This window comes from Camelus dromedarius, chromosome 20, assembly GCF_036321535.1.
Source record: "Camelus dromedarius isolate mCamDro1 chromosome 20, mCamDro1.pat, whole genome shotgun sequence".
Taxonomy (NCBI): domain Eukaryota; kingdom Metazoa; phylum Chordata; class Mammalia; order Artiodactyla; family Camelidae; genus Camelus; species Camelus dromedarius.
In genome coordinates this window covers 37,628,636-37,700,724 of record NC_087455.1, presented here as the reverse complement: position 1 = coordinate 37,700,724, position 72,089 = coordinate 37,628,636, and the positions used below count along the sequence as shown (strand labels likewise).

The following is a 72,089-nucleotide window of genomic DNA, read 5'->3' as shown; positions in this document are numbered from 1 at the left end:
AAGATTCCACACATAAGAGAGACCATATGATATTTGTCTTTAGCTGCCTGACTTATTTTACTTAGCATAATGCTGTCAAGGTCCATCTGTGTCGTCGCAAATGGCAAGACTGCATTCTTTTTATGGCTGAACAAGATTCCATTGTAGATATGTACCACAGTTTCTTTACCCATTCACCATCAATGGACACTTAGGTTGTTTCCAAATCTTGGCTATTATAAATAACATTGAAATGAACATGGAGATGTAAATATCTACTTAAGTCAGTGGCTTTTTTCCCCTTGGATAAATACCCAGAAGTGGAATTGTTGGATTATATGGTAGTTCTATTTTTAACTATTTGAGGGATCTCCACACCATTTCCACAGTGGTTGCACAAATTTACATTCCCACCAATGTAAACTGCACAAGGGTTCCCTTTCCTCCACATCCTTGCAAACACTTGTTATTTCTTGTCTTCTTTGTGATGGCCATTCTGAAATGTGTGAGGTGGCATCTCACTGTGGTTTCAATTTGCAGTTTCTTGATGATTAATTATGTTGAATATCTTTTCATGTACTTTTTGGCCATTTGTATGTCTTCTTTGGAAAAATGTCTATTTAGATTTTCTGCCCATTTTATAATTAGATTGTTTGTTTTTGCTATTGAGTTGTGAGAGTTCTTTGCATATTTTGGGTATTAGCCTCTTATCAGATACATGATTTGTAATTATTCTCTCGCATTCAGTAGGTTGACTTTTCACTTTTTGATGGTTTTCTTTTCTGTGAAGAAGCTTTTTAGTTTGGTGCATTCCCAATTATTTTTTCTTTTTTCCTTCACTTTTGCTGTCAGATATAAAAAATTGTTGCCAAAACCTATGTCAAAGAGCTTATTGCCTGTGTTTTCTTCTAGCAGTTTTATTGTTTCAGTCTTATGTTCAAGTCTTTAATCTATTTTGAGTAATTTTTTTGTGTGTATGGTGTAATATAGTTGTCCAGTTTCATTCTTTTGCAATTGGCTGTCCAATTTCCCCAACACTATTTATTGTAGAGATGGCCCCTTTCCCACTGTATATTCTTGGTTCCTTTGCTGTCAATTAATCTACCATGTATGTGTGGATTTATTTCTGGGCTCTATATTTTGTTCCATTGACTATGTGTCTCTTTTTATGCCAAAATCATATTGTTTTAATTAATACAGCTTTAGAATATAGTTTGAAATCTGGGAGTGTGATGCCTCCAGCTTTGTTCTTCTTTCTCAAGATTGCTTTGGCTATTTGGAGTCTTTGTGGTTCCATACAAATTTTATGGTTGTTTGGTCTCTTTCTATAAAAAATACCATTAGAATTTTGATAAAAATTGAATCGAATCTGTGTATTATTTTGGATAGTATGGATATTTTAACAAAACAAATTCCTCTAATCTGTTAGCATGGAATATCTTTATATTTATTTGTGTCATCTTCTATTTCTTTTATTAATGTCTTGTAGATTTTTAATATATAGGTTTTTCACTTCCTTGATTAAATTTACTCCTAGGTATTTTATTCTTTTTGATGTATCTGTAAATGGGATTATTTTCTTAATTTCTCTTTCTGATAGCTCATTAATAGTGTACAGAAATACAGCATATTTTTGAATATTGATTTTGTATCCTGAAACTTTACTGAATTTGTTCTAATAGTTTTTTGATGGAGTCTTTAGGGTTTTCTGTATATAATATCATGTCATCTACCAGTAATGACAGTTTTACTTCTTCCTTTCCAGTTTGAATGCCTTTTATTATTTTTTTTTCCTGCCTAATTCCTCTGGCTAAGAGTTTCAATACTATATTAAATAAAAGTGGTGAGAGTGTACATCCTTGTGTTATTCCTGATCTCAGAGCAAAAGCTTTCAGCTTTTCACTGTTGAATATGGTAACTGTGGACTTGTCCTATATGGCCTTCATTATGCTGAGGCATGTTTCCTCTATACCTGCTTTGTTGAGAGTTTTTATCATAGATGGTTGCTGAATTTTGTCAAATGCTGTTTCTGCATCTATTGAGGTACTCATATTATTGTTATCCCTCACTTTGTTAACATAATCCATCACACTGTTTGGTTTGCAGATGTTGAACCATCCTTGTATCCCTGGAATAAATCCCTCTTGATCATGGTGTATGATCCATTTAGTATGTTGTTAAATTCAATTTGCTGATATTTTGTTGAAAATTTTTGCATCTGTGTTCATCAGGGATGGCTTGTAATTTTCTCTTCTTCTTCTTCTTCTTTTTTTTTTGTTTGTGCGTGTGTGTGTGTGGCAAACTTGTCTGGTTTTGGTTTAAGGGTATGCTGGCCTTGTAAAATGTGTTTGGAAGAGTTATCCCCTCTTCTGTGTTTTTAGAAGTTTGAAGAGAATTGGCATTAATTATTCTTTGAATGGTAGAATTTCACCAGTGACGCCATCTGGTTCTCGACTTTTGTTTGCTGGGAAGTTTTTGATTACTGATCAATATCCTTGCTAGTAATCAGTCTGTTTAGATTTTCTATTTCTTCATAATTCAGTCTTGGTAGGTTGTATGTTTCTAGGAATTATCAATTTTTTCCAGTTGTCCAGTTTTTTGGCATGTAATTGTTCATATTAGTCTCTTATGATCCTGTTTATTTCTGTGGTATTGTTTATATCCCTTTTTCATTTCTGATTTTTATTTATTTGAATCCTCTTTGTTTTCTTAGTGAGTCTAGCTAAAAATGTGTCAATTTTGTTAATTCTCTTCAAAGAACCAGCTCTTAATTTTATTGATCTTTTCTATTGTCTTTTTAGTGCCTTTTATTTCTGCTCTAATCTTTATTAATAACTTCCTTCCTTCTACTAACTTTTGGCTTTGTTTGCTTTTCTTTTTCTACTTCCTTAAGGTGTAAAGTTAAATTGTTTATTTGAGACTTTTATTGTTTCTTGAGGTAGGTAATACATCTCTATGAACATCCCTCTTTGAACTGCTTTTGATGAAACCCATAAATTTTGGTATGTTACACTTTTATTTTCATTTATCTCAAAGTATTTTTTTATTTGTCTTTTGACTCTTTTGACCTATTGGTTATTCTATAGGATGTTTATTTTCCAGTTTTCTTTGTATAATTAATTTGTGGTTTCTACCATTGTGGTTAGAAAAGATGCTTGATATGCTTTCAACCTCCTCAAATTTATTAAGACTTATTTTGTGGCCTAACACATCATGTATCTTGGAAAATGTTTCACTGTACACTTGAGAAGAGTATGCATCCATTGCTTTTGGATGGTATCTTTTGTAAACATTCGTTAAGCCTATCTGGTCTAACATGTCATTTATGGCTGATGTTTCCTTATTGATTTTCTGTCTGGATGATCTATCCATTGGTGTAAGTGGGATATTAAAGTCTCCTATTATTGCACTGCTGTATTTCTCCCTTTAGGCCTGTTAATATTTGCTTTATATATTTATGTGCTCCTATGTTGGGTGCATAAATATTTTAAATGTTTTGTCCTCTTATTGGATTAGCTCCTTTATCATTATGTAATGCCCCTTTTTGTCTCTTATTATAGTCTTCTACAGTCTATTTTGTCTGATGTAAGTATAGCTATTCCAGTTTTCTTTTAGTTTCTGTTTGCACGGAATAGATTTTTCCATCCCTCACTTTCAGTCTATGTATGTCCTTACATCTAAAATGTGTTTCTTAGGCAGCAGACAGATGGGTCTTGTTTTTCATCCATTCAGCCACCCTATGTCTTTTGACTGGAGAATCTGATTCATTTATATTTAAAGTTATTATTGATGGGTATGTGCTTATTGCCATTTTGTTGATTGTTTTCTAGCTGTGTTTGTAGTTCCTCCCTGTTCCTTTCTTCTCGCGCTCTCTTCCTTTATTTGATGACTTTCCGTAGTGGTATGCTTATATTCCTTTGTCTTTATCTTTTGTGTATTTACTATGCTATGTGGTTACCATGAGGCTTACATATAACAGCTTATATTTGTAACAGTCTATTATTATATATAAAACTGTAAGAAAAATCAAATTAAAATAAATTGGGAAAAATACTTCTTATACAAATATCAGAGTGTTAAGATATTGCAGTTGCATATCAGTGACAAAAAGATAAGCACCATATTAGAAAACTCAGCAAAGGACACAAGCAGGAATTCATACATTTTCTCTTTCTCACACACACATAAATACAATTAATAAATTACCCCATTTTGCCATCATTCAAAAATCCACAAATGACAAATGCTGGAGAGGCTGTGGAGAAAATGGAACCCTCCTTTACCGCTGGTGGGAATGCAGTTTGGTGCAGCCACTGTGGAGAACAGTATGGAGATTCCTCAAAAGACTAGGAATAGACTTACCATATGACCCAGGAATCCCGCTCCTGGGCATATATCCAGAAGGAACCCTACTTCAGGATGACACCTGCACCCCAATGTTCAAAGCAGCACTCTTTACAATAGCCAAGACATAAAAACAGCCTAAATGCCCATCAACAGATGACTGGATAAAGAAGAAGTGGTGTATTTATACAATGGAATACTATTCAGCCATAAAAACCAACAACATAACACCATCTGCAGCAACATGGATGTTCCTGGAGAATGTCATTCTAAGTGAAGTAAGCCAGAAAGAGAAAGAAAAATACCATATGAGATCGCTCATATGTGGAATCTAAAAAAAACAAACAAACAAAGCATAAATACAAAACAGAAATAGACTCACAGACATAGAATATAAACTTGTGGTTGCCAAGGGGGCGGAGGGTGGGAAGAGATAGACTGGGATTTCAAAATTGTAGAATAGATAAACAAGATTATACTGTATAGCACAGGGAAATATATACAAGATCTTATGGTAGCTCACAGAGAAAAAAATGTGACAATGAATATATATATGTTCATGTATAACTGAAAACTTGTGCTCTACACTAGAATTTGACACAAAATTGTAAAATGATTATAAATCAATAGAAATGTTAAAAAAACAAAAAATAAATTACCCCATTTTAATGAAATATGAAAATTCTAATGTAAAAGATTTTTAAAAATAAACATTAAATGACTGAAAGTAAAGCAATAAAATCAACTTCTAAACCCTAATGACTATACTCATTATACTGAGCTCTATAATATCCTTTAGTGAATTTATGAAAATAATTCAGAAAGTTTTTATTAAATTCACAAAGACTAAATGTTTCTGTTTTCAGTAATTCAGAAAAGGAAAGCTCCTCTGTTATAGTATAATTGTGAGTATTAAATTACATTCCCTGGCATTTATATCACATATGAAAAGTGAAAAATTATTTAGAGTCAACATTTTGAATACTTATTAAATCCAGTGATGTAATCAAGTCATATTCTATCTACACAAGGTCATATTAACTTTATTATTCAGTAGGTCAACAAATGTTTGTAATGTATTGATGCCAAACGCTGTTTTTGGTGTTGGCATACAGTGATGAACAAGACAGGGAATAAGACAAATGCTCTGAGAGAGGGAGGGTGCTGAAGTGAAATAATTGAGCAGGCATTAGTAGGCATCTCCAAGACTCCATGAAACATTAGATTTCTATATTTCTGCTTCAGCTGACCCCAAATCAGGGTCCCTGATCTATTCTGGGAAAGAGAAGAAAAGCGGTTGTGCGTAGGCTAGTGAAAAGCAAGGGAGACTTTCTCTAGTTGGCCCCTTTTTACCCTGTGTGATGGCAAATCCCATTCAAGTAACTCAGTACACTTCTACCGTTGATTTTACTGTGAATATTTTGGAGGGTTAGAGCCAAGCTCTCTAGCTATGCTTGCTCATAAATGTGAGGACAGACGATAGAAACCCAGGGAAAAGGCAAGGCCAAAGTTCATTTAGTGAAGCCTCTCCCAAGTGAATGGCAAAGCTGAGACAGAAAGAACTCTTTCTGTTAGACAGACAGATCAAGTAAGATTCTTTCAGTCTTTCAACATCAGCTCTCTAAAGAGCTCTCTCTGGACAGCTGTAGGAGTGATAAAGCACATAGCCTATGGATGCTAGAACAGACTCCTTGGAGTCACTGAGTGTTTGCGACACCTTCTAGAAATCCCCCTGCTGAAATGCCATCACAATCACCCATTTTACTCTGCTCCTAGGAAGAGCTATTTTCAAGCCGACTTAGTTTTGTTTTTGCTTCCTATTCACCAGTAACTGGGTACCCAAAAAAGGCCACTACCTATCTTTATCCACAGAATGCCAGCTGTTTTCATCGAATTTATGTAACAGCACACATGTGAAATACATAAAATCAATCCACAAGTTTTGTATCTCTCAGAGACAGATCAGAGGTAAACATTTTTCAAATAAGAATGTTTTGTGAAAGAATACTTAAGTAGCCTCCAGCTAATTGTATTTGTTAAGAAAACTCTCATTTACGATTCCCTTTGACGACTGTACTGATTGTGAATTGGAAGTGAGAGTCATTTTCTCCCTGTTACATACGTAATAAGGCAAATAGCTGCCTGCTTGTTAGCCCTAGGAAGCTTCTAATGGGCCCCAGGAGAAACAATAGTTGCCAAGTTCTTATAAGGAGTGAACCCACTGCATGTGCAAATCTGAAACCAGATTTAGAGCTTATCTGCTTTCAGCTCCTGTTGCAATGGGGGCTGACGCCGGAAGGAAGGAATGGTGAGTCCACACAACCTGAGGGAGACTGACAACAGAGAACACTTCCTGAGAGAGGAGCTGGCAGACCCAGCGCCCCGGCATGCCTTCCTCGTGGATGAACATGCACGCCCATCTGCTTTCCATCTTAGAAGTCTGGGACAGTTAAACAATTATTTAAATTTATTCCATTGTAACTGGTCTACTTAGCTGATCTGTACATGTTGGATGTCACCCAGGTTTAATTTCTGGACATTTTTCTCTTTGATACCTACTCTGTCTCTGTAGGTGATCTCATTCATCTCAGTGGCTTTGATATGCTGATAACTCCTACATTTTCACCTCTGCCCTGAACTTCTACTCTAAGTTCTAGACCCATATAACCAATTACCTACTAATACTAGGTTAATTACAATATGTCTAAAACAGAACCATGAATTTCTTCCCAAACATGTTTCCCACCCTCCCACCAGCTTCCTTGCTACACTGAATGGCTAGCCTCCACTCAGTTGCTAAAGCCAGAAACAAAAAATTATCTTTAATAGCCCCTTTCTCATCTTCCATATCCAATTCATTAATGAGTCCTGTTAATTCTATCACATAAATCTACCTTGAATCTACACTTGCCAGATCTGCTGGCCCACTCTTTCTTATCTGGGCACCTCCATAGCCTTTCAGCCCTTCTGCAGACTTTCCTTCATGGCCCCTTACAATCCATACTCCATATTCCACCAGATTGACTTTTCAAAAAATGAGAATTCCAAATTTACAGGAAATTGGCAGGTATAGGGCAAAGACAAACATCTTCCTGAACCCAGTGTGCATAATCCCTGAATTCTTCAGTGAGTATTTTCTCTCCTGTCATCAAGGTTGTTACTACCATCTAATACAGAGAACCAGTTCAAGTTTTCCAGTTATCTTAACAATGTCCTTTGTGATTAAAACATTCAATCTAGGATCACACATTGCATTTAGTTGTCTTGTCTCTTTAGACTCCTTCAACCTGGAACAGATTTTCAGTCTTTTATTATCATAATCTTGATACTTTTGAAGATTACAGGTCTACTGCTTTGTATAAGATGCCTCAGTGTGGGTCTGTCTGGTGTTTCCTCATGAAGAGATTGATTATGCATTTTGGGCATAAATATCACAGAAGTGGTACTTTTTTTTCCCTCATATCAGATTGTGTCAGTTCGGTTTTCCAAGAAACAGATGCCAAGTTGGATTAAAGACAAAAGAGACTTACTGGGAGGAATGTTGGTGAAGAATGAAGGATAAGAGGCAGGAATGGAGTCTTTATACCAATATTTGGGACAAACACATGTGAAAAGACAGAAGGAAGGAAGAACTCAGACTGTGATGAAGACAGACTGATGGAGTGTCCCCAAGAAAACATTTCCTGTTAGAGGAATGCCACATCGGGCAGGAACGGACAGGCGTCAGCACACCCACCACGCTCGGGGACTGGCTGGGAGCAGCCTAGGAGAAGCGGCCCTCAGCACAGTGGGGACGGAAGCTGGAAGCATCAGCCAACCACTCTCTCCACAGCCTGTGCTCCTGAAGATCTCGGCAGGGCACTGCCATGGCCACCGCAAAGGTGGGACACACTTTTGGTGATACCATTTCTGGTGACACACGCGTGATTAAAGGCAGATTTCTGCACTGTGAGTGCGGTAGCTGCTGGACTGTGATTTTCTATTTCCATCATATCTTCTAGATGACATTCTGCTATAAAGTGGAGCTTTCTCTTTTTCCATTTATTTGCTTTTTTTTTTTTTTAGTGTTGACTCATATATTCCTATTTCATTAGTGGGTTATGACTTGCTTTTATCATTATTTATGTTGGTGCTCAAATTGTCCCAGACTTGGCCAGCAGGAGTCCTTTCCAGCTGGCTCCTGATTTTTGTTTGTTCTCATTATTATTGGAGTGCCATTGCTCCCAGACCCTCCCAGTATAGAGAAAAAAAATCTATATCCAACATATGTATACACACACATACTTACATATAAATATATATTTACATCTATACTTCCTTATCCCAACCTCCATCTAGAAAATCAAGAGACTGAAATTCTAATCCAATGCCAAAAGGTTCACGCTAACTTACTGCTTTCCATATCTGTAACTCCTTCCTCTCATGGGTGAGAAATACAGCTTCCCTTACACAGTGTGTTTGCTTCTAGTCTGCGTGTATGAAACCAATCTCATAACCTCGTTAGGTCACCACCAGACTTTGTCTTCCTTCCTTGAGCAACCCCAGATTTTCCTCTGGGACACCATTATACTCCATCTCAAAATATTTTATAACCACCGAGTCTTTGGAACAAATTATCATCATTGGAATAAACAGCACAGTCAATACTACCAAAATTAAATTTAGTAAAATAAATCTAAAGAAGAAATACAAAATATGAGGGGAAAATAACAGAGAAAGAAAATGCCAGATAATCTGAGTAACATTAAAGATACTCATTTATTTGATCATTTAGAAGTTAATTAAGGGGGGAGGGTGGAGCTTAGTTGTAGAGCGCATACCTAGCATGCACAAGGTCCTGGGTTCAGTCCCCAGTCCCTCCATTAAAACAAGTAAGGAAATAAGGAAACCTAATTACCTTCCCCCCAAACAAACAAATAAAATAATAAAAAAAAGAAGTTAATTATATAGCACCTACCATGCTACCCTAAGAGGATATGCACCAGTGAAAATAAAAGATACAGACACAAATTTATGAATAATAGAAGTGCTCAATAAAGAATTCATTAAAAAGCAGAATCACTAATAAAGGGCACAACTGAAGATGCCTTTCAGCATATTAAGAAATACAATTTGAAAGAACTCATCCTGTCAGGGTGGAAGTAAAGAAGAAAATCAACAGAAACCAAGATCAAACATGCCCTGGGAGATTTTTTAATCTCAAGGATGAACCACTGACTCTAACTGTAAGACTAAAAGTTTTATAACTTTCAGAAAAAAAACCTAGAAGAAATGATTGATACATCCAACAGTCTAGATGTGTTGCCAGAGAATTTTGCTGAGTGCAAATAGCCAGTCCCCGAATGTCACATCCTGTGGGATTCCGTTTTCATAACATTCTGGAAATGACAACATTGCAGAAATAAAGAACAGATTAGTGGTTACCAGGGATAAAGGAGGAGGCGGGAGGAGCGAAGTGAGTGTGTCTACAGATGGACAACATGCAGGGGTCCTTCCTCGTGGTGATGGAAACGCTCTGTTTCTTGACTACATCAGTGTCACTATCCTGGCTGGGACATTGTGCGTTAGTTTTGCAAGCCATTAACCATCAGGGGAAACTGATAAAGAGTACACGGGATCTCTTTGTTATTTCTTACACCTGCATCCGAATTGAATTTACAATTATCTCAAAATAAAAAGTTGAATTAAAAACTAAAAGATTACTCTGTTTAATCCAGCCATCAAGTGTGTGTAAAAGTACAGAAAAACATTTTTAGACCTGCAGTATTTATCATACAAGTGTATGTTTCCTGTAAAGATCTCTACAACACTCAAGAGAACACGTGGGCAGAGAGAAATAAGTCCCACATAGAGGCAGTTCAGTATTTAGGGCGCCTATTATGAAGTTTAGAGATAAGTATAGAACTTCATGATAACTAGAAATGTATGTAATTACTGACAGAACAAGAGTGATTATGAAAAGACAAGGGATGTGATATTACCACTTATTATGAGAAATGAAACATTAGTGAAAATAAACCAATGACAAAAAGACTGTCTCATGTAACTAATGAAGAATGAGGGAACAGAAAACATTACTAAAGAACTTAAAATTATTTTTCTCTCCTTAAAAGGAAACAAAAATATGGTAGGTTTAATTAGTTATAAATTGATAATTGCTGTAGTATGAATGTTTGTGAATTGCTTTAATTCATTTGTAAACAGTGTTAAAAATAGGATATTTACCTTCAAGCTTTATTAAAATGTTAATGTAAATAGAATATACATCATACAAATAACACCATAATGGAAAAAGTAAAAGGGGGAAGTGTAAATTTTTAAATTATAAAGTAAGATGATTATAAACATGCAAATGGCATAAATTAATCGATCAAAATAAGTAGAACCTCAGATAAAAATAAAAATATGAAATAGTATATTCTTTAAAATAGGTAACAAAGAAGAAAGGTTTTTAAATGCAGCCTAGAAATTCATACAGAAAAAAATAATTTCTCTACAATTTGGCTTCCAAGTAAAACCAAAACAGGCCTTTTGTTTTGAACTTCAAAATGAGACAGTATGATTCTAAAGATCATCTTGCCTCCAAAATACATCATGTATGAAAAAAAATCATGGATAGTAATAGTATATATAGTATGTCTCCATTTTTGTTTAGCGAGATGAATGCAAACATATTAGATAAATATTTGTATATAAAGAGAAAAAACTGCAAAGGGCTTTACATGAAACTGTTAGCTATAAATTTAAAACATTAAGAGTGTTAAAATAATCATGAAAATAACTAAAAATACTAAATAAGCCTAAGAAAAATCATAAAATTAAATAAAATGCAATATAAAACATAATGAACATACATTTTTGTATTAAATAATACATGTGGGATAACAGTTGAAAAAATTAAGCATTTTAGGGAGGTGGAATTAAGGCTCGGGTTATTTTTAGAAATTTAAAATTTATTCTGGCTCATAAATTCTGGGGGTAGCACCTTGTAATTCACTTGTTCTCCACTTTAAATCTTTAATTCACCTTTAATTTTTTGAAAGATAGCTTGTTTTAACAATGCTATTTACTGATATCATCTTCTTTACATAATATATTCTTCTGCATACATGGTCTGATTCTACACTTTCTCTTCTGTTCCATTAATCTATTTCTTCTGATTTCAATGACTTTACCTATGAAATTTTTGCACAGAAAGTCCTCCTTTATTAGTTTTTTCCCCCAAAACTTTCCTGGACATTTTCACACATTTATTATTGCAGATGATCTGTGACCATTTTGTTAAATTAAAAATCAAGAACGATGCAAGGAGACTAACTTGACAGGACAACGTGAGGGAATTCAGTGTGTGATTTATCAACAGGATGACGTGCCTCTTTGGAGTTACAAGAAGAGTACAGTCCAGCTCGCTCATTCCCAGCTAACAGAACAGCTAAAAGTTTAAATATATTATAATCTCTATAAGGAAAAAGTAGAACATTCTGTTTCCTTTTTTATTTTGAAGGATGATGTGAAAGAGAAAGTCATAATGAGAAAAGTGTTTCTAATTTGATTTTAACATTTGAAAATGCTTTATTAAATTAAACCTTGATTTCAAGTTAAATCAACCTGAACAGTTTGCAGCTCATCTGTCAGACTTACAATCAAGGCAGGAAATTCAGTGCACTCATGTGATACTAAGTGTAGTGACATCTGCATCTAAATGGGCTAATTCTTAATTTAAGAGCCAAGAGTAACTGTGACATCCAACAGAGACGTAACTTTAATTGATCTGGTCCTATACCTCAGTGAGAGTATTATAATGGGCCTCTCTCATGCCCCTGGAGCCTCTCCCTACAAAGTGTGCCCTGCGGAAATGGGAATTACATCTGTCACTGGAAAAAAAAAAAAAAAAAAAAAGAGGAGCAGTGAGGGAAGAAATTCCCATTTCTTAATGCCTGTTAAGGGATAACTCTTTGTGGAGGGGGATACAGTACAAAATTTCAATCAGAAGACAACTAAGATTCACTTTCCTCCCTTCAGAGTGAACTCATTTAAATATGTAATTCAGAACTTTAGGTTAGATGATTTGTTAAAGTAGCTTTTATAAAATTTCAACTTTTCTATAGTATTACAACTATAATTGTTCCATCTGATCAGTTTGACTAAATCCTATTTTAGTTCTAATTTCATCTATCAAATCAGTAAGTACAAAAGGTCCATAAGCTAAGTCTGAAAAGTTGAGTTGCTAACAGCTACTCCTGAGTGTTTAGTGCACACACGTGACCCTGAGAGCATTTTACATCCATATGCATCTCTAGAACTTTCACTATCATTTCTTAAGCTGGAGATTAATGCTGGAGCAGAAATGATCTTATAACTGACCACATGCCCTGCTTCTACATCCAGGAGATTTGCTAATACTTCCGACTGCTACTTAGGAATAAGTTTCTTTTTCCTTTCAATTATTTCTTTTAAATATCTCTATTTTTAAAAAAGCTTTTGCTTCTTTTGCTTTGTGGGAATTATATCTACTTTGGCATATAACAAACTTCTTTTCTGAGTGTCACTATCTAAACTAAGTGTCATAAAATTAATTTTTCTTGATCTCAGTGGCAAATATTTAAAACTAAGGGACTGGAATACATATTTCTCCATGTCTCTAACTATTTTGGTAACTATTTGTTATTATCAAATACTTAATTTTTTAGGACTTGATATTTTGAAAGTGAGTTTGAATTCAGCCCTAATCGAGTTCTATCAAGTTTAAGTGGATGTGTAACCTACGCTTTTGCTTAATCAGCGTGATGGTCCCTGGGCCGTGCGCCCTGAGGCCTCCTTACTGCTAAGGCAGTGCGGGCTGGATGCTTTTGTGTTGCTGTTTCTGCAGGCCTCTCATTTGCCACAGAGTGCAGAAGGCAGATGATGAGGGAGTAAGACACTCTGTTGCTAACTTTCACTGATCCTGTGTCCTCCTCTTCCAACATTAGAAGGCAGAACTAGATGAATCTTCATTCCTTTCAGGTTTAAAACGTGTTTTTCCAAACTTGAACAAAACTGATTTAAAAATAAATGCCCCTGGCGTATGAATGTTGAGCATAGAGGGGACGCAGTATGAGCTTCCTCTCAGTCCTCTAGTTCTCTAAGGATGCACTTTGTCCTGTAAACCTTTTGGAATTTTTATTTCAGAGATGGAAGAAAGTTAAGGGATCATCCCAAGATTAATCAGAATTGGAATTCTGTTTACCTGCAGTTACAAATTAGCTGTTTATTCCAGAGAGCCATGACTCGGCTCAAGTAGATGAAAACTAAAATGAAACGGACTGAAGTGGTCCTTAGACACAGAACCACAGCCTCCACATGGTATACACTGTATACAGTGCATTTTTTGACTTGCACAAAATTACAGATTCAGTGACAGAAATAAAATGCGTTACGTCTCTTAACCCCTAGGCCAATGATCTATTTAATTCTCCAACACCAGTATCTTCTGATATAAGCTAAGGCTATCTCATATCTCACAAATTCTAATATATAATTAATAAGCTTGCAACTTACAGATGGTTCATTTCCCTCAGCATTTAAACAGGCTTCAGTCACTCCCATCTTAAGAGGAAAATCTTTTCTCAGTGGTTTTCAGCCTTCAGTGGGTATCAGAATTACCTGGAAGTCTTTTTAAAAAGTCAGTGCCTACACCCTACCTGCAGAGATTATAAAGAGTGGGTAAGGGCCAAGCACAGGTGTTTTTTGACAGTTACCTAGGTGACTTCAGTGTGAGCGAACCACCATCCTACCAGCTATCTTATCTTTCCCCACTCCCCCGCTACTGCTTTCTCCCCTTTAATTCATAACCTGACTCTTTACAATTTTAAATGACATAATTGATGTAAAAACTATTAAAGTGATGCAAATTTTACAATGTAAAGAAACACAAATCTCTTTGAAAAGTAGGTCCCTTTTTAACTTCAATTAACTAATTAATTTCTAATTAACTTCTATGTTAATTGTACACTTCCATCCTCCCACTGCCAAATTTATTAGCAGTCTCCATTTCATTCATACCTTAATACCCTCACACATGGCTTACTCAGCCCCTACTTGCTTGTAATTACTGCCACCAAGTTACCAATGACTGCCTCACTGTCAAACCCAATGAGCACTGAAGTTTTTACCTTACTTGGCTTCTCTGTAATATTCAACAGCCTCCTATTTCTCAACATTTTCTTCTCCCATCACTCTGACACGCCCTCCCCTGGCTGTTCTCCATCAGTCTCCTTCTCACGCCTGGTCCTATTCCCAGTCATCATCCTTCTCATTTGGTATCAATTCCACGCCCAAAGCTTCAGATATGTGTGTTGATAGTTCTATGTGTTTTGATAGTTTCCAAATCTCTATTCCTAGCCCTTATCTCTTGACCTAAATATCCACTTAAGCAATGTCTCTTGATCTCCATGCCTCATAGACATTTCAAACTCATCTCCCCACCTCCAAACTGCTCATACATATGTCACCATCCCCAGCTTATCCCCTCTTTTTGGCATTCTCATTCTTGACTCTTTAATTCCTCCAGTCTTCTGAGCGTGATTTAAAAATGCAGACTCAATTGCCATTTCAGTATCTCCTCATCCATAAACATAAAATCCTAACTTCTTAATATTCTATATAAATCTACTCATATGATATACATGTGTGTATGACACACACACATCATATATGTAATTCTCTAGGCTTAATTCAATATTCCTCACTTGACCTCTATATTCTAGCTTTACTTAAGTATTTGCCTTGCTCTCTTGTGCTTTTGTCTTTAGAACGCCCTTCCTTCTCACCTCTTGGACAATTGCACTTATCCTCCCAAACTCAATTCAGTTGTCACTAACTGTGGAATTTTCTCCTGCCTTGGTTCATACCCTCCACCCCCCAGTCCCTTTTGTCCCTGCTACAACCCCTGATGCTAACTTAACCTTCTATAGCATAAACTTCATCATGGCTCTGATCACATTTTATTGTAATTGTTCCTTTTCTCTCTTCTGTGTTTCCCACTAAAATGAGAGTTCCTTTAGTAGTATTCCTCTTCTGATGCCAAAGCCTAGCAGAGTATCTGATAGCTAGCTAATTTTCCTTAAATATTTTCTGAAAAAAAAAATTGACAATGAAAATTCAGAAAATTCAAATCTTATTGTCTCAATAATATGAGGGGTGAACTTTACTGACAAAAGGATAATTTTGGCATCACAAACTGCAATAATGCAATAAACTTAAAATAAACTGTTTATGAAGGAAATAACTTTGATAATTCATAAAATATGAATTCAAGTAAGCCTGTTGTATGTTGACTTAAAAAATTAAAAGAGCTGCTGGTAGAGAATTAGTCCACTGGGTAAAAACTTACTAGACTGAATTTTCCAAAAACCAACCCAACAAAACCAATCCTCAAATAGCATAAAGTAGGACAAATTACAGGTTTCTTTGTGTTTAGAAAGGGGCTAGCCTTACAGACATAAACAGAGCGTATCAGGTGTAAAGGAAGCGGAGAGACACCAATTCAAACTATGTACATAATAAGGAAAGAGACAAAATTCGCATCTGCGCAACCATCACCTTTTACCTCAATGTTTCTTAATCTTTTTTGGTTAGAGAGCCCTTTGAGAACCATGTACTTTACAGCCCCATTCTGCAAAACTAAGCTAAAAAATAGATTTTTAGAAAAATTCCCCAACATCTACCTAAATTCAATGACTACTCCTTTCCCTAATTACTCAGTTTGTGCTATTGTTTCTACATTGATATTTTCCCCTTGTATGGTAGTTACTTTGTGTATATGTATATGTTGTCTCTCCAGCTTCATTCTGTAAAGATAGAAGCCAGGTGAGAATTTTAATACTTCCCCATACCCTGACCCATAAACGACCAACTCAATGAAGTCTGCCAAATATACACTCAAATACTCAAAGTGCTTCTCAACTACTGAAAGGTAGGTTTTTGGTAATAATATCTAATGATTACTGTGTACTTACTACCTACCAGTTATTACCCTTAGCACTTACCCTATTTTAATCTCTTGAATTCTCACAAGTACCCCACAAGGTAGGCCAGTATCCAGGTGAGAAAACTGAGGCACAGAGAGAAATTAAGTAACTTCTTAATGTTTCAAGATCATGAATCTAAGCAGTAGTGGTGCTAGGATTTAAACACTGGCAGTTGGTCTTAAGAGACTGCTTTGAACAAAAAGAAGAAAGGGGAAAAAAAGACCTACAAAAACAATTCCAAAACAATTAATAAAATGGCAATAAGAACATGTGTTATCAATAATTACTTTAAATGTAAAGGGATTAAACACTCCAACCAAAACACACCAACTGGCTGAATGGATACAGAAACAAGACCCGTATATATGCTGTCTATAAGAGATCCACTTCAGAGCTAGAGTACAGGCAGAACGTGAAGGGATAGAAAAGGGTATTCCATGCAAACGGAAACCAAAAGAAAGCTGGAGTAGCAATACTTGTATCATACAAAACAGAGTTTAAAATAAAGACTGTTACAAGAGACAAAGAATGCCACTACATAATGATCAAGGGATCAATCCAAGAAGAAGCTATCATAATTGTAAATATATATGCACCCAACATAGGAGCACCTCAATATATAAGGCAACTATTAACAGACATAAAAGGAGAAATCAACAGTAACACAGTAACAGTGGGGGACTTTAACACCCCACTTACATCAATGGACAGATCATTCAGACAGATAATCAATAAAGAAATACAGGCCTCAAGTGATGCATTAGACCAGATGGACTTAATTGATATTTATAGATCATTCCATCCAAAAGCAGCAGAATACACATTCTTCTCAAGTGCGCATGGAACATTCTCCAGGATAGATCACATGCTGGCCCACAAAGCTAGCCTCAATAAATCTAACAAAACTGAAATCATACCAAGCGTCTTTTCTGATCAAAACACTATGAGATTAGGAGTCAACCATTAGAAAAAAAACTGCAAAAACCACAAACACATGGAAGCTAAGCAATATGCTATTAAATAACCAATGGATCATGAAGAAATCAAAGAGGAAATCAAAAAATACTGAGAGACAAATGAAAAAGAAAACACGATGATCCAAAATCTCTGGGACACGGCAAAAGCAATTCTAGGAGGGAAGTTTATAGCAATAAAAGCTTACCTCAGGAAACAAACAAACAAACTCAAATAAACAACCTAATCTTACACCTAAAGCAATTAGATAAAGAAGAATAAAACCCAAAGTCAGTAGAAGGAAAGAAATCATACAGATCAGAGCAGAAATAAATGAAATAGAGATAGAAAGAAGAAAGAAAGAAAGAAAAGTTCAAGGAAAAAAGCTGGTTCTTTAGAAAATTGATAAACCTTTAGCCAGATTCACCAAGAAAAAGAGGGAGAGGTCCTAAATTAATAAAATCAGAAATGAAAACGGAGAAGTTGTAATTGACACCACAGAAATACCAGGGATCATAAGAGGCTACTCTGAGCAACTATACGCCAAAAAAAGGACAACCCAGAAGAAACGGACAATTTCTTAGAAAGGTACAATTTGTCAAGACTAAACCAGGAAGAAATAGAAAATATAAAAGACCAATTGCCAGTACCCAAATCAAATCAGCAATTAAAAAACTCCCTGGGAACAGTCTGGGAACAGATGGCTTCACAGGTGAATTCTACCAAACACTTAAGGAAGACTTAACACCTATCCTTCTGAAACTATTCCAAAAAATTGCAGAGGAAGGAACACTCCTGAACTCATTATATGAGGCCACCATCACCCTGATACCAAAACCAGACAAAGATATCATAAAGAAAGAAATTACAGGCCAATGTCACTGATGAATACAGATACAAAAATCCTCAAGATACCAGCAAATCGACTCTGACAATGCATTAAAAGGATCATACACCATGATCAAGTGTGATTTATTCCACAGATGCGAGGATTTTTCAATATCTGCAAATCAACCAATGTGACACACCACATTAGCAAACTGAAGAATATAAAGCATATGATCATCTCAATAAATGCAGAAAAAGCTTTTGATAAAATTCAACATCCATTTATAAAAACTCTCCACTAAAATTGGGCACAAAGGGAACATACCTCAACATATTAAAGGCCATATATGACAAAGCCACAACTAACATCATATGCTTCATAATCATCATTCACACTTTTCAATAAAAAGCTGAAAGCATTTCCTCTAAGATCAGGAACAAGACAAAGATGCTTTTCTCACCACTTTTATTCAACATAGTTTTGGAAGTCCCAGTTACAACAATCAAAGAAGAAAAAGAAATAAAAAGAACCCAAATTGGAAAGGAAGTAATATTATCAGTGTACACAGATGACACGATACTGTCTACACAGAAAATCCTAAGGACATTACCAGAAAACTGCTAGAGCTCATCAATGAATTAGGTAAAGTTGCAGGACACGAAGTTAACATACAAAAATCAGTTGCATTCCTATACACTAACAACAAAACAGCAGAAAAAGAAATTAAGGAAACAATCCCATTTAGCATCACATCAAAAAGAATAAAATATGTAGGAATAAACCTACCTAAGGAGGCAAAAGACCTATACCCTGAAAACTGTAAGACACCTAACAAAAGAAATCGAAGATAACACAGATGCAAAGATATACCATGTTCTTGGATTAGAAGAGTCAATATTGTTAAAGTGACCATGCTACCCAAGGCAATATACGGATTCAATGCAATCCCTATCAAATTACCAATGACATTTTTCACATAACTGGACCAAAAACTGTTAAAATATGTGTGGAACCATAAAAGACCCCAAATAGCCAAAACAATCTTGAGAAGGAAGAATGGAGCTGGGGGAATCATGCTCCCTGACTTCAGACTACACTACAAAGTTACAGTAATCAAAACAGTATGGCACTGGCACAAAAACAGACACATAGATCAATGGAACAGGATAAAAAGCCCAGAAATAAACCTATGCACTTATCATCAATTAATCTACAACAAAGGAGGCAAGAATATACAATGGGGGGAAGACAGTTTCTTCACTAAATGGTGCTGGGAAAAATGGACAGCTACCTGTAAAAGAATGTAATTAGAACATTCTCTAATACCATATACAAAGATAAATTCAAAATGGATTAAAGACCTAAAGGTAAGACTGGATACTATAAAACTTCTAGAGGAAAACATAGGCAGAATACTCTTTTGACATAAATCACAAAGGTATTTTTTTTTAACCATCTCCTAGAGTAATGGAAATAAAAGGAAAAATAAACAAATGGGACCTCATTAAACTTAAAAGCTTTTGCACAGCTGAGGATACCATAAACAAAACAAAAACACAACCTACAGAATGGGAGAACATATTTGTAAATAATGTGACTGACAAGGGACTAATTTCCAAAATAAACAGACAGCTCATACAACTTAACAACAAAAAACCCAATCCAAAACAGGCAGAAGACCTAAACAAGCAATTCTTCAATGAAGACATACAAATGGCCAATAGGCACATGAGCAAAAGTTCAGTATTGCTAATTATCAGAGAAATGCAAATCAAATCTATGAGGTAGCACCTCTTACCAGTCAGACTGGCCATCATTAAAAAGCTCTACAAATAATAAATGCTGGACAGGGTATGGAGAAAAAGGAACCCTCCTACACTGCTGGTGTGAATGTAAATTGGTGAAGCCACTATGGAGGACAGTATGGAGGTTCCTTAAAAAGATAAAAACAGACTTACCATATGATCCAGCAATCCCACTCCTGGGCATATATCTGGAGAAAACTATTAATTTGAAAAGACACATGCACCCCAATGTTCACAGGAGCATTATTTACAACACCCAATGCTGGAAACAACCTCAATGTCCTTTGACAGATGAATGGGTAAAGAAGATGTTGAGATAGACAGATAGATAGACAGACAGACAGACAGTGGAATATGACTCAGACATAAAAAAGAATGAAATAATGTCATTTGTAGCAACATGGATGGACCTAGAGATTGTCATATTAAGTGAAGTCAGACAAAGACAAATACCATGACATCACTTATATGTGGAATCTAAAAAAAATACACATTTTATTTACAGACCAGAAATAGACTTACAAATATATAAAACAAACTGTGGTTACCGGGGGAAAGGGAAGTTGGAGAGACAGATTAGGAGTTTCAGATTAACAGATACACATTACTATTTATAAAATAAACAAGGACCTACTGTAGAGCACAGGGTAACTATATTCAATTTCTTGTAATGAGCTGGAAAAGAAATTGAAAAGACATATTCATATACATGTATAACTGAATTGCTTTGCTGTGCCCTGGAAACTTACATTGTAAATCGACTACATGTCAATTAAAAATAAGAATTAAAAAAAGAGAGATCCCATGCTTCAATACTGCTATGGATCACCTCCAGAACGTGAACAGAATGACAATCAGCTGGGATGGTTTAATGAGAGGATGAGTTCCACCATGCCAAAGAAAGGAATGTGGGTTCACTTTACAATTTAAAAAAAATAGTGCAATATTTCCCCCGTTTCCTTTTGGCTTAATTACCTTCATTCTCTCTCCTCTTCATTCCACCCCTGTTAGTCACCCCCCACCACCAAAGTAATCCAGCTGAAACTAGTAGGTTTCTTTCCATTTTCCACTCTATTCATTTAATCCGACATGGGGAAATGCACCTATTCACATGTATATAAATTCATGTATAGAAACTCATGTACAAAAAGTCATAAAGTAAAGGGAAATAAGCCATTTTCTCAAAAAAGCAATAGTTTTACTTAGTTTTCTGTGTCTCATTTCTTTCACAAAACAAAATATTTCTTGGAAATCTTTCTAATTTACTGGTGTACATCCATCCTCTTTTCTAAGGAAGTGGTTATTCAATCTCCCTTGGTGTGGATGGACCATAATTTATTCAGCCATTCCCCTGTGCACTGTGTTTACTTTGTTTCCAGTTGTTTGGCACTAAGAACAATGCTGCAATTAATACGACATAAGAAATGCCAAGGGTGGAATGGGAAGTAGGCACGCTGTGAATTCCTTTGAGGAAGCTTGCAGGAAGCTTCTCTCTATGTGGTCCTCTTCAGACAGCAAGGAACATTCAGGTCATTCAGCTCCTGCTCAGCCTTTTAGAGGTCAGGGAGAACTGACACATTGTGGTGGGACCTCTGTCAAACCTTCCTTGAGAAACCCACAGATTTCAATGCTAAAATGTCCTCAAGGTCTACAGCACTCCAGTGTTTCCTCCCAGCATTTTCCAGCCCATGTAGGAAAACTAGCTGCTCTGGTTTTCTCTACCAAGACCCCCATGAACTCGTAAGAGCTGATCCTAGCAGCAAGTGGAGGGAAGACAAGACACTCAGCTTTAATGTTACCAGAATCTGTTCCAAGTTCATCTTGTAATTCAACGCACTGCTATGAACTACCTAGAATACTGATTTCAAGTGAAGCTGTCCTATTATATATCTAAAGTAGGAATGTGATGACACAAAACCAGTTAGTTAACTTAAAATCAGAATAATGAACTGACTATACTTCAATTAAAAAATCAGAATAATAAGGGCAGTGGGTATAGCTTAGTGGTAGAGTGCACGCCTAGCATGCATGAAGTCCTGGGTTCAATCCTTAGTACCTCCGCTAAAAAAAATAAATAAATAAACCTGCTTACACCCCACCCCCCAAAAAAAATCAGAATGAACTAAAAAAAAACTTAGTGGAAAACTACTCAGCTCCCTGTCCTCCCAACAGTGGTTAATTTGAGTGCAGGATTGTTAAAAGATAATGAGTATGAAACAGGCCATGTGTCAAAACATTTCTACTGAAAATGGCTTTATAAATGACAATGACAGAGCCAAAGAATTTCCTCCTGGTTTCTACTACTTTATGGTGGTTATGAGTTTTATGCCTCCTAGGATAAACATACTTAACATTAAAAAATACCACTCTAATTATATATTTACTTTAAGAATTTTTTGATTTTTCAAATTATTTTTGGTTCAATGCACATTCCACTCACTCTTTTCAACATTATGCATATTTTGTGTTTTTTAAGCCTTTCAACCAGCATGTTACCATACAGAGTATTAATCACTTTAAGACAGTAATAACAGTTAGTAGTTACTCAATTTGGATAATCAACTCTGTTGAAATATGAATGATTAAATATAAATTTACCATATATATGTACCCTGTTTTAATACCACCATACATATAATGATTTCCTTAAAAATGTTCCATATTTAACTCATAATACTGTACTATTAATATATGTTTTCCCGGCATGGGAAGGGACAGACTGGGGGTTTGAAATTTGTAGATACTGACAGGCATATGAAGAATAGATAAACAAGATTACACTGTATAGCACAGGGAAATATATATAAGATCTTGTGGTAGCTCACAGCAAAAAAGAATGTGATAATGAATATATGTATGTTTATGTATAATTGAAAAATTGTGCTCTACACTGGAAATTGACACAACATTGTAAACTGACTATAACTCAATAAAAAAAAAAAAGTTAAAAAAAATACGTTTTCCCTGCACTCTGAGTGCTGACAGGCACCCTCAACCAAGGAGGGAGAGCATGACAGAAAGTACTGTACAAACTTGGGTAGTGAACACACACACTGCCAACACACTTACCCAATGACTACTCCACTGCACCACCCCAGCTGAGGCAGTCTGCAATATGTGGTGTCCCCCTTTGGCCTATTTTGTGTTCTAGCAAGCAATTGTGACCTAAAATGTCTAGAAAAAGTGTACATGTGATAGTGTAATAGAAAAGAACAAATCTGACTCCACATTAAATCTGTCTCTTGTTTTTACCCTGTGCCCTGTTTTCAAGGCTTAGTCTTGCCAGCTCTGCACCTTTTATGAAACAATGTTGCCTTTAGCCTGAAATATAGACTACGGCCTATTTTCAAGGCTCTGACCTTTTAAGGATATTAACACTTTTGCACTTATAGAAAGATAACAAGTTGCAGAATAGAAAATAACACTTGTTTTGTTGGAGGTTTTACAGAGACACCATGACCTGGTGCACCTGGACACCTACAAGAACAAAGAATTCCTACACCAAGAAGTTTGCACCAACCAACCACACCCCCTCCCCTGTTTTTTAGTATAAAAGGAGCCTGAATTCTGACTTGAGGAGGATGGTTCTCCAAGACATTAGTCTGCCATCCTCTAGGTCTGCCAGCTTTCTGAATAAAGTTGCTATTCCTTGCCCCAACACCTCATCTCCTGATTTACTGGCCTTTCGTGTGGCGAGCAGACCAAGAACGAGTTTGGACTTGGTAACAATAGTATGGGATCTGCTACAAATAAATAAGAACAAGTACTTTTTTTTTTTTTTTTTTTTGCTTTTTTTTTATGTTTTAAGATGAAAGAATGGGCCCTCGAGGAAACAGTCATGGAAATAGGGTAGAGATCAACAGGAAATTAGATTGGTAGAAGTCTTTTAACATTATGAAAGGCATCACAAACAGTACTGCAGTTGGGACAAATGACTAACAATTGTTTGGCAGGTAGCATTTCATGACTAGGGGTATTAGAAAAAAAAACCACTGAAGATCAAGTGCCAGTGTAAGACATCAGAATCATTTCTCCACAGGCCCCTGCTGTAACTGTAACCACCCCATCTGAGCTCAGTTACCAGCATGCCCTCCTCCTTCCCTCCTGAATTGTTCCCTCCTCATGGCACATGTCTCTATATCCATTCATTATAGAGGGAAAGAAAGAGAAGAGAGAAGGAAAATAAAACATAACCTTTTATTTTCTCAGGCACAGAAGTGATCTGGGATACCAATAATCAAGAGATTTTACTGATTTGCCTTTAGAATTATGTTTTAAATCTTTAGCTACCCTAGAAAATAGTTTGCAGCAATCACTTTGCAATTCAGAAGTACCAAGTTACTACTGAGTTGTGGAATTAATTAACGGCTTATGTTCAATATATGTGAGGAATTCCTTAGTTAAATATCCTGTAGAACACGTGATTCCATTCCCTTTACAGGCTTTTCAGCTTAAAGACATGACCTTTAAAAAATTACATCCAAAACAGTTTATTGTAACAGAAATCAACAGAATCCAATTTAAAAACCAGACAGTGTTATTCTGACCATCATTCTGACACTCTGAGTGGCCTGTGTCTGAAACAAAATTCCGTCACTGAAGTTATCAACCTAGGTCAGTAACATTGTTTCTGAGGTCCTCATTAAATCTCTCTTTTTTAAACCTCTCTTCTCCGCAAATGCTGACTGGTTTTGAACAGCATGGATTTACCATACATCTCAGGATTTACCGACATCATCAACCTGGCACGTATCTAATAACTTTAAGCTTCTAAAGAAAGTCTCACACGTATTGACATATGTAACCAATAGCACCTTTCCTATGAATAGTTCAAAACAGTATTGCACATTAACAAACCCAGAAACGCTGGGGTATGCTTGTAGCCCCACCACTTAGTAACAGCAACAGTAGGTAAGAATAGATACTGAATAGCTTCTCAAAGAGGGAAAGGTTTTATAGTCAAGATGCTTGACCTATCAGGGTAAAGTCGTCTTAGAAAGGTTTGCAGTTGGTTACAAAGTGCATAAAAAGAGAGTATGGCTAGCTCTGAACAAAACCGCAAAATCATTTCTGAATATAAACTCAAAATACACATTCTAATGACAGAAATTTGGTTTCTATTATTTTCACAAACCAAAGAGAACATATTTCAAGTTATTTCACAAATCAGATGGTCAAATGAAAATGGGCATGAAAGCATTTGTAAATTATTATGTCTGTGTTTTTTAAAAGGTGCTGCTGTTCGAAAATAATTTACATGACAAAACTTGGCAAAAAGTAAATAAAATCATTAATAATAAGTCAGAAAACATGGAAAACTAAGAAAAAGGCCCAAAGAATTTTAAAAAACGGAACATATCTTTCATCAGATTTGGATATTAGGTATATTGTGTGCTTTTAAAAATATGCATATAAAGCAATTTTACACTGCACTTAACTGGTTTGAGAAATCCAAAACATTTTATTTTATAAATATATACTCTGACTGAAGGCAATAATTGGGCAACATAAAAGGATCCTGTAGAAATTTGTTGCTGCCAGAAATCTGGGATGCAGGGTTAAAGATGGAGTGAATAAGGCATGGCGATGCTTTGCACAATTTACAGACAGCACATCTGAAAACTCAGCAATCAAATCCAGCTATCCAACAGCATGACTATAAAGGATTGTAGTTTGCTTGGAGGCTGGAAATGATTTAAAACAAAAAAAAGAAAATTGCAGTTTTAGTATCTTAGAAATAGTAAATCCATACTATTTTTAGTAAAAATGGATGATTTTATTATAGAAAATTATGTTGGCAGAATACAGAAAAATTATTATTATTTTTTTTTTTACTTATTTAAGTACCAAGCAAAATGCACCTGGAAGAACTCATTACGAACTGCCAAAAGGTATTCATTTGGTGAAATTATTTAAGTTACAAAATGCTAAGTAAATAAAATGCACTTCAAAATCCATGTAGTGTAACACAATTATATGAAAGCAGTGATCTTAAATTACTGAGTTCTTTAACAAAAACTAACCAACAAAGAAGCACAAGAGAAATATTGTCAAGTAAGACAGAAAAAAGTAAGTCAGATGTATTGTTCATTGAGATAATTAAACTAAAATAACTTTAAAAATAACTAAACAAATAATTAGGATTCAAAAAAGAGTAAGAAGATTCTAATACTATATATTTTTTCTACCAATAAAAGAAGGAAGGATTTGTAGGCCAATAAAGTGCTGTGGATCCAGGTGCCTAGCAGATCATTTGCACTGAGGTCTTAGCACGGACGTATAAATAAACTTCACTGTGACTCAAAGGTGAGAACGTTTATTATGCATTATGAAGGAAAGGAAAACAATTATACCTGTGATAGGCAAAAAATTAATTGAAATGATCAAATGCATCTTTACTATACTTCCAAATAATTCTTTTGCACTTTAGTAAATCAGGGCAAGGATTTCACCCTAATGAAAAGGCAAAAAGGGAGGTCTCTGATAAGGTGGCATTTTCATAGCTAAAAAAGATACCTGTCAGAAAATTTGCATTCATATCTATAATCTCCACTGTGAAAAACTAATCATTAAGTTGACAATTAAACTACTTAAAAAATATAAGGTGATAAATGAATAACATGTCATATGAATCATATGCCAAATTATTACATGCTATCCACGTAAGTGCTATGAATAAATACACTCAATTCATGCTACAGGAGAAAGAGTAGAGAGACTTAAAATTCACATTTCAGAATTCCTGAGTCTTACCAGAGAAAAACAAGTACCAAAAAAACCAAACAAAATAAACCTAAAGTAAAACAAACGATACAAATCTGGGCATTAAGTTAACACTATATTTATAGTTTTAAAGCTGAAGACTATGGGGACAAATATATATGTACTCAATGGAATTATAAACATGATTTTAAAGCTTGGTTTTTTTAAAAAGGCATTTTGATCAAACAAGGCCACCCGAGAGACACCTTCAATGACAGCAAGCCCACCACTTTAAAAGGATAACATCTTTATTTCAAAGCCTAATCGCGAATATAAAAAGGAAAAGAAGTTTATTTTAATAAAATGTTTAAATAAGACTGCAGGACAGCCCTTTGATGAAAGACCTAAGAAGGGTAAAGCCAATGTAATGACATTAGAACACAAGTTCTAATCTGAGCCACCACCCATTGAGTAATTTCCCTTTTGCTTTGCGTATTACACAGTGAAACTAAAAAAGGTATCTTAAGAGCACTTGAGTCCCACAATGTAGGATTTAAGCTTGTGTGTATGGGTGTAAATGGCCCTGCAACAGTATGATCCTTGCAAAAATACATTCAAACAAAAGTTCATGTCTATTTTCTAACTAGTAAGGAGAAGGGAAGCAAAGTGGTCCCACCTAAAACAATTAAAAGAAAACAACCCCAAACCCAAAAAAATCTGTTTATCCTTTCTGGAAAGACTACTGAAGCAAAGAACATCCAGTAATATTACACACTTAAAATTGCATACTTTTACTCATCTTTATATGTAGGAAAGATGCATACAACTATTTATGGACTTTATAAATAAAGACAATATGCAGAAAAATATTTGGATTATTTCTCTGTTCATAAGTACCCAGAAAGAGAACAAAGAATAAAATAAAACTAAAGTGCAGACCTACAGGCCATTATGGGCACAGTAAACGACAAAGAGGTGCAGTCAAAACTGCATTTACACTTACATGTCCAGAAAATGGTTCTTCCTTTAAAAAAATTTGCAATTTAAAAACTTGTCAGTTTTGTTTTTTGTGCCTTAATACAATTAGAACTTGCGTCTGCCCACTAGTGAGGAGACCGCTTGACCCTGGATAGCACACAAGGCCCCTGAAAATCATACGTTTCGCTAGAATCATACAACATTGAGTCCACCTCCAGAAAACGTCAGGGTCCTCTTGCTGTAGAATGAAGAGCCGCTGATATTTGGTTGATTGCCTTTAACCAGAGAAGTTTTCAGTTCCATTTCGCAAGCTACGATAGCTGCATTCAATTCCACTTGAGCTCGATGAACTACATAAAACATGAGGCCTATACTTATAATAATCTGTGAATAAAAATAAAACATTACAGTTAACAATTATTTTACATAGAAAAAAGGGAAAAATAAATCCAATGAGTATTTGGTTTAGGAATGTTCCAACAGGATGCATCTCAGATACAGTTAGGTAAAAATGTTTAAATAGTTTACAGGCAGTTGTCATTTACTCTTTCCTTGGCTGCTGGGTGAGAACCACGATCTACAGGGTAACCATTCTATAGTATTAGGTTGATACAAGGCAGGCATACATCCCTTTTAGTCCGTATAAGTGATGTTTGTTTGATACAAGTCAAGCCTGCCTCTTTGTATCAGAAAGCTTCCTTCCAAGAATAAAAACGAATTCTACAACAGAGGTTGAGAGCGGGCTAAACTTTCTCAATGTAACTACTGTAGTAGCCTGTCTGTGCAGAGCTATGACCACAACCTCTAAGCCCACTTAGAGAGAAGTACTACTGTTTGCAAATGACCTGCCTGCTGCAGCCTAAATTAAAACCATTAAGAAACATTTTTTTAAAAAATGAAATGCCAATAAGCTTCAGAAGAAATCACCTAGAAACCATGAACATGAAATTGTCTACACTTAGGGAAAAAGGAAAACATGACAATGAGTGAACAACAACAAAAAAATGCCAGTCAAAGGGATAACTAGAAACAGCATCACACTGAAACGAGGTTCTGGTCTTAGTTTAGCCACTCACTAGTGACCTGATTTCAGGTGAGCCCCTTTAAACCACGTGGGCTTCTCCCACTGTCCGAAAGTTGTGTCCCTCTGGGCTTGAACACTCTACATACAATTCAGCAGAATGTCTGCGCATCTTCTAAATGGTATTTACTCCAAAGCTCATTTGTAAAGCGACTCTTTAGAGTTTGGAGTAAATATTCTCAATAGGTGTTGTTTAATGTCCCAACAAGCTTCCAAAGGCTGCTCTAAGCATAGTGATTATAAAATATAATAGTTTCAATTAGCCCTACCTATAATTTTAACAGTTTTATGGGAAAAGTATTCTACATACAATTGTCAGGGCTGTGGTGAAGGACAGCTTACTGGGGGTGGGACAGGAGAAGCAAAAGGGGGAACGTGGAGTTTGCACAAGGGGCACCACTGAGCGAGTACCCATTACTCGGTACAATTCTAAGCAAATTAGGTATTTTAATGGTAGGTTTTTAAATCTTGTTTGTTCCCTAACATGTTAGCTCTCTTAAAAACACAAGGTATACTTATCGAATACCCTATGTTTGATACTATGTGGATGGTGAGATCATAAAAAGACATAGAGAAAATGTTAGATAAGTAACTGGGGGAGGATGTGGATGAGATGTTAAGTTCTCTGCTTAGGACATGATGAATCTGAGGTACCTATCAGCTATCCAAAGCAATTCAGTGCATGGGTCTAAAGGTGTGGAAAACAGGCTAAGCTGAAGAGGCATATATGGGAGCCGTTACAGTAAGTATCATCGCAGCCACCTTTACCAAGAAGGAAAGTTTTCAGAGTGAGAACAGAAAGGTCAGGGTAGAATCCAGAGGAAGACCAATTTAGGGGTGAAGAGAGGAGGAGGTGCTAATAAAAGAGCCAGGCAAAGATGGGAAAAGATGAAGATATGGTATCAAAGGAGCTAGGAAAAGAAAGTGTTTTAAAAAGGCATTGCCAAAAGAGTCTTAGGTTGCTACGATGAGGACTGGAAAGTGTATCTGGTTTAGAGAAGGTTAGTGATGAAAGCTTGAGGGAAGGATTTGGCAAGGCCACAGAAAATAAGTTGAGAACCAGTGAAAAGTTTTTCAGGTCCCTAACAAGGGTGAACTGGCTACATCTTTACATGGGGTTCTCCCCAGATGCTTTCTTCATCCTAGGGCCTGGCCTAGGGTACCAACTCTTCCCAACAGCCCAGTGAAGTGTTAAAAAAAATCCCACAACAAGAAAAAAAAAAAAAACTTTTAAAAAAGTTTCCCTATTAAAGCAAAAGAATCAAACACAAGCAGAAGGACAAGCTTTATACACAAAGGCACACACTGAAAGGGATTCCTTCCACCATTAGTGGAAGAGCAGGCTGAGTGTACAAGCAGGACACAAGGGGGTCAGTAAATTTCTTAGTCGGAAATTGAGGGGTTTCCCATTTGCAGGCTTTTGATTCTTCTGTTAAGCAGGAGAGGTCATCTATTGAGAATGAAGAGGGAAGCAAAGGGAGGAGGAGAAAACTGTGAAGAGAGTGAAGCTAAGTTTGAAACAGTCATTAAGGAAAAATGGGGAAACGAGAAGACAAAGGAACAGACAGAATATAGGGCAGTGCTGAGAAACCGGCTGAAGGTTAGGAAAATGAAGCATCATCAATCTGCTTGGTTGTATGTCTTCCCTAAAAGGGCAGGTGCAAAGCAGATCAAAACTTGGATTTATCCAGGATTGGGGTTTTGGCTGATGAGTACACACAAAAAAATACAGGGCATGGAACAGTTAGCTGAATTGACAAACCATGGAATCTACATGAATACAAGAAACAGTTCGGCTTTCCTCTGAACATCTATTTGGTATTGCTTTAATTTTACAGACACTGCGGATCACTTTAGGTGGCTATAATAGGTGGCAAATTTGTGGCTCATTTCTAGCAAATATGAGGAACCTCATAATACATTACTAATTTTAACCTATATTTCACTCTTTTTTCTATGCTAATTTTCCCCCATCAAATGACTTTTTTTATTCGCCTGTATATCTTTTGTAAGCTAAATTAAATCCTCCCTCAATCAAATTAAACTATAAGTAACATCAATGTATCATATTAAAGCATAAATATGCCTTCATCCTTTTGTTGTGGTGGTGATGGTTTTTGTAAATGTCTGGGCTAAAAGATATTTGCCTTTCCTCCTTTGTATTCTAAGCTTTAATTTGCCAACTCAAGCAAAAGGGTCAGAAATCGCTAGAAAAAAGATCCTCCTATATTTTAAGAAGCATCACTGACAAATGCATGAGCTATTTCATTTTATTACAACTCCACTGATTACAGTTGAGTAGTTTACTAATATTCATAGAAATATAAAGTATCAAGTAGTGTAAATCTTCTGAAAGCTACTAATAATGAGGACTTCTAATTACAATGTTAAGAAAAAAAGATGTTTCAAAGACTTACTGATACAGAAAACAAACTTATGGTTATTAGTAGGGAAAGAAGGGTGAGGAGGCATAAATTGGGAGTTTGGGATTTGCAGATACTAACTACTATGTATAAAACATAAATAACAAGGTCCTACTATACATAGCACAGGGAACTATATTCAATACCTTGTAATAACCTATAATGAAAAAGAGTATGAAAAGGAATATACATATAACCGAATCACTAAGCTGTACAACAGAAACTAACACAACATTGTAAATCAACTATACTTCAATTTAAAAAAAAAGATGTTTCAAATTGTTTTCAGTAAACTAGAAAAACATAAAATATGCTTAAAATATGCTTAAATATACTAAAAAAAATCAATCTGAGAATGTAGTGTACATCAGAATCTTACAGTATTTATACAGTACTTATACTCTGTACATCAGAATCTTATAGTATAGGATGATTATAAACGTAAATTATTAACATAAATACTATATAATGCATAGAAAGTTTAATATGTGATTAGCATGCCACATTAATAAAAATAAACAAACTAACAAAAACTCTAAATCTAGATTTAGGTTATCTTAAAAAAATGTAATACTGAAGAAAAAACAGTGAAGAAAAATTAAAAACGATTTCCTGAAAAAATATTACATTTTTATTAAACCAAGCCCTTTTATTGAGAAGCTTTATTATAGTTTAATGTAAATAGCCCTGGGCTTACTTTGTTTAATGAACTTGTACTGCATAAGCACAAAGAAAATTAACTCTCGTTTTATTTATCTTAGAATTTTTAATACAAAATAGTACCTCAAAAACTTGAGAATAATACCACTAACAGTAAATTTGCAATATGATACCATACATTCAGTAACAGTGTAAGTTAAAACTTATAGTTCAAGGGGCCAGGAAGTCAAGGCAGCTGTCTCATTAGTACCACCTGCCTGCAGACTGCAGTCTACTGGCTATGCGCATGGACTCCAAGACCAGCTGCCTGTGTTCAAATCCCGCTCCTGCCCCTTGCAGCTCTGCTGTCAGGCAAATTGCTGTCCAATGATGTGCTGGTTAACTAGCTCTTAGGGATCAGAGGGGGGAGGCCTGCTGTAGAGCACTTGCCATATTTCATACTGTAAATACCCCGTCATGACCAATTTCAAGCTACCAATGTGACATTACTGAAAGCAGAGTTGGAAAGAGATGAGCACAATTCGCTCAAGAAAGTAGAGGCAGTAAATGAGCTTAAACACATGGCCTATAAAGCATCCAATACCTGTTGGCGCTCATCATCGTCTTACCAAATCAACGAAAATTACGGTGATTTTATATTTTAGTAAGTCTCAGGAATAAGATGTATCACAAGCAAACGAATTTTAACTCTTCCTGTGTGTAATTTAAGGCACTGAATAAATCTGCCTCCCTGGCAAGATTTTCCTCTTTTATCAACCTCTTACATGGAATTGTATGAACCCCAAACTGTACTACAATTTACAGAGGAGTAATACTCTATTACATGAATATTATTTGGACTTATAATGGAATACTTTTACACTTTTTATAAAGCATTACTTTCTAAAAAAATTTTTTGTTCACATCAAACTTTATTAGAAAGAAATTTACATTGCCAGTATAATAACCTAAAAAATACCAATAGAAGAGTTCAATACTTTCAAAGTTGAAGGGAAATTAAGATAAAAACCTAACCCCACCAAATCTCATTAAAATTATCTTAGAAACACAGAATTAACAACACTTCATACAAACTCAGAATCTGGTTTAGTGATGACTTTGAAAATAATCACTGCAAAAACAACCCTATTTTTGTCATTCCCATTTTTCTATTTAAGAGAACTTTCAGTAAGTGTCAATTCAGTTCTATATATTTCCACATATCCACTCAATTAAAAATGTAAATTTTGCCCAATATGAAGTAGTATTGAAAAAACAAGAAAAGATGTAAAAAGGAAAAAATCTTCTTAAATTATTTTCAATGAAATTTGCTAGATTTAAATCAGTAATGTCACACAAAAAGGAAACAAACAAAAAAGACAATCCTTGGTCTTAAACTCACCTGTAAACAAAAAACAAAATATCCACTAACACTCTGTTCTGCAATGACATCTTCCATGGTCCGCAGGGTGGTACCCAAATAAGAATTCAGGAGCTGGGTGGGAAGCAGTCCAATCGAAGATGCCATCAGATAGTTGGGTAAGGAGAGATCAGTAACCTGGAAGAGCAGAATAAATGGATTTGATTCATTACCACATGTACAATTTCAATTTCACAAAGAATGGTGTGTACAAGTCTTGCTAGTGGTCTTCCCTTGGGAGCAGAGGGAGCGGAACTGCTTTTCAAAGTGTTCTGGTTTTTAATAATAAAGGGAATATATATAGAATGCAGAAGATTTAGAATAAAAGGTTAAAGAAAAAAATTCTATTATTATGCCACTGAAAGATAACATTTTTGGCTATTCTTTTTTTCCTTACATGTAAATAAAATGTGCACACGAATCACTTTGTAAAAACCGTTTTGTAAGCCTTCCTCGTGTCATTTAATATTCTTCATAAGCATACATAACTGGCAGTGTGATCGCTGGGCTTTGAAGCCAGGTAACTCTACAACGACATTTCTGTGCCGAGTCTATAAGCATCAGCCTTTTCATTTGTAAAATGAAGATAATAACCACTACCTTACATGGTTGTTGTTAGGATCAGAAATATTTGTAAATATCTTAGCAAATGCCTAGCATATGACTGACACTCAGAAAGGTAGACATTACTATTATTATACAATTACACAATCACTCTGAGGATGCAGAGAACACTCCAACCATTCTTCTGTTGTAGAACATTTAAATTGCTTCCTTAATTGTTTCTTTGCACGTGATTATGCACTTTTTTTTGCTATTATAAAATTTTTAAAAACCTATGCTTAAAAACCTCGGTATATCAACCTGTGTGGGAAAGAGTATCTAAAATACTCCCAATAAGCCCATCTCCTGGTATCCATGCCCTCGTGTGATCCTCTCCCCAGGGTGTGGGCTGAACTAGGGCTTTCTTCTGGCAAATAAGACCACGGCCTAAGCAATGAGATGTTACTTCTAAGATAAGATTACAAAAACAACATGACTTCCATCTCTCCTTCAAGAAGGTAAGTTACCACGTTGTAAGCAGCTCTATGGAGAGGTCCATACAGCAAGGACCTGATGTCTTCAGCCAACAGCTGGCAAAGACCTGAGACCTGCCAAGAGCCACCTGAGCGAGCCTGGAAGCCGAGTCCCCCATAGTGGAGCCGTTAAGACAGCTGCAGCTCTGGTCAGCACCTTGACTGTAATGTTGCAAGGGAACCTTAACTAGAGGTTCCTGGCTATGCTGCAAGGAATTCCTGACCCACAGAAACCATGTGATAATAAATGCTTATTAAGCCACTTTGTTTTGGAGTGATTTGTTACACAGAGAGAAATGACTAATATGCAACTCCATTATTTTAGGATAGATCATCAGAAATGGAATTATGAGATCAAAGAGTAAAAACTCTTTTCCGAAAAAGTTCACATACTTACAGTAAGTAACGTATAAGTTGTATCGTTTCATTATACTCTTACCCACTTTAAGTTTTAAATTTCAAACTTTCTTAGTTTGATGGGGTAAAAATGATGTTTCATCATTATTTAATCTGTACTATTTAAATTTATATTTACGTTAGCTTTAAGTATACACATTTTTCTATTTGCATTTTTATGGTTTTATTTGTTCACATTTGCTCATTTTTTACTGAAATGTTGTGTTTTCTTATTTATTCATAACATTTATTCTCTGTATAGTAAGAGCAACTTTGTCTATTATATGGACACATATAAAGTGGCAAAAATTTCCTTTAAGGTGTCCCTTATCTTTTAATTTTATGTTTTGACATATAAATGTTTCTAAATTTATATATAATCAAACATTATCAATCATTTCCTCTGATTTTCCATTACTTTTAGCTTTAGAAAGTCTTTTCAGATCCCACTGTTAACTCTACCTATATTTCTTTTATTATATTTTTCTTTTTAGTATTAACCACTTGCTCCTTCTGTAATTTATTATGATTAACGGTGAAGATATAGCCTTATCCTTCCCTTTCCCCAGTAACCAATTTTCCTAGAATCACTTGCTGAAAATCAGTAACTTCTCCAGCAACTTGGGATATTTATTTTATTATAAATGAAGTTATTGTGTATAAAGGGGCAGACTTGGGGCTCTAATACTATCCACTGATATCTTGTACTGAAACCAAATTGTTGCAAAGGCTATCAATCTTAACCTCATATCTAGAGCAATTAGAGAAAGAAGAACAAACAAAACCCAAAATTAGTAGAAAGATAACATAAAGATCAGAGGAGAAATAAATGAAATAGGGACTAAAAAAAAAAACCAAAACAAAACAGAAAAGATTAATGAAACTAAAAGCTGGTTCTTTGAAAAGATAAAGAAAATTGATAAACTTTCAGCCAGACTCATCAAGAAAAAAAGGGAGAGGGCCCAAATCAATAAAATCAGCGATGAAAAAGAAGTTACAATTAACTCCAAAGAAATACAAAGGATCAAAAGAGGCTACTATGAGCAACTACACAAATACAATGGACAACCTAGAAGAAACGGGTAATTTCTTAGAAAGGCACAATCTCCCAAGACTGAGCCAGGAAGGAACAGAAAATATAAACAGACCAATTACCAGTGCTGAAATTGAATCAGAAATTAGAAAACTCCCAACAAACAAAAGTCCAGGACCAGACAGCTTCACAGGTGAATTCTACCAAACACTCAGAGGAGACTTAACACCTTTCCTTCTGAAACTATTCCAAAAATTGCAGAGGAAGGAACACTTCCAACCTCATTCTAAGAGGCCACCATCACCCTGATACCAAAACCAGACAAAGATATCATAAAAAAAAAAAATTACAGGCCAATATCACTGATGAACACAGATGCAAACATCCTCAAAAAATACCAGCACGTCGACTCCAACAATACATTAAAAGAATCATACGCCATGCTCAAGTGGGATTTATCCCAGGGTTGCAGGGATTTTTCAGTATCTGCAAATCTATCAATGTGATACACCACATTAACAAATTAAAGAATAAAAACCATATGATCATCTCAATACATGCAGAAAAAGCTTTTGATAAAATTCAACATCCATTTATGATAACAACTCTCCAGAAAGTGGGCACAGAGGGAACATAACTCAATATAATAAAGGCCATATATGACAAACCCACAGCTAGCATCATACTCAATGGTGAAAAGCTAAAGGCATTCCTCTAAGTTCAGCAACAGGACAAGGATGCTCATCTCACCACTTTTATTCAACATAGCTTTGAAGTCCTAGTCACAATAACCAAAGCAGAAAAGGAAATAAAAAGCATCCAAATCTGAAAAGAAGTAAAACTGTCACTGTATGCAGAGGACCTGATACATACATAGAAAATCCTAAGGATGCTACCAAAAAACTACTAGAGGTCATCAAAGAATTCAGTCAAGTTGCAGGACGCAAAATTAACACACAGAAATTTGTTACATTTCTATACTCTAACAATGAAAGATCAGAAAGAGAAGTTAAGAAAACAATCCCATTTACCATCGCACCAAAAAGAATAAAATACCCAGGAGTAAACCTACCTAAGGAGGCAAAAGACCTGTGCTCTGAATACTGCAGGACACTGATGAAAGTAACTGAAGACAACACAAACAGATGGAAAGACATCTCAGGCTCTTGGATTGGAAGAATCAATATTGTTAAAATGACCACACTACCCAAGGCAGTCTACAGATTCAGTACAGTCCCTATCAAATTGCCAATGGCATTTTTCACAGAACTAGAACAATAATTTTAAAAATTTGTGTAGAACCACAAAAGACCCCAAGTAGCCAAAACAATCTTGAGAAAGAAGAATGGAGCTTGAAGAAATCACACTCTTTGACTTCAGACTGTATTGCAAAGTTACAGTAATCAAAACAGTATGGTACTGTCACAAAAACAGACACATAGATCAATGGAACAGGACAGAAAGTCCAGAAATAAACCTATGGCACTTATAATCAATTAATCTATGACAAAGGAGGCAAGAATATACAATGGAGAAAAGACAGTCTCTTTGATAAATGGTGCTGGGAAAACTGGACAGCTACCTTTAAAAGACTGAAATCAGAACATTCTGTAACACCATATACAAAGGTAAACTTAAAATGAATTAAAGACCTAAAGGTAAGACTGGATACTATAAAACTAGAGGAAAACACAGGCAGAACACTCTTTGATATAAATCGCAGCAATATTCTTTCAGATCCATCTCCTAGAGTAATGGAGATGAAAACAAAAATAAACACATGGGACTAATTAAACTTAAAAGTTTTTGTACAACAAAAGAAACCATAAACAAAACAAAAAGACAACCTATGGACTGGTAGAAAGTATTTACAAATGATGAGACTGACAAGGGATTAATTCCAAAATATACAAACAACTCATATAGCTTAATATAAAAACACATGCAGACAAAAAAGAAAACCAAAAAACAACCCAACAAAAAACAGGCAGAAGACTTAAATAGACATTTCTCCAAAGAAGGCATACAGATAGCCAACAGTCACATCAAAAGATGCTCAACATCATTAATTATTAAAGAAATGCAAATCAGAAGTACAATTCTCACACCCGTCAGAATGGCCATCATCAAAAAAGTCCACAAACCATAAATGCTGGAGAGGGTGTGAAGAAAAGGAAACCTTCCTACACTCTTGGTGAGAATGTAAATTGGTGCGGCCACTATGGAGAACAGTATGGAGGTTCCTTAAAAAAACTAAACACAGAGTTACCATGTGATCCAGCAATCCCACTCCTGGGATATATCTGGAGAAAACTAATTCGAAAAGATACATGCACCCTGATGTTCACAGCAGCACTACAGGAGCCGAGATACGGACACAACCTCAATGTCCATCAATGGATGAATGGTAAAGTAGATATGGCATATACACACACACATACATACACACACACACACACACACAGGATATTACTCAGCCATAAAAAATAATGAAATATTGAAAGTTACAGCCACATGGATGGACCTAGAGATTATCATATTAAGTGAAGTAAGTCAGAGAAAGACAAATATCTACCACTTACATGTGGAATCTAAAAAAAAAAAAAATGATACAAATAAACTTACTTACAAAACAGAAACAGACTCACAGACATAAAAAACAAACTTAACAGTTACCAAAAGGAAAAGCAGCGTGAGGGGATGGATAAACCAGGACAAAAAAAAAAAAAGACTACCAGTTAAATATCTGATAAGAATTTCCCATCCTTCAAATCCCTATTATGACTCTTCTTTTTAAAATTACCATAACTATTTTTACTTATTCACTTTTGCAGATACATTAGGATCACTCTGCTATTCAAAAAAATTTAGTAAATATTATACTGGGATTAAGGAAAATTTATAAATTAATCTGGATACTGCAGAAAACTCTGTAATATTCAGCATTCTTATCCAGAAATATTTTTATAATTACTTAAAAATTTTCCACATTTTTTACTAAAGTTTGGTGGTTTTATTTACATGTATCACACATTTCTTATTAGTTATTTTAAGCATTCTATGTTACAGTTGTTGCTACTGCTATTAATTTTGAGAATAATTTTTCCATATCCCCATCTGGGTATTACTGATATATAAGAAAGTTAGTGGTCACTTCATTAAATTTATTTTCACTAATTTTAAGATCTGGCATTTTAATCAGGTGAGCCTACAGGAATTTCTGCCTACAGTATTCCAGGCTATTAGCTCAGGGTTGTTCTCCTACTCCAGACTCCTAGAAGTCTCAGCTGAGGATGTCAGTGTCATCTGCTCGTTAGTTCCTATGTATCAGAAATACTCAGATGAGAGTTTCAGGGATGGTGACTGCTACCTGATTGCTATCCTCCCATGTTTCTCAGACTCCAGTAGCACCACGGAAGTACACACATTCTTATTCCCAAACGTACTGGGATTTAGCTGGAGATATAATTCACTTGTCTGGGTCCGCAGAGGTTAATGTAGGACATTACCATCTAGATAGATCGACCATGAAAACAAAGACATGACCAACTGAAAAAAAGAAAAGAAAGAGAAAGAAAAACCCCTTAATTCTGAAAAGCAAGAGCTGACTCTTCTCTGAACACACATTTGTGAAGCTGACAACAAGAGAATCTCTATCTTGAGATGGATCTCTCCATGCTCACTGCACCTGAGGCCTGCTGCCCCTCCGGCAAGCACAAAGCACAGCTCTCTCTGCAACCTTGCCTCCAGCTCCTCTGCCTGCTCAGTTTAAAGCCGTTTACACCATGGCTTTACTGGCTTTAATTTAATGCACAAAGAAATTTTAGCACTTTTTCAAAGAATATCTTGACACAACTCAAATGAAGACTATAAGGGGTTCTGTGTATGGAAGAACTCAAATTTCATGCATAGCTCTGTGAATCTGTATTAGTTTTGGTAAAGTGTACACTCCTGTACTGATGCGTTGCTTGGTTTATACAATAGCGGTGCTGTTTATTGACAGTTACTATGAAGGTAAATTCCAATTAAGATATACATTTGATAATGTTACACGGGAAAAAAATCATGAGTCCCTGTAATAATTTTTACCGAATGATCAAAAAAAGATCAAATGACTACAGTTTGAGCCTTCAATCTAATTATAATTGATAAATTATGTATTTTATTATATATATCCTCAAAATACTATCAATATTTCAGAAACAGTTGAATAGGAGGGAGAAAGCGTTAACAAGTGGTAACTAGTTTTCACTTTCAGAAACAGGAAATTTAAAAAACTGGTTTAAAGAAAAACATTAACTGCCCATTCCCTTCCTCCCCAAAATCCATTTGTCTGTGTTCCCAATCTCAGTTGCCCTCACTAGCCACTTCAGAAGGCCTTCTAAATAGCTAAGAAGTCCACCGCCAACAGCTCCTGTGCCGGAACACTGTCTCCAGCTGACACCTAGACCTATCCCCACTCACAAGCTATGCTAAATTTTGCAGAAATCTTTTTTTAAAAATTGCAAATCTAATCGTGCTTAAACTCTTTCCTACTGCCATCAGAAGGAAGCTCAGTTTCTCAACACGGAGTTACTTCATGGCCTGGCCTCGGACTGCCTTATGCTTCATGGACACTATGTTCCAGCCATCAGAATTCTCTTGTCTTAGGACGTTCCTTGTTCTTTTCCTTCTGGGCGCTGTTCCTGCTGGCAGGGACATTCATACCCTTCCTCCCACTCCTTTTATTTGGGCAAAGTTCCAAACTGCCTTTCACTCAAATCATCAATTTCTCTAGGAAACCCTCCCCAAGCTCTCAAGTCTGCATTAAGAGCTCCTTTCAAGTTCTCTGACAGGACCAACACTATTACCTGCCTATCCCCTTCACACCAGAGAGTAACCCAGTATTTTACCATCTGTTCGCCCTTCACCCCTTCTTCAAACTACAAATTTGAACAGGAAGGGATCCATCTGCCTAGTTCTTCATTGTGTCACTACCTTTAGCATGACGCCTATTATATATTAGGTGCTAAATATACATTAACTGGATGTTGACTGCGTCAACATTAAAACTGTCTTGTTCACAAATGTGAGACTTACAATAGTCGCCAGTTTATAAACAGGCTAGGATGCAAAGTCCATTTGTAACTGGCTGTTCAGAAACTGAAAATACTGTCCCCCATTTCCTCAGAAATAATGTTATAAATGGAAATTGATTCATTATCAGCAAAATAGATGCCTTGATGTATCCAGAATGCTTTCTCCGCTAGACTACAAGCACCGTGAAGGATCAAGGATGGACTTTGTTTTATTTATTGCCATTGCATCTGTAGCATCTAGAACTGAAGTGGGCACAGAGTAGGTATCTACCAGGTACTTGTTGAGTTGAGTATTGAATAAACACTAAACGCATTTCCATTAACCTCTGAGTCAACCTAATGTCAAGGCTAAGACCCTCTGTTTAGGCAGCAACTCTGAAAGTATGGAGAAGAGTTTTGCTACTAGAAAAAAAAAACAAAAGAAAAAAAGAAAAAAAAAACCAACAAAGCAGGTGCTCTGAGAGACCCCACTCTAACAGCTGTAGAGGGTGTCAGTGTACAGGCTTCTACTGACAGAGACAGTTAGGCAAATAAATCTGTTCACAATGCAGAAGCCATCTTTGTACATACAGACTTTTTCATTAGTTCGATATCCCTAAATTAGGTATCAATTAAATTAGGCATTAATTAATTCGGCTTTTAATGGTTCCTAAATATTTTAGGGGCCACTGATCCATTTGAGAATCTGATTAAAACACTGAATCTTCTCCCTAGGGAAAAAAATATATATATGTCACTGCATAGAATGCCTAGAACATAAGTTAAAAAGATCTTCTTTATACAGTTGATTACTTTTACTCATTCAACAAAAATTTATCAAATGCCATCTATATATAAGGCCCTTCTATACATAAGCAGGGATGAATATACAAAGACAGAAAACCACAGCTGATGCTGTGGTCATTTTAAGTCATTTCGTAGTATACCTAATGGCCAAAATGTTCATTCCATTCAGTAAAAAGTCACAAAAGTTGTAACATTCACTCACAATGTTATATAAGGAAAACACATGCATTAATAAATGCAAAGACTAGAAAAATAAACACTAAAACGTTAATGATTGAAAAGTATAGTAAATACAAAGGAGAAAACAAAGTTTTTACAATAAACACATTTCACAGACAGAAAAAGCAAATACTGTTAAAGTAAGTTTTATAAGACTCTGCTTCTAAAGAAATTTTTTTTATCTAGGAAGGGGTAATAAGACACACTGTTATTTGTTACCACGACACAACAGACCAAAGATACAGATTTCTGAATTCCAAACCCATATATGACACAAAAACCACAGAAGCTGGTGAGATAACTGAAGAGACACAAAGAGAAGAACACGGTTTTGGGGAGGCAATGGCCAGCTGCGCTCAGTGGTACTGTGAGGTCGAAGGATGTGGACTGAGGTGGCAGGCCATTTATCCACTTGGTCACCGTACCTAAACCTTCAGACTTAAGACTTCAAGCTCCTTCAAAACACAGACTGTGTCTCTGTCTTTTGATTTCATCTAAACTGCTCACCCGGCAACAGATCAATATACTTTAAAAATAAGAGTACAATGACAAGTATCATGACTCATCAAATATGAATGAACGGTTATATCTATAACACAATAAAAATTTAAGATGAGAAAACATTTTTATAAAACATACTATTACCAAACTGTTAAAATAAAAGGTATTAACTTGTTATTTTGAACATTTACCTTTTTAAGAGCAAACTCTAAGACTGTGTAACCTTCCTCATTTTACAAATACGAAAATTGGAGGCCAGATTATTAAATGACTTCACCAAAGTCACAAAGGAGCTGAGACAGAACTAAAGGTCTCCAAAGAGTCTATGAGGCTAAGATTTTATCACTTTTCTGGTCTTACAATCACTTGCCAGTAAAAAAACTTTCATTTAATTGTAATAAATTTCAGTTTTATTGTGAACTAAGTTACTAAAGGTAATTTCTCTTTTTCTTGATTACTCAATGCAAACTCTAGGAAAATACATTACAGTTATATTTGTCTTTAATGTTTTTTTGTCATTATTTCAGTCAGTGTACCATTTTCACAGCTCCCTGCCCCTTCCAAAGCAAACAAACAAATTTTTTGTTGCTGCTTCTAACCTACTGTGGGCTCATAAAAATAGTCAAAGTAACTAATAGTTTGGTAACATAAATTCTTTAAAGTGGTTCTACTGAGAACTGAGCCAGGATGATGGGTCAAGCCTTGCACTTTTAAATTTACCCATTTTAATTTTGTCTGCATTTTACCCACATTACGCATATATTGTTTTTTTAAAAAAGGATTTTGTTAAATACAAAAGTAAATAAGATACACATGAGAGCTTTAGCACTCCCTCCGACATACGCAGGGGCTCAGGCTTGGCGGTTATTTTATTACAGTGACTGCAGTAGCTCTAATGCAAACCTTTTCTGCAAAGTGCCGGACAGGAAATATTCTAGGTTTTGCAGGGTATAGGCTCCTGTCACAACTACTCAACTCTGCTGTTTTAGCTTAAAATGAGCCACAAATTGTACATACATGAAGGAGCTTGGCTGTATTCCAATAATATTATTTGCAGATGCTCAAATTTGAATGTCATGTAATTCTCACGTGCAGAAAATATTATCCTTCTGATTTTTTCCCTATCATTTAAAAATTTAAAAACTACGTTTAGCTTGTGTGCCATGCAAAATCACGCAGTGGGCCGTGGTCACAGTCTGCTGTCCCCTGCTCTGAAGTCCTGGGATGATGCCTAATTCAACTGTGCAGAACGCTGACCGGTGAATGAAGCTGGTGAGTGCATGGGAGGTCCTCCATAACATCTGATACGTGATGCACTACAGGGCAGGTCCTCTGCAACTAGAACCAGGAGGTCTCTGAGAAACCCAGCTCTTTTTGGACCAACAACAAAATCTTAGGTATGTTCATGACTCTGCTATTTACTAGCTGTATACTTTCACCTCTCTGCCTCAACTGCCTTAGTTAAGATGAGTTAAGATGTTTATATGAGCACTAAATAAGAAATATATACATGTTAGAAGACAGAACCTGGCACTTAGTAAGTGCAATATAAATAATGGTTACATTACCAAAAACAAAACAAAAAAAAAACAACCTTCTAAGTTTCAATGTCCTCATTTTGGAATGCAGAGGATGGAGAAAAAGAAACAGTAATAAGCAAGCTATACTTATATATATATATATATACTTATATATAATAAGCAAGCTATATCACAGCTATGCAGGAGATATTAGTAAACACATCTTACAACAGAAGGTATGGCTCAAAAGAGTAGCTCAGGATGTCACAGTTAATGTCAGAACCACGCCTGACTTAAGTGTGTGATATCTGTCTTCTATATAACTCTGCCTCTTAGTCACTGATACCTCCTCAAAGGACTGCTGTGATGATGAAGGGATATCGTGTATGGAAATCTGCTCTACAAATTGTAACGTGGTATACAACATATGAATAAGTGGGTCTCCCATGCTATGTTTTAAGTTTTCATTTGAGGTTTCAAAGATTTAAGCATGATGGAAACAAACTTTCCAACATGGAATTGTTTAAGAGAAGTTTTTCTATGACTAAAGTGAAAAGAGAGAATGATTTCTAGCATCTCCTGTAAAACAACAAAATTTTGGAAGTTGCAAGCACTCATATGAATACTGTTACCCATAACAACCAATTATCTTATAATATATTCTAGATTAAAGTTGTTATTTCACAGGAGGTATCTTTAAATTGCGTAAGTCCAGATGTCTGAGAGGACTTCTACAGTTTAGGAAGGGGGCAGGACACAGCCATTCAGAGATGACACAGCAATTAACACCAAGATGGTGGAAAATTCAACTCCCAACAGGCCTTGAGGCCTGAGATGGCATGACATTTGACTTCCAGTAGACTTGAGCTTCATTATAAACTCACTGTAATATATTAGCATTGTAAATGAGACTCCCACAGGCGCTGTGACAGTTTCGAGGCTAGCCATAAATGGTCAAAAAGTGGCAGTGGCCCAATCCTGGGAATCCCAGCCTCATCTCTAAAGTAGTTGGAATAACCCTCCCATTGGTTAGCATATGACGCTACAGAGCGCATAAAAACTAACACTGCGCCTTGTGGCCTCTCAGTCCTGCGCCTTCAGAGACAGCCCACACTCTGTCTGTAGATGTGTTTACTTTTACTCTAAACTGACTGCCTGACCCCCACACCTTGTGGACTTTCTCTTACCTTCTGCAATAGCCTGTACTCTATCTATGGAGTATGTATCTCTCTGAATAAATCTACCTTTGTTCAACTGTGGCCCACTCTTGAATTCTTTCCTAAGTGAAGCCAAGGACCCTCACCTGGTGGGGCGCATCCCAGAGTCTCAATTGAGACCTGGGACGTGGCCATCCTCCCGCCCCACATTTTTTTTCTGTATCATCTCCAAGGGGGGCATCTTACAGGAGACTTCACAAGAATGTTTTAATGCTTACTAAACACAGAATGGGATGTTTATAGTTTTCAGCTTTATCAACAAAAAGGAAATCCTAAAATTTTGATTTGCTATGTTTGAATCAAATAATCACGTCTGCCTTAGAATGCTGAGGACGAGATAAGTTAACACATCAAAGGGCACTTAGTAATTGCAGACGGATGCGAGACAGGCTACAGAGGTAAGCTGTGAGAGTTTGGAATTTATCCTGAGGGGAAAAGAAAATCCACTTGAGGGTTTTCCACAGGGAGAACCAAGGTCAGATTTGCCTTCTAGAAAAACCTTTCTGGACAGAGAAAAAACTGGAAACTCTTGCCTAAGAGGCAAGGAGACCAGGTGGGAAGCTGAGATGCCTGCGCCAGGATGGGGGCAGCGGAGTGGACTGAAGGGTCTGGGAGGCAGAACCTGTAAACCAAGTGCCAGAGTCCTGAAGACTGCTACCGAACACTTCACTCTTCTCCCTCCTGGAGTACACGCTGCCCCTCTGAGGTCAGCTGTGGCCATGTAACTTGTTTAGCCAGTAAAAAGATGAGATTACTTCCAAGTGGAAGCTTTAAAAACCAGTGCACAATTCACCATGTCATGCAACCAAGAGAAAGACGGTGGCTCTGTCAGCCTGGATCCCAGAGTGAAAATGACATAAAGCAGAGTCCCCACCCCTTCCCCAAACCAAGCTGAACCTGGATCTGTGTCAAATAGACAAACAAACCTTTGCTTTTAACCCACTGAGGTTTGGGGGTTGTTACTGTAGCAGAATTTAGCCTATCCCGACTGAGGCAGTAAGAAATAGTTACGGAGATATGTCCAGATAAGAACAGTACTTAGAAACACACACAGACTACAAGTCTAGAAATCTGTCTTAATGTACAATCATACCTATGGATACAAGATTACATCAAAAACATTGGGGGGGGGGGCCTTTAACCATCTCCCAGAAGAAACGAGTGAATTTTTAAAAGTGGAAAAAACTTAAATATGTACTTCAGAAAGTATATGTCTTATGATCTAAGACAGACTTGATATTATAAAGTATTATGTACTTATTTTCCATTTCAATAATGAGTTTCAAAAGTGAGTGTCAGTTTGCTTACCCTTTTTTTAATCACATGGGAAAAGAAAATACAGCTAAGAAGAGATAGGAAGAAAGGGAGAGCCCCTTTCTTTCTTCCATATACTCACCTTTTACAATCACCTCCTGTATCTAAAATGTAAACACCACTACCTCCACCACTAACCATAATAATTGCTAACAATTTTTGAGAATTGAGTATGTACCCAGCAAACACTCCATGTTTCCCTGCATTAGGTTATTTCAGTCTCATAACTCAGCATGAACTAATCAAGGACGATCTAATTCCAAAGCCTGTGCCTCTCATGACCCCTATACCTCACTTCCTCTTTGAGGAAGGCCCAGATAAGTTTCTTTAATCGTGGGCACTGATTAAAGATCAATCAATCGTGGACACCGAAGATGAGTTTTAACTGTAAAGGGGGTGGGGTGGGGGGAAAGGATAACTTAAAAGACAGGCAGGGAAGAAGAAAACAAAAGAAACATGTCTGGAAGAGGGACAGTCATGGGCAGCCAGAGGGGTATGAGGGCAGAAAGGGTGGACACAGAATGAAGTTCTATAAGGCAGAAGGGAAAGTTGGGCTAAAAGAAAAATCAGCCTAAACTAAGCGTTCTTTTCACTCACATACGCTGGGTGAATTCAGTAAGCTGTTTTGGTTGAAAGAGCTACTAAGCAGGTAAGTTAGTAACAGAAATGAACAAGACGTAATAGACTATATCCAATGGCTCCACAACCCACCCTGTTCATGGCCAAGAGTGAGAATTTCACACGGTCTGAGGCACTTTTTCAGCCAATCTGGGGTCTAAACCTCAGCTACACCCCTTGGCAGGTGGGTGATCCTGAACAAGCTCCTGGATGGTTGAGCCTCCATTTCTTCCTCAGTAAAACTGGGCCAATAATACCTATTTCAAGAGGCCATTTTCCTTTTTTTCATTCTTTTCTCTCGATTCCACAAGGCCAAATTGAGAACTGCCCCTTGTCAAGTTCAGTTTCAATTACATAATTACCTTAAATTATTTCCAAATACAAAGCAGAATTTCTAACTCACATCTTTAATATGTTTAAGAGATGATTTTAAAAATCTATTTGATTTTTAATTAATAAACAGTTAATGAGTCCAGTTATACACTCAGGACTATACACAGTGAAGAAACAGAGCCCCGGGTTGGGTTGAGACCCTATCTTTAAACCACAGTGTAAAGTTTGGTTCTACCATTTATTTAGTACCTAGGTGACCCTGGATTCTAACAATAGTAACTATCCCAAAAGGCACCTGTGAGTGTTTGTTAACCCAGGTTTGGTTGCATGTATTTATTTTACGTAATCATCTCAATTATCCTATGAAGGAGGTACCATTACTTGACCCCATTTTGCAAATAAGAAAATGAACCACAGAGAGGGTAAGCGATTTGACCGAGGACAATAGATTCCACAGGGACAGCAGAACTCCAGAGCATCAGCCCTGTGCTCCAGAATATTAGACAATAGCCTTTAATATAAGCACAATCACCTTCTGCAGGGCTAGTTAAAGATTAGAAATAATATGTGGAAAGAACCTAGGATAGTAGGCACAAGGTAGGGGGACAAGAAAATACACAGTAAGCCACACAGGAGAGTTGAGTAAACTAACAGAATGAAACTATTTAGGTTCCGTGGTGTCAACCCTCTTTCAAAGTCTTAGGATATTTGATCTATATTAGGTTGGGTCAAGGTGCATGTTTATAGGTGGCTGTAAAGAGGTAAAAATTTAAGAGAGAACATACCAGACTACCTGTAAACACCAAACTTTATCTGCACAGAGAACTCCTTATCTATTTCCATGCCAAGCGTCGCTGTTCGTTAGAATCAACGCAAGATTTGCAAAAGGCATTTACAAAGAAAAGAACAACAAAGAAGAGATCTTAATTTCGTCACAGCTAGGTTGGTTAGAATTATTGTTAAAACAAAAGAAGAAAGTTTCTAGAGACTAAAAATTTATTTCTGAAACAAAACAATGTGTCAGATTCACTAACATAAAATATGTTGGCTCCTATCAGTCTTGAGTGCTAAATCTCTCGACTTCATAGTTTCCTTTACGTCTACCTGAAGGGTTGAGTTCCTGAGAATCGCTAATATGAACTCTTTGTAGTTTAGAATCATTGAATTTGAGGAACTCAGTAATCTAATTCAACCCCTTCACCTTAGAAAAGAGGAAAGCTAAGGCAGATAGGGTTAATAATTTGTTCCAAAGACACTAAGTTTGTAAATACTGGATTCCTTTCTTCTGATCCATGGTTTCCTCACTAGCAGTGTCTCTAATTCCTAAATCAGTTGCAATGGGATGTCCACTAGCCAGAAAAACCTAAGCTAGATGAGCAGAACACATGAAAACAAGGCAAAAAAAGTGTAGAAGATGTGCAAAAAGAAAAATAAGTTCTCACTGGGGAAAAGGTTATCTGTCCTATTTTGTTTTATCCACTACCTAGGGATTTCAAAATGAAGTTCCTCCAAACATAAACAGGAGGCTATCCCCATTACACTGTATCACAGCAAATTACTCGATGAACAAAAGGCCTATTAAAAATTTTAGGGAACCCCAAAATATAGTCTGTAACGACTCCCTACGTTGTTTACCCAAACACTTCCTTTAGTGCCACGTTGTTGAGTCAAAACCATGGATGCATTTATACAGGTTAAGAAAGAAAACTACGCATGTGAAACCTTTACTCCCTGACTGTTGCCAAAGCTGCTACAGAAATAAGATGACAAATGTTTAAAATGGATATTTCCATTCATCTCCCCTCAGAGTTCAAAGGACTCTTCATTTTTAACAAAACCCATATGCCAAAAAGGGTTGGTTCTTTCTTCACCAGATCTACAGAGGGCCCGACTTAAATTTGCTTTATTTAAGATTTCTTATGGTACGACGGAAATGCTAACTCCTGTTGTCAATGTCACTTCTCTGCTGGTATTTATCTGATGGAGCGCCCTCCCAGGGCCGTCACAAGATCGCTCAAAAACAGACTCGGAGAGGGATGGACCAGCGGGACACCACTTACCGAGAACACTGCATTCTGGAGCCCAAAAGGTATAGGAGTGAGTCTGGCCAGCGCCACCACTTTCAGGCCGCTCCCTCCCTCCACGACGCGGATAACGGCGCTCAGCTTCTCGCTGCTCTGAATCTTGGTGGCCACCCAGGCGGTGAGCAGCCGCTTGCAGACCACATGGGCGATGAAGGTGCCGATGAGGACGCCCACCACCATCAGTCCCATGCCCAGCACGAAGCCGTACAGGTAGCCGGCGGCCACGTTGAGCACGATGTAGCCCCAGCCGCAGGGGAACGAGACCACGATGAAGCCCACGACGAAGAGCAGGACCCCGAGCAGCGAGTCGAGGCTCTCCACCCAGAGCAGGAGGTGCTGCAAGTAGCGGCGGACCAGGGCCAGGGAAGCGAAGCACAGCGCGGCCAGCACGCAGACCAGCACCAGGCTCCGGCACCAACAGGTGCTGCCGAGGCAGCAGCAGCGCCAGCTTCTCACCTCGGCCACGCCGACCACCACGCCGCCGCCGCCGCCGCTGCCGCCGCTCCCGGGGCTGCCCGCCAAGGCCCCGCCCGGCGCCGGCAGCTCCAAGGCCGCAGGCTGCCCGTGGCGCTCCAGATAGGCGCCAAGCAGGGCCCCGGAGGCCGCCGCCGCTGCCGCCGCCGCCGCCACCACCCCCGCGCTCGCCCCGCCCCCGCGCGGGAGGCGGTCCGCGGGGCCGTCCCCGCCCGCAGCCCGCGGCAGGGCCCGGCGAGGCGGCAGTTCGGCGCGGCCCGGCACGGCGGCGTGCTGCGGCAGCCGGGGCGGCGTCTGGAGGAGGCTCCTGCCGGGGCTCCACATGCCTCGGCCCAGAACGGGCCTCAGCCGGCCAGCCCCGCCGCAGCCGCCGCGCCTGTGGGGCGGCGGCCCTGCATGGCGCCCCGCACGCCCGGCTTCGACTCCCCGCGTCCGCTCAGGTGGCAGGAGAGGGCCTCAGAAAAGGCGGGGCCTCGGCGGCGGCGGGACGATCCCCCGGAGAGTGGGTAAAGTCCGGACCCCACAGCCCACAGCCCACAGCCCACGCCGGCGAGCCTGCCCCTGTGGGGCTGGAGGGGCGGGGCCTTGGGCGCGGGGGCGGGGCCTGGCCGCGCTACATACGGACCCCGCTCCGCGTGACGCACAGCCGGGCGGGGCTGAGCGGGTGACGGGAGCTGGGCCGTGGCCGCGTCGGAAGGGCGGGGGGCGCTGAGCCGAGCGGCGGGACGGGCAGAAAGGGCAGAGGGTACGCGGACACCGGAGGAGCAGGAGGCGGCTGCGGTGGGGAGGAGAGCCGGGTGAGCCCGCGGCGCTCCCGGCCTTCCTCGCCGGCGCGCGTGCCCGCGGCTCGGGGCGGTCGCTCTTCCCGTCGGACCGGGTCCCCGTCCGCCAGCTGTCTGCATCCTTGCCCAGCACGCATCGTCGTTTCTGCGGTAACCTCTGCTCGTTCACAACCACAGCGCCTTTGGCGACGCTGGAGGGAGACGAGTCCTCCATCCGCTTTAAGGAGGTTTAGCTAATTGTTTACCTCCTCAGGTAGTCACGTCTCCGTGCGAGTTTCAGGTCATCCATCCTTTGGTCCTTAAGGAACTGAAGGAATTGGATACAAAGGCCCAACCTTGACAGAGTGCCCCTTCTGACCCCGGAGGCCCTTTATTGAACTCCACGCACTTGGACTAGGGACTTGGCAAAAAGATTCACGGAAGGACATCCGTAAGGACTCGCACTATCGGATGGCGCCTCAAACTTCCGCTGGTTTCTTTCTTTCTTTTGGCCCCTCTGAGACTAGTGTTCCCCAGCCCCTCATTCCTTCTCCCTGCTTAGAGCTCGCGGAGCCCTCTCATCCAAGCCTGTATCTCTGACCCCACCGTGTTCCCTATTCTGGTAGACCCCAGGCCTGTGTCTCTTTGCCAGTCCCTCCCTTGCACTCCATCCAGCCTGTGGACACATCTGGGTGGAATGCCTGTAGGCACCTCAAACTCAGCATAGCTTGGTACAAAGATAGCAGCTTGGTGCAAAACAAAATTAGTAACTGTAACTGGTCGAGTCATTAATCCTTGAAACTCAGTGTTTGCTTTTAAATTGCAAAACGAAGATAATAGACAACTTTACCTCCCTCATAAAACTGCTGTGATGGTTAAATAAAATATAAAGTAAGATGCTTGGCATTATGCCTAGAATCAGTATTCAGCTATGTAAAGATATCCATGATTTAACAGTATTGTTCCCCATAGACTTGCTTTTCTTTTTAGTTTCTTACCTCAGCAGATGACCTTCTACCCACTTACCAGCCAACTAACCGATCAAGGATGCTTTGAGTCCTTACTGATTGCCTGCTTTCTCTTTCATGCCATTCCTCTCAATCCATGTTGGTTTGGCTGAGCCAAGTGAAGTCTTTCAAAGGTGTCAGGCAGATGCTGCTACCTTCACCTACGTTTTTAGCTCCTGTTGTTCACATGGAGGGGTAGCTCCCTTATTTGGCTGAAGTTTTACTTCCTCTCTAGAAGCTCCCAACACTATTTTCCCATTACCACCACACCCAACTTAGTGTTTCCTTTCCATTCCCACTCCACTTTCTGCATAGCTCTTAACACATTTGTCCATTATGTTGAAATATTTTGTCTCATCGCTGTTTCCCTTTTTAGACTGAGTTTCTTCAAGGTGGGCCCATTACTTATTTAATCTAGGAAGCAGTAAGCACTTTGTAAATGTTTGTTGAATGAATGAATTGCAGTTTATAGGGAAAGGTATGATGGGAGGAAGACCAGACAGGAGGCTAACAGAGCTGTCTGGGCAAGAATCCATGAGGAACTAAAGTAGGGTAATGGTCATGGAGTTATCAAGATGGGAATAAATTAGAAGTCTATAGATCTGGCAACTGATTGCGTGTTAGAAGAGAGAGAGAGTCAAAGGTAATATCTGGGTTTCCTAGTTCAGATAGTGGAGCCACTGACCCAGAGAAAGAATACAGAAAGTTTGTGAGAAGGATGAAGCTTGGTGCGTGAGACTTGAATGTCTATGATAGAACCCAGTTGTGGTGGTTGAAAATATGGATTAAAGAGTGAAAATGAAAATGGAGCACCTCTCCTAGAAATTTTGACATTGATGTATAGGCACCAGTTAAAGCCATGGTTATGGATGAGTGAATGGGTGTGCCAAACATTTCCTGTTCTCTTACAGGTAAGTGGTAAGATGGCATCTCCTGGCCTCCTTGTAGTTTGGATGAGCCGCATGACACGTTCTGCCCATAAATTCTGAGCACAGCCTTTAATTATTGATGCAAGACCTTCCAGAACTCTTTCTCTTTGCCGTGACAATCAGCAATGTTCCACAGTGTATGCTCCATTAATCTTGGTCTTGGAAGGATGGTGCACAGTAGTGACCCATCCACCTCATCGTAGGCATTTGAAGTATGTGAGAAGTAAAGCTTTGGTTGTTTTAAGCAGAGATTTGAGGGGGGTTTCGTTTCCTTTTGTTTTCAGGGCAAATCTTTGGCACTTCTTACAGTTGTGAATGAGAAGAGAAGAGGCTTGAAACCTTGGGGACACCAGTGTGCTCATTAGACTCTTTTGCATTTAAGAGGGACCCAGAAGCCACCTTAATTAAAAAGGCTTGGAAGCAGGAGTACTTATATAGATATGTGAGTAGCTATTAGGAAGCAGGGCACCTCTAAAGAGAAGCTGTTCCCATTGTATCTCTGTTTTTCTCCATCTCTTTGATCTGTTCTCACACTACCAACTGCTAATTTACCCTGTTCTTATCCTATAATCCACATTTCAGAGGAACACAGTTCAGTTGCCAGAGCCCCCAGCTCTAACCCATGTCATGGGCTGCCAACCAGCCTGTGGTGGGGCCACTCCTGTCTCAGATTTCCATCCTGATCCAAACAGTGCCACCATTTTGCAGAATGCCACTCCTGAACATGGGCACTCTGGTCAGGGCAATGCAGACTGTAACAGGACGTTTCCATTCTTGTCCCACTACAGTTTATTTTTCAAAGACTTGTGAAAGTTTTATTTTACAAATGGAAATTAGATGTGTCTTAACCTACAGAAAGCTCCAGCCTCCCAGCCCCCACCTGAAACCTTTCTGTTGCTTTAGCAAAATCATCCAACTCCTCACCTGGCCTGCAAAGCCCTTTATGACCTAGCCTTTGCTACCATCCCTGCCTCATCTCTTACTACCCCCCCTCCAGCCACACTGGCCTCCTGTCCACCCCTTGCATAAGCCAGACTGGTTTCCACCTCCGGATGTTTGCGCTCTGGCCTTTGCTGATCTCCCGTGTTGAATACTCTTCCCCTGCCTCTTAGAAAGCTTCTTATTATCCCTTCTTCTTACTCGTTTTAAGCTCTCCTGCCACCTCCTCATCTGTGTTAGAGTCGTGGTGCCCCTTTTCTTCACTGCACCTACCATTGGAAGTTGTCTTGTGTGGTTACTGCTTTACAATCTGTCTCCCCAAGGAGAATGAAAACACCATAAAAATGGGCACCTTTTCTGTCTTGTGATCCCCCGTGTTCCTAGAATAGTCCCTGGCCCCCAAAATTCTTTTTAAGTGAGTGCAGGAGATGGTAGGTAGTGTGCCCGTCTGCTGGCTGGTTTTTGCTGGTCCTCCATTCGGGTTTATTCTCTACTCTTCCCTCCTGTACATCTTAGGAAGTTGACTTCTAGAGTTTACATCACCCAATCCCCATTGTGCTCTGGGTTTCCGGTTAGGTCTGACCAATGAGAGGCACCAGAAGAAGATTAGAGGAGAGTAGCGTGAGAGGTGGTCAGGATGCTTATCTCTTCCCAGCCTAGCTTCACTGTGTTTTTGGTAGTGACTGAATTCTTCCATGTCTGAAGTTGCTGTTGGCTGTGGCCCTTTTAAGTTTCCAGCTCTTTCCTGGCTCTGTGATGGCTTCCTGATGCTTCCACATCCCTTGTAATATTTCCTTGACTAGACTCTTTACTGTGGCTGCTGTTGCCTGCTGGGACACCGACCAACATAGCTGGACAGGCCACAGGCTGATGAGTTCAGCACAGCTAACACCTGAGTTCATGTAACTTACCCCAGGGCTATGCAGAGAAGGTGATAGAATCAGGTTTCACATTCAAAGTAAGTTCAGGGGTTTTGAGGAGATCAGGAGAAACTGTTACAGTAGAAGTCCAAGGAAGAGAGAATGTTAAGAAAGAAGGAAGGGTCACCAGGGCCCAATTCAAGGTAAGAGAAAGGCCAGTAAGTGGCCCTTAGATACCTGTGTCACAAGTAGCCACTGGGGCCTCAGGCAAAGTTCTTTCAGTGAACAAGCAGATTGCACAAGTTTGAGAGTGAGTGAAAAGTGAATATAAAAGAGTGAGTTTTAAAAATAGACTTACCATATGACCCAGCAGTCCCACTCCTGGGCATATAACCAGAAAAGATGAAAATTCTAACTTGAAAAGATACATGCAGCCCAGTGCTCATGGAAGCACTATTTACAATAGCTAGAACATGGGAGCCACCTAAGTTGTCCGTCAGCAGATGACTGGGTAAAGAAGATGTGGGAGGTGTGTGTGTGTGTGTGTGTGTGTGTGTGTGTGTGTGTATATATTTTTTATTTTTATATATATATATAAAACTTATACTATATGTAGGAATATTAGTCATAAAAAAGAAGGAAATAATGCCATTTGCAGCAACATAGGTGGTCCTAGAGAAGATCATACTTAGTGAAGCAAGTCAGACAAAGACAAATATGTGATATCACTTACATGTGGAATGTAAAAAATGATAGAAATGCACTTACTTACAAAACAAATAGACTCACAGACATTGAAAACAAATTTAAGGTTACCAAAGGGGAAGGGTGGGATAAATTAGGAGTTTGGGATTAACAGATACACACTTCTGTGTATAGAACATATGAACAACAAGGACCTACTGTATAATAGCACAGGGAGCTATATTCAGTATCTTGTAGTAACTTATAATGGAAAAGAATCTGAAAAAGAATATAATATATATACATATTATATATATAATAACTGAATCACTTTGCTATACACCTGAAACTATCACAACATTGTAATTCAACTACACTTTAATAAATTTTTTTAAAAGTGGTTAAAAGGTTATATTTTATGTTATATGTATTTTACCACAATGAAAAATTAGAAAAGAAAAAAAAAAAAAGAATGAGTTTAAATAGCTCTTCTGATACTCCTGAACAGAAAAGAAGGAAAGAAAGGATGATAACTAGAAAGTTATGCAAGGTGAGAAAGACAGGGCTATTATAAGTGAGGTGTTCCAATGTGTTTATAAATTGATAAAGAAGCCTGGGCGAGAGAAGAGTTAACAGAAGGGAGAAATTCAGTGATGAAGCCAGGTTCTGAAGGAGATGAGAGGGAATGGGATGAAGATCTGGGGAAAGGATTAGATGCAGAGGAGACAATGCTTTTGAGGTTCAAAGAAAAGATAGCAATGAATGCAAATTTGCCAGTGTTTGTTAATAATTATAATGGAGTCTGTCATCTGAGTGTTTGTTTGAATGTATTTGGGGGAGATGCTGATGGCTTTCCTCTCCTCTTTGTTAGCCAGGGGCATGATTTCCAGGAATGTCCCTGATCCCAAATAAGGGTTGATTTATCTTCTCAGCTCGTCAGGTGTCAGTCATACAGTGGATACATTTTTCCAGCCTCCTTGTTATAGACTTTCCACTGTGTGCTTGTCATTTAGATACTTCATTAGTATCTGTGAGAACTGGGAATGGGTTAGAAGAGGGAATCCAATCAAACATTGTTAAATAATCATATGTAACTGCAAAATGAGGCGATGCTATGAAAAACCAATTCAGTGGTAAATTACTCTGCAAACTCTAAATGATCTACTTTACAATTATGGATTTACATGTACTGTACAATATTACCTTCACTTAAATTTAAGTGCATCCATAGTGATAAGTACATTTTGATACATGGGTATTGAAGCTAACAGGTAAAATTGGTTTGCTGTGATTTGTTGTTATTCGTGCACGTTGTTTCTCGTGCGCATTAAGGGTCTCTTTTTCTTCTGAATTTGGTGATGCCTTTGCCTTTTGCCTTTCTCTTCTTTCTATTTACATCTTTGATTGGCATGTTTGGGGGGAGATTTTAGGGTTCTGGGATAAAACTAGAATCTGGATTATTTTATAATAGGGTTCCAGAAGCCTTGAATTCTTCATGACAAACTCTGTGCTTTATAAAGACAAATTTAAAAGACAAATTCCTTCTCTTTCAGACCTGCTTAAGATATACAGTTTAAATGAGTATATCTGGACCCTGTATGAATTTGCTATTACAGTGTTAGCAACTAACTCTTTCTAAAGGATGTATATTTAACTTACTTGTTCAACAAGAGCATGTTAAGGTATATACTTTGCTAGATCCCCTTGAGAATGTAAAGATGAATTAAAGATATTTCCTGCCTTTGGGGAGTGGAGTCTAACTGTGAAGAAGAGAACATAACAAAGCATGTGTGATGGGTGCATCCGAGTGGTGCCAGGCAGTTTGGAATGGCAGAGATGAGGGAGATAATTCTTGATGGGGTAGCCAGTTCCAAAGAGGGCTCTTAGTTCTGTTCCTGGGTTGCGTTTAGCTAGATGTTTCCAATTAAAGGTGTCCTTAATTCCCTAAGCTAATTGCAAACATAATCAATCTTGTACAAGGCCCTCTGTCCAGCATTACAGTGATGGGGGAGAGGTAAAGATCCCATCCAGCCTTATCTGCCACCCTTATGCTTCCATGCCTGTCCACTCTGTACCAAGTGCACATCTCCCTGAGGAGTAACTCCAGCCCCCCTCTCCTCTTTCATTGCTCCTCACTATGTATTTGACCCAGAAGTGGATCTTGACAGACATGGCAAGGAAGGGTTAGTAGGAAAATGGAACTATTCACTCATACCAGCTAAGTAATTGTTAATTACTACTCGCAGTAAGAAATAAAAAAGTTACAGGCTGACTCTACAGATAAAACTTCCAGTTCAGAATAGTCAGAAAGAGTTGTGGTTCACATTTCAAGTAGTTTCAATTCTGTGGAAAACAGTAACTCGGGTTTCAGTTAGAAAAGTTGTTTATTCATGATACTAGATGAAAATGCCAAACCTTGCAGTTGTTGTAATTCTGTTACTAAGTAAGTTGATGTGCACACCAAGTTCTGCTCAGTCCAGCCAGTACACTGATTAAGCCCATGCAGGATGTTGGGGACAAGAATGAGTGTAAAAGACCCTCTTTAAATTCTTGTTAGAAAGTAAGAAAAAGGGAAATTTAGACTATCCTACTGCTAATGAGCCTAATTTCCCAGTATAGAAAACATGGTCAGAGTCTGATACTGATTATTTCCACAGAACAAATCTCTTACTTTTTAGCCACCCATACAGAGAAGTGTATATTCTTCAACATTAAGTATATGGCTTTTCAACTCTTCTCATAAATCAAAACTGAAAGACAATATATGAGTAGAGAACCTTTTTTAAAAATTGAATTTGGATTTAAAATTTTTAATCTACTTTTATTATTTTATTTATCAAGAGTGTTTGTTTCGTTTAGTAGGTATGACTTACGGAGAAAGGGCACCCTCTCCTGATCTCCAGGCGTCAAGGGACCCATCTGGCTGATACTCTTCCCCCTCTGCTCTTCGTATTATTCCTTCTCAAATCTCAGCCAAAGAGGATGAAGAGGGGACTTCTCACCAGGAAGAAGAGAATTCATCTTCAGTGAAGAGAAAGGAGTTTTTTTAAAAATGCAGAAAGAGTAGACAAGCTTGCCTGGCAAACCACCCAGTAAGGTCGTACCTGACTGTTACTTACTGGGGGCATCTGTAATCCCAGCATTATAAAGGGCATCTTGAGGGTGAGACTTGGCCTCAGGGAGTCACCTTCCAGGGCCCCGGCCATAAACAGCTGTGGCACAGCACGTTACACACAGTGATGGCACAGAGGGAAGGAATGGCTAAATCTGTCCGGACATGAGAGAAAGCTTTGCTGCAAAGCTTTGTGTTGAAGGATGAGCATACACTTATTTACATCCTGTTCATCCCCAAAGGACTTTAAGTGCCTAATAAAAGTTGAACAGACAGCGGAGGAGCAGAAGAGCATTTTGGCCACAGGAAGTACTGAAGCACAGAAGCGTGAAGGAGCACGATGTGCTTGGGAAGTGGGGAGGAGATCCGAGGGCAGGTGTGCAGGGTACACGTGTGAGCCTGGGGGAAGCGAGGCAGACAGCATCGCCATTCTCTGTTAGTAGCTTTCAAGCTTGAGCGGGCCTCAGTTCCCCTGGAGTATTTTTAAAAGCACGGATTGCTTGGTTCCCCTAGAGATTTTGAGTCTGAAGGTTTAGGGCTGAGGGAGGTTGAGAATTTGCATTTTTTTTTACAAATTCACAAGTGACGTTGATGAGGCTGGTCTTGGGACACACTTTAAAGAACCGCTTTTCTAGGGTTTGGATTTTCCTGTAGTCAGTTGAGAATATCTGGAATTTTTATACCTGAGAAAGAAGTCAGATTTGGATTTAGAAAGTTTATTGGGAGCTATAAAGAGAATCGGGGAGAAATGACTTAGTAGATTATTTTATTATCACACATCCAAGAGACAGAATGAATGGGCCTCAGCCCATTTTTGGAAAGATGAACTAGAATGGCTAGAGGCACTGTCAGTATTACTTGGAATGACTGAATGTGGGGAATGAAGGAAAGGGAAGGAACCTCAGAATGTTAAAATTATGTTCCATAATGTAAATGAAATGCTGTAATACTTAGGTATTCAAAGAATCTTATGCTACCAAAATCTTAAAAATGGGGTCCACCAGATCATTCAGAGTTTCAGGTCATTTTCTTGCCAATGTCATGGGTTACGCCTTCACAGTCAAGGGACTGCTTGACCTTGGTCATTTAGCAGTCACACCTCAAAAATGTGTGGTGTGAAGCCCACTCGGGTGAGCTCAGGCCTTCCTAAGAATCACTGTCCAGGGGAGCTGCTTGCCCACCGTGCCCTCGCTGAGGGTCGGAACCGTGGCTGCAAGTGTCACTTGTCTTTCCAGCCTCAATATACTCTTAACTATAGGAGGTCCTCTCAATTCATAGGAATTTATAGATGCAACATCAAGGAAAAATTGAGACCAACTGAAACCACAAAATGGAAAGAGACGTATATCTGAGTATATACTATATATATATATATATGTGATCCTAATTCTATTAAACCCAAAATAACATATAGTGAAGTTTTGATTTTAACTTCTAGTTTCTCCTTCTAGCAACTGAGCCCTTAGCCAAACATAACTAAGGAACCATCTCTGTTCTGTTTTCTCTTTCTTTGAATGTTGTTGTTCTTAAGATTCTGCTGACCCTCGTGTTTTGTTCTCTTCTCTTGTAGGGCTGCTGAAATGGTCAGCTCCTTGTGTAAACCCGTTTTTGATCTTTTTTCAAATTAAAAAATTTTTCCATTGCTATCATCTCTGTTAATAGCATTTCTAAAGAGGTTGCTTTCTTCAGTCTTCTTTGTTAAATACTTACAACCCATTAACTTCTTTTAGTTTTTGCAAACCCTCTGTGTCTCTTGCATTGGCCTGCAGCCTCTGTGTTCTGCCCCTTGGTAGTGACAGGAGTGGGTAGGGTGGGAGGAGAGTATGGTATGGGTGGGGGTAGAGTAGGTGTTGTATTTAGCTGCTGTTGACTAGAAGAGTAACTTTCAGAGTGGGTCTAAACTGAAACCAGATCCCTCCTTTAGGCAGAAAATATTACCCTTTTTAAAAAACAACGTTAAACAGTTTCTGGCTTAACCTTCCAGGAAATTTTCTGATTCAATATTTTATGCTCACAAATCATGTGGGAAACAAAAGCTTCATAATGCATTTAGTCATTGGGATTAGAAAGGGTTAATAAGTGACTCCTCCCTCTCACCACCTAAATTCTGAACTGAGAGAGAGACACTTGAGTCAGGAAAATGAAGGTTAAAATTTTAACTCTATTGCTGATAAGAGTTGATGAAGACTGTATCTTAGAGTGAGAGCCAAGTATAACAACCTGCAGCCAGTCTAGTCCTCTGGACAGCCCGTTAGAGGGAGAGTTTGAATCTGTAGGGCAGGCACATTTACTAAGCCATTGGCTGTCACCCACCTCCCGGATATTCGTTCCATCACCATACGGAGGAGTAAAGGGACAGAGGGCAAGAAGTCAAGATAAACACTTCCTCATGGAAACCAGAGGATGAGTTGCTCAAAACAGTTATTTTATAATAGAGGTTGTTTCTTTTTTTAATTGAAGTAGAGTCAGTTTACAATGTTGTGTTAATTTCTGGTGTACAGCATAGTGATTCAGTTACACACATTTAGGTTGTTTCCATGTCTTGGCTATTGTAAATAGTGCTGCTATGAACATTGGGGTGCATGTAACTTCTTGAAGCAGAATTTCTCTTGGATACATGCCCAGGAGTGGGATTGCTGGATCATAGGGTAAATCTATTTTCAGTTTTTTTTGAGGAATCTCCATACTGTTTTCCATAAAGGCTGCACCAAACTACATTCCCATCAACAGTGTAGGAAGGTTCCCTTTTCTCCATAGCCTCTCCACCATTTATCTTTTGTGGACTTTTTAATGATGGCCATTCTGACTGGTGTGAGGTGATATCTCATTGTGGTTTTGATTTGCATTTCTCTGATAATTAGCTATATTGAGCATTTTTTCATGTGCCTTTTGGCCATTTGTATGTCTTCATTGGAGAAATGTTAGTGTAGGTCTTCTACCCATTTTTTGATTGGGTTGTTCATTTTTTGTTATTAAATTGTATGAGCTGTTTGTACATTCTGGAAATTAAGCCCTTGTCAGTTACATCATTTGCAAATATTTTCTCCCACATCTGTAGGTTTTCTTTTCACTTGATTTATGGTTTCCTTTGCTGTGCAAAAGCTTATAAATTTAATTAGTTCCCATTTGTTTATTTTGCTTTTATTTCTGTTGCTTCAGTAGACTGCCCTAGGAGAATGTTGCTATAATTTATATCAGAGAATGTTTTGTCTATGTTCTATCCTAGGAGGTTTATGGTGTCTTGTCTTATGTTTAAGTCTTTAAACCATTTTGAGTTTATTTTTGTGTATGGTATGAGGGAGTGTTCTAATTTCGTTGATTTACATGCAGCTGTCCATCTTTCCCAACACAGCTTGTCAAAGAGACTGTCTTTTCTCTGTTGCATATTCTTGCCTCCTTTGTCAAAGATTAAGCAAATAACAGTGGTTAACTGTACAGTGTCTAACAATGACTTCTGAAATGTAGAAAAATATTTTTTTCCTTAAAGATAATTAATGTCATACAATTAGGAATTTTAGAAAATCAGGAAAATTAATATTTATTTTCCAGGCTATGAATGAAGATGACAAAAGCTATAATTAGATGCATAACTTGTGTTGAATCCACCAATAATCTGTTTAGTTTTAAATATATATAATTAGGAGAGTTAAAGCTTTTAAAAGTCGTCACCTGCTGTTACTTATCCCCCACTCCATTTGTCCATTTTCCAAAGTAATAAAGTTATAGCTGGACACGTGGCCACCCAGCTAAAGAAACTACTGCTCAGTCTCACCACAGCTGGGCAGAGCCACCTGAGTAAGTTCTCACCAGTAGAACTGCAAAGTCGAAGTCCTGTGTGCAACTCCAGTCCCACTTGCTTGAAGGGAAATGACTTGCTCTCCACTTTGTTTCCCCGTCTTGGGCTGAGATGCTGACATGGCAGAGACCGTTGGCTCCTGGGACCCTGAGTGACTTAATGGGGTACAGCCTTTCTGCTAGCCTAGCCTGGCCAGAATGCAAGATGAGAGAAAAACTTTTACCTATTTAGGCCACTATGTTTTTTGGCTCTCTCTTTAATGTCGGTTTAACATATAAAACAACCAGTACAAATATTTATGACTATTCTAAAAGATATTTGTTAAAATATTTAAAAGGGAGAAATCTGTACATTGAGGTACTGTAGTGGGTTGTAAAGAGGTCCCCCCAGAGTCTACCCGGGACCCGTGAATGTGAGCTTATTTGGAGAAAAGGGTCTTTGAAGATGTAATTACGTGTCTTGAGATGAGATCATTCTGGATTAACTGGGTGAACCCTAAATCAAAGGACACTTGTCCTTATATGAGACAGAAGAGGGAAATACAGAGAGAAAGGAGAGAGAGAACATGTGAAGACAGAGGCAGGAATTCAAGTGATGCCAAGGAATTCCTAGAGCCACCAGAATCTGGAAGAGGCAAGGAAGGATTCTACCCTAGAGATTTCAGGGGGAGCATGGCCCAGCCTACATTTTAAGTTCAAGTTTCTGGCTTCCAAACCAGACAGAAGAATTTCTAATGTTTTCAAGCCACCCATTTTGTGATAATTTGTTATGACAGCCCGAGGAAATTAATACAGCTACTTAATAAAATTTGATAATGAAGATGAAGAAGTTGGACAGGAGAAATAAAAGGAATCATTTCTTGTTTCATTAGGAAATACAGGAAGGAGCATAGAGCACTAATATAAAATTGGCTTATTCATTCATTCCTAAGACGTTTTCTGATTGCCAGAAACGTGGCAGCCTCTGAAGGTACAGGGTGTATAAAAATGAGACACAGTCCCAATCTTCCAAAGGTTCATAGTTTCCTTGAAGAGGATATACGTACATCAACACCACTGTCCGATTCCTTTAAAAAAGAAACTAAAAGGAGAGAAACTTCATGTTGAAATTGTAAGCTACTTGGTGATGAGAAAACCACCCACTCAGCTGTTGAACAAGTAGGTCTGACTATCTAAGAAAATCAGATATACAATTTGTACCATAGTGATAATTCTGTCTGGGGAATATAATAAAAACTGTTATAAAAAAATAGTTTCTTGATACAACATTGTAAAATGATTATAAATCAATAAAAAATGTTTAAAAAAGAAACTAAAGAACTCTGAAAAAAAAGTTTCATGTATTTCTAAAGCAATTCACTATAAAATAATTTCTTTACATAAAGTAGCAACTGATTTAGTTAAACGTTAATTATTGGTGACTTGAGAATTATTCTAGAAAGAAAAGAATTTAAAAGCTTTATTCTTAGGAAATACTACCACTTAATGACTGATGGAAATGGAATAATATTTTGACATGTAGAAGAAAAGGACTTAATGGGGCAAACATTCTATATACATTTTAGTAATAAGTATTATATTAAGAGTAAGTCCCAAGAAATCATACGGACACTTATATTTGTTAATTTCTTTGTCCTCTGGAAAACCGTTCATTAAAAATTGGTTAAATAAATGGGAATATGGTTCAAATTTAGTTAATGATCAATGAGTGCAGGAACTAATACTGCCATGTATAACAAAACTACTTTAATATTTAAAAAGAAATACTGTGGCTAAATTGTTTTGTTGTTTTGCACAAAAAAGAATCTGACCAAACTCCTTAAAATTGAATACACGTGAATAGAAGTTAGGATTATCTGGACTCCTGTTTGTGTATCTTTATTACCTCATAAGTAAGTTGATGAAATAACATTCCCTTCTAACTGTGAAAATCTCCAATTTAGAATAAGTTTAAAAAATCTACTTAACAAAGAGAATTTTCCTCAAATGAAGAGAATTGCTTAGAATTCCTTCTCAGATCCCAGTCTGTAAAATCTACTTTTTAATATTTGGCAATCTATAAATAAAGGATCTCTTTCAAAATTACATATTTACTGGAGCCACTCTTCAGATTAAAACAACAATTCAGCAACAGCATCACCAGTGACAACAGTAATTGGTCCTGTGATCATGCAGAAGGAATGCCCTGAGCATTATTCCTTAGGCTGTATTTAGACTTTGGTGTGAGCAACCCAAGATTATCACCCATATTAATTTCATGTTAGTGCAGCAGGCAACAGAGTGCCCTTAAGAAGGACTTCCTTCCTGATACTACAGGTAAACTACTAAACAATTTTGAATCTATGTCTAAGTTACCTCTAAACTTTATTTTGGAACCTAAGATCACTACTAGGTTCTTTTTTGGGAAGGGCATCTTCCTTAATTACCTCCACTATCTTCAACATGACATAGGTAATGTGAAAATCTAATTCTGTCCCTCTCCCCTCCCTCAGGATTTTAGTCTGTTTATTTTTTTATTTTGACTCACTTCTAATTTTTCATTCAATACTGAACTTGTCTGATATTCTCTTCTATGCTGGGCAATCTTACTTTGACACACAAAACGAGGACTTACTACTATGTAAGAAATAAATACTGAAGATAACTACTCATAAAAATACTAGAAGAAAATCCACCAAAATGTTCTCCTTTGGGTGTTGGATTTATGAATGAATTTTAAAAATCTCCTTAGAGCTTTCTATGCTTTCCAACTTTCTATAATAAATATTTAATTGGTTTTGATGTTTGTTTATTTGCAATTTAAGGCATCAACTTTATTCTGCAAATGTAGATAAGCTTAAGAAGATTGCAGTGGGATCTAACGCTCATCTTCACACGAAGACAGCTGAGCCTGTGGCCATCTTCTCTAGGATCAGATGGAGAGGCTAGAGTATTTCTTCTAAGGAATCTCTACTTCGATGTGCTTACAGGGTAGAAGTAGCCCTGAAGAGCTCTTACTCTTCTTACCAATCCACAAGGCAAGCGGGTAAAAAGAAACCAACAAGCTAAGCATTTTACTCAATCCAAATTCATTTGAAGTAAGAAATATTTACATGTTCAGAAACTATAGTCCCACTGGAAAAAAAAGTCAAATAGTATCACTGATATACTCAATTTTAAGGTGAATTTTAAAAAAGGTATTGAAATTACATTTTTATACACATGGCTAGGTATTTACTGTGTACTTAGAAAGCCATATGGCGGTTGCCAATTTATTAGGTAGAGACTTGTATTTGTATACATTCGTAGATGCGTGGCATTTTAATTAATTGTCTTTTTTGCCAATAAATTCTGTATATGGCTTGTGTCAGTAATATTGGTGTTTTGTAATAAAATATTTGATAAATTGCTAACCTCTTTGGGAAAGTAATCCATAGTTCTATGAAATTAAAGCAATCAGGAGCACTTTTTAATTTTAAACACTATTCAGGTGATGTGAAACAGCCAAATCAGGTTTGTGTTGGTGTCACTGTTTTTTCACTAAGATTTTTGTTGGGGTAAAAGCTATTTTGCTTCTTGGAGTGAATCGTTTCTTATTTATTCAGCCAAGTTTTCATATGATGCTTTCAAGTAAAATATATAACTAGAGAAACATGAAACTAGTAATATTGCTTTCCAAATGTTAAGTTTCAACCTCAAAACACAAAGGAAAAAAAAATCAAATGGGACAGAGAATAGAGTTTCCCTGTGTTTTTAAGACTTAAAACATTCACTTATGAAAACACTCGTTTTCTCAGACAAATTGAAAAATGTTTCCTCTGGTGAAATAGTGTTTGCTACTATATGATATAGAGTTAAATGAGAATAAGGGAAAGCATAGACAAATATTAAAGAAAAACTTCATTGTGCAAACACACATATTCTTAGAAATAACCTTGGGAAATGTACCTCCCTGACTGAATATTTCAGCTGAGTTTACACAAAGGTGGTGTCCGTTGGAGCAGGAGTTACACATTCATACATATCGACTAAAATAAACTTTTTTAATGATTGTAAAAGCGTCACGGAAAGGTCTATATGGTTTCTTGTCTTTATTTTAAGTAGGAGTTCCTGTTTCCATGTTCAGTTTTTCTTTTAATTTTTTAAAACACCAGTTTCCTAAAACTGAGGGGATGATTGTTATTTCAGTTGTAAACTATCAGCTAACTTGTTTGCTTTTGCAAACCTGCTTTGCAATCGTTGTTTGAGTTTTTACACGTTAGCATAATAAGCTAACCTCATGTCATGTTTTGGTAATGCCAGTATAGATGTTCCATCTGTCAGAGGGCTGCTGTGTCATGGGTCAGCCAGCTAGGAAACTGCTTGTTTGAAGTCTTTTTTCAGCCTAATGATTTATTTACCTAACTGACTTTTGGGGGTTGTTAAAGAATAAAATAATTTGGAATTAAAAACAATTCATATTCCTTGTCAGAAATAGAGAAAATGTGTTACAAAGAATAAACTAAAGCCGCTGTAGCATATCAGATTTGATGTGGGCCCTCTGCTTTGCTGTTTGGGTAAGTTGCCTTCTTTAGCTTACTTATCATCAGATGCCGCCCATTCATGCCCTAAAATAGTATGATTCAAACTGGCACTTTTTTCCCCCAGGGAGTTGTTCAGCAAGGAAATGAAAATGCGAGTCAGAAGATGGGAGAGAAGCCCAGCCTGGAGACGCAGCCCGTAGAGGCTCCAGTGCTTTCGTGGTTGGTCAAGCCGTGACGGTGGGTGGGATCATCTGGGGACAAGGAGCGGAGCAGTTTCTATCAGCTGTCTAAAATCCATGCCCTTTTTGAATAGACACAGCCCCTCCCCGCTTCACCCCCTCCTCTTCAATATCCATGTGGTTCCGGCTTTAGTTTTTGTGGTCTGTGTTGTAAAACTAATACTTTGGCTTCATGTTCAAATTACTGTAAAATTTAGTATGCATTTCCAGACTGTACATGCAGACCCCCTGACGAGTAAGAACAGGCAGCTGAGCATAGAAACTTAACTGAAAGTACAGCCATGGCTTCCTACTCACCTCACAGGGTGGCTCGGAGCAGCAGATGAAGCATAGAGGTGGAAATCTTTGAGACTCAATATACAAAAGCGAGAATTTACAGAATGCTCTTGCTAGAAACGGATAATACCTATTTCTAAACATACGTGCGATGGGCAATCCCTAGCATTTGCTTTGGGTGACTCTAGCCTAGTATATTACAGGAATTGGTAATTCTATTCATTTCACAGTTTCAACCACGTGGCTGCAATGTGACTCACAGTAGATAAATTTTTACTCCCAGTATTTAAATCATTTGTTTGTAAATCTCTCTTAATGTTTAATAGTTCTCAAATTCCAAACGTAGCACAGCAAACGGAGCGGCTCACGAGCGGTTGTGGCTAGCAGCGTGAGTATCTTCTGTGCGGTGTGGGCAGTCTTGGGTTTATTAGCAAGATTTTGTTGAACAACGTGGGCTGGTTTATAAATATTTTATTGCTCTGTATACTCTGCTGTCAAGACCTTTACTGATACCAGTATCAGTAAAATGTATTCTGCCAAGAAAAAGAGCATTTTTACTTTTAAATCAATTTTTCATGCTTACATTGTTTAGAAATTTGAGTGAGGTGGGGGTACTATTTAATAGTGTTTTGCCAAAAAGTACCAGGAGCATCTCTGAGCTTATCTCAGCCAATTATCTCCTTTTCTGACACTTCTGAGAGGTATGCTCTCATAAAGCAAAACTTAAGGGCAAAGAGAACCAAATAAACAGCCATGGTGAAAAATTTTATTAGCTGGGAATTCGGCTTACAGCCGCAGGACAAAGCTTTAGGACATGGGCTGAGCACGTGGAAGGCTTCTGTTTCTTGAGATTGTCAAGCCTGAGTAGCTTCAGGCCAACGCAGGCTCCCAGGATTGCTCTCGCTCACTTTCAATGCTCCAAAGGCCGCCCTAAGACGCCGGTGTGCACTCGTGCAGGTGGAGAGACTCCCAGACAAGGGAATCCTGTTAGCTCTCCTGTGTATCACTGAAGTGAATGTATTGTGCTCCAAAATTAAGAGGGGGGTAGAAAGGGGAGAGGACAGCCCCAAACTGCACCCCCTCCCTTGCCCTGTCTTGCAAAGAGAGAGGAGAGGGGCCTGCAGTGACATGTAGTCCCTTGGAAAACTTTTGACCCTTGAAAAAGAAGCTTAATCAATATCCTATGATATTTCTCTCCTCCCTAAAGTCGCATAAAGAGTGTGAATGTGGAATAGAGTTCTACACCTAAATATTTTAAGTATTTGGGTACATTTCCTGAAGAAAACAACATATTGTCATCTTGTTTTCTGTTAGAGAGATCTGTGATTAAGAAGAGGCTTTGGAGGGACCTTCAAGTCCCTGAAAAATTAGCCATCTTCTTATTCCTTGGAAACCATTGGACATGTCTAAGCACACGCATGCATTCTTTACAGTGAGTCTTGCCGCTCACCCAGAGCCCTAGCGAGCGAGGCCGACTCCCGGAGTTCTGCACGGACTCCTTCTGTGCTGTGGCCCTGAAGCCTAGATGAAAAGAAAGCAAAGAGGCCCCTTTGACTCCTCTTTCCTAGGCCTCTACCTGAATTTTTGCTTTCAGAGTCTCTCTACTTCAACAGTAAGAAGACCGAAAAGACAAGTTTAAGAAAAATAGCAGCAAGGGTCAGAGTCTTTCTTCTTTATGCTTAGAACTGATCTTACTGAGTTACCAAGTCCTAGGCCACTCAACAGTGGGAGTGCGTGTGTGTTGGGGAGCATTTTAATACAAAATCACATGAAAGGGGACACACTATATGAGACAAAGGAAAGCAAAACTGAGAGTCTCACAGAACCCCATAGATGCCAACGTCAAAGATGTTTACTTCCCTGCAAATCTCTTAGAAACCTTCAGCCAATGGATGACCGGCTTTGCTTCGTTATGTCCCCCTTTGCTCCCCCTCTTAAGCCCTTCATCACTCTGATACTCTTTACCAGCCACCTTTTCCCTAGACTGGACGCTTCCCAAGGACCGAGGTGTGTTTGTCTTATTCTCTGACACTTAGCAGGCACTCAGTAGGTTTTCTGAATCTGTTGAATGACATTTAATCACGCCCTTGACTGTCACCTCTTTTCAGAACACCACTGGGGAGCGTATTTCGGGAGTAAAGTCACTTTGCTCATTTGATCACCTCCATGTTTTCAGTCCGTCAGAAGACTACGTGTTGGAGTCACCGCCGCCGTCCATGTTCACGACAGGTTTAGGTTTGTGCTTCAGCAATTCTTATGTTTCATTAGAAAGACAAAGGAATAAGAAGTGTTATATTTAGTGGAAATAAATTTTAGAAGACATCTGAAACTCAATTCTAAAACATATACCTCTAATTCTTGACATGATAAATTGGTGCACAGATCCGTATAAATCTGGCAGTATAGTATAGTTTTTACTGCATAAAAATTGTATATATATTTATGTACAACTAAATTTTTTAATGATAGGTAAAGTCCATTTTTTTCTTTCTTTATTTTTTATTGAGGTTTAGTCAGTTTACAATGTTGTGTCAGTTTCTGGTGTACAGCACAATTCTTCAGTCACACATGAATATACATATGTTCATTTTCTTATTCTTTTTCCCCATGAGCTACTACAAGGTATTGAATATATTTCCCTGTGCTGTACAGTATAGACTTATCTATTTTCTATATACCAGTCAGTATCTGCAAACCTCGAACTCCCAGTTTATCCCTTCCCACCCCCTCCCGCCAGCAACCACATGTTTGTATTCTATGTCAGTCAGTTTCTGTTTTATATATAAGTTCATTTGTCCTACTTTTTTTATAGGTTCCACATATAAGTGATATCGTATGGTATTTTTCTTTCTCTTTCTGGCTTACTTGACCTAGAATGACATTCTCCAGGGCCATCCATGTTGCTGCAAATGGCATTATGTTATCATTTTTATGGCTGAGTAGTATTCCATTGTATAAATATACCACAGCGTCTTTATCCAGTCCTCTGTTGATGAATATTTAGGTTGTTTTCATGTCCTGGTTATTGTAAATAATGCTGTATTAACATTGGGATGCAGGTGTCTTTTTGAATTAGGGTTCCTTCTGGATATATGCCAAGGAGTGGGATTGCTGGGGTCATATGGTAAGTCTATTTTTAGTCTTTTGAGGAATCTCTGTACTGTTTTCCACAGTGGCTGCACTAAACTGCATTCCCACCAGCAGTGTAGAAGGGTTCCCTTTTCTCCACACCCTCTCCAGCATTTATCATTTGTGGACTGGTAAAGTCCATTTTTGTATTTACACATGGCCACAAATAACTCTTGGCTCAAAATGACATTTCTATTTTATATAATCGTCACAGTTCTATTTATTTAAGGTATCTTATACCTTTATCAGCAACACTATTCAGTATTTACTCTAAATATAGATACCAGAAATGACCATTATTTTCTTGAATTATTGAATTTCCAACAGATTATACCTTATGTTTAATCAAAAACAATAAGTAGAACTTCAAAATTTAATTATAAAACCAGTTGCTGCTTCACACAAAATTTTTCTATTTCTTAAAGGTGAAAAATGTAGAGCTCAGAATACAGTGGTAAAATCATATTTATAAACTCCATGCTTTCTTTAAAAAAAGTACTTAACTGTATTTTATGTTAAGTATGTTTTAATTAACATTGTCAAATTAATAAAACCCTCAGAAGTCAAAGCAATACAGAAAGATTTTTCTTCTGAGAAACAGTTGTTAATGTAAACACGTTAATATTTAGTCCAGGAAAACTCAGCTTCATTCAATAAACATTTAGAACAGAATTTATCTCCATAATAGGATCAGCTGTGTGGAGGAGGAATGATAAGGAAAAGAGAAGAAAAAAGGAAGATACAAACCGGAAAAGTCAAATTTCACACAGAAGCGACAGAGCAGAGGGCGAGTAACGGATTTGAGTGAAAACTCTTGTCTTACCTTGTTGGTCACTGAAGATGTCATGTTCTGTATGTGACACAGTTTCGCACGGCTTTTGAAGTACTGATTACATGGTTAAGTACACTTAACCTTGCCCCTGGAAGTTCCCTGAGCTTTCATTTATTCATTAGTGGGGCTCAGACGCCTCTGTACCTGGAGTTGCAGAGACGACTGCCTTCAAGCAGTGTGCAGCCAATCAGAGGAGACAGGCAAGTAATTAAAGGGCATAACTATGTACTATACCATACACTATAATACTGTTTATATGTTTATTATGTTTAATATGTACCATCATATTGGAAATGCTGTTTTGGGGGGGGGCAAAAACATGCTCAGAAGATGGTCCAAAAACTCTTCCTCAGGGTTTTACATCAGATCCTAAAATGGCAATCAGAGCCATTTTTTTAAACTGGTGTTAGTTGCACTTATGTTAAAATATGCATTCTATAGCAATGATACTTAAAATTATTTTTGTATCTCCCCGTTTAATAAAATTTATAATATTTTAGTAAGATTTTATTTCAAGTGAATGTAAAACCTTTTTCTTTTCCCAGAACTAGCCTGTTTCATTGTTGACACCTCAAGTAAAGGCAGAAGAAGACTGGGAGGCTATGAATTTAGCATTTAATATCTTGCTTTAGAATATGGTCGTAGGTAGAATATAGTTAAACAGTCACTCCGTTGAAGTTTTCACCAATTTTGAGTCTGAGGTGTGGGCATGAATGCAGCTCTGTGGGGACAGATCACGGCTGCTGGAGGGAACCATGTGTAGTACTGAACACCATTTGGGTACTTTTATTTATGTTACAGATTATGGTGATCACTTTGATCTAAAATTAGGTAAAGATCTGGATGCTTCAGAAGTTAGCACTCCATTATCTCATTTTGGCTGAGCAAGGAGTCTGTGCCAAGGCTGCTCCCAGTGGCTTCTTGTGGAGGGTACACCATGGTAGGTTACAGCTGGGGAACACCCCGGGGCAGCAGGGACAGAGCCAGGTGCAGAGTAGTGAAGGCCCTTCCATACCATGTGAAGGACCTTAGACTTAACTGTGAAGATAAAACATTCTCTGTCCTGGTGCTATTTCACAATCTAGTAGAGATGGAGAAATAATTAATCCCATTAAGTATAATTAGTATTAATTACCCTAAAACAAAAACCTCAGTTTGGGCAAATGTCCTTGCCCCTCCGCATTAGCTGCCAAGGAAGGAAGTGCATGGTGAT

The 72,089-nt window shown here is 37.9% G+C and overlaps 1 protein-coding gene across 1 annotated transcript; it reads right to left on the bottom strand.

Annotated features, from left to right (window-relative positions):
- Positions 1 to 24,097: 24,097 nt before the first annotated feature.
- On the bottom strand, positions 24,098 to 50,388 carry TMEM64 (transmembrane protein 64). Its single transcript, XM_064476975.1, has 3 exons — positions 49,314 to 50,388; positions 33,145 to 33,300; positions 24,098 to 27,983 (listed from the first exon to the last, which is right to left on the bottom strand). The coding sequence occupies exons 1-3, from the start codon at positions 50,133 to 50,135 to the stop codon at positions 27,792 to 27,794; spliced, it is 1,170 nt and encodes a 389-aa protein (XP_064333045.1). The 5' UTR covers positions 50,136 to 50,388; the 3' UTR covers positions 24,098 to 27,791.
- Positions 50,389 to 72,089: the final 21,701 nt, after the last annotated feature.

What these genes read in the sequence shown, in the direction of transcription:
- TMEM64 (XM_064476975.1), bottom strand. Translation starts at nt 50,135, where the DNA reads ATGTGGAGCCCCGGCAGGAGCCTCCTCCAGACGCCGCCCCGGCTGCCG. An exon ending in TCCAGAATGCAGTGTTCTCG is followed by an intron (nt 33,301 to 49,313) that starts GTAAGTGGTGTC and finishes CTGCTCTTCCAG; the next exon opens with GTTACTGATCTCTCCTTACC. An exon ending in ATTTTGTTTTTTGTTTACAG is followed by an intron (nt 27,984 to 33,144) that starts GTGAGTTTAAGA and finishes TTTTATTCACAG; the next exon opens with ATTATTATAAGTATAGGCCT.